This window comes from Neoarius graeffei, chromosome 1 (assembly GCF_027579695.1).
Source record: "Neoarius graeffei isolate fNeoGra1 chromosome 1, fNeoGra1.pri, whole genome shotgun sequence".
In the NCBI taxonomy this organism is placed as follows: domain Eukaryota; kingdom Metazoa; phylum Chordata; class Actinopteri; order Siluriformes; family Ariidae; genus Neoarius; species Neoarius graeffei.
In genome coordinates this window covers 98,062,857-98,134,945 of record NC_083569.1, presented here as the reverse complement: position 1 = coordinate 98,134,945, position 72,089 = coordinate 98,062,857, and positions in this window count along the sequence as shown.

The window sequence follows — 72,089 nt, the reverse complement described above, 5'->3', positions numbered from 1 at the left end:
GTTTAACACAGTAGCGTGGTGAGGTGCATATATTATTACTCAGACATAGTTTGAATGAGATGAGATAATGATCTGAGATAACTTCAGACTGTGGAAGTATGACTATATTGTCTACATTTAACCTGAATGTTAGTATTAGATCAAGGGTGTGACCACCATTATGGGTCGGTCCTATGACATTCTGATTAATCCCTACTGAATCTAAAATGGACACAAACGCTGTTTTCAAAGGGACTTCTGGGTTATTGAAGTGAATATTAAAATCTCCGACAACTAAAGCTTTGTCTAAGGAAATAACCAGATCTGAGATAAAATCGGCAAATTCAGAAAGAAACTCAGAATATGGCCCCAGGGGCCTGTAAATAATAAGCAATGGAATTAACTGGGTAGACTTATTTTTCGAGGCTACATACATTATATGAGTATGAAGAACTTCAAATGTATTAAATTTATAACCAGGTTTGTGTGTTACACCTAGATAATTATTATAAATAACCGCGATGCCGGCGGCACGGTGGTGTAGTGGTTAGCGCTGTCGCCTCACAGCAAGAAGGTCCGGGTTCGAGCCCCGTGGTCGGCGAGGGCCTTTCTGTGCGGAGTTTGCATGTTCTCCCCGTGTCCGCGTGGGTTTCCTCCGGGTGCTCCGGTTTCCCCCACAGTCCAAAGACATGCAGGTTAGGTTAACTGGTGACTCTAAATTGACCGTAGGTGTGAATGTGAGTGTGAATGGTTGTCTGTGTCTATGTGTCAGCCCTGTGATGACCTGGCGACTTGTCCAGGGTGTACCCCGCCTTTCGCCCATAGTCAGCTGGGATAGGCTCCAGCTTGCCTGCTACCCTGTAGAAGGATAAAGCGGCTAGAGATAATGAGATGAGATGAGAAGCGCGATGCCTCCTCCTCTGCCAGTTAGACGAGGCTGGTGTATATAACTGTATCCAGGAGGACTCGCTTCATTTAATGCTATATATTCATTTGGCTTCATCCATGTTTCAGTTAAACAAAGTACATTAAACTCCTGATCAGTAATGAGTTCATTAACCATTAGTGCTTTAGATGTAAGAGATCTAATATTTAATAGCCCCACCTTTAGGTCAAAGGTGCTAGCAGCAGCTGTACAGTCAGTATGATCTAATTTTATTTTGATTAGGTTACTGGAGCAAACTCTCTGAATATTTCTACCTTTTTGTTGAGCTCGGGGAACAGACACAGTCTCGATGTAGTGGACCCTGAGTGATGACTATGTGCAGCTAACAGACAGTCGGTTTAGCCTGTTCGTCTGCTCCCTGGCCTTGGCTCTGGATTGTCAGAAATTAACTAGGCCTGTTCTGAGACTATGACCTATGCTGCAGGAAATGAGAGCAGCACCTTCCCGAGTGGGATGGATACCGTCCCACCCTAACAGGCCAGCAGTGCCCTCAAAATTAGCCCAATTATCTATAAAGCCCACACTGTTTTCAGAGCACCACCTGGACAGCCAGCAGTTCAGCGACCATAACCTGCTGTAAGCTATATCGCCACGCCGCATTGGGATAGGGCCAGAGCATACTACAGCATCGGACATCGCCTTCGCTAATTTAAACACCTCTACAAAAGTTACTCTTAGTAAAGCCTAGGTCACAACCGGACGTACGATTTTTTGGCCGTGCGATTTTTGGTGTTTCCCAAATCGCTGCGTTTTTTTGGTTCATGGAGAAAGACGCGCATTGGCCGTAAGTTTGTCTTGCAACCTGAAAAAAAACGTAAGCGCCCGTAGAGTTTGTTTGACATGACAAAGAACCTCTGCGGCCGGTCTGTGGCCAGTCTATGGCTTGAAAATCAGCATGTCACACGCACGCCCTCCGTGCGTTTCTTGCATTTTTTGCACATAGACCGACCGTAGGAGCATGTACGGCCGGTTGTGACCGAGGCATAACCTCAGACTGATGAAGGCGTATATCATTAGCTCCTGCATGGATAACTATCTTTGAGAACCTGTGCTTGCCTAGGACCCTAAGATTACCTGCTATGTCCAGTGCCCTGGCTCCCGGTATACACCTGACTAAAGCTGCTGGTGCCCCTAAAGGCTGAGCTAATTTCACGTGCCATATGATAGAGTCCCCTATAACCAGAGCTCTTTCAGGTTTCTCAGTGGGTGCATCACTAAGGAGAGCAAACCTGTTTGACACGTGACATGGAGAGGAGTGGTGCTCCCGTGGGCGAGCCTCAGCGGTAGCTTTGGCTTTACGCTTATGCCGCAGAGTCGTCACCCATTTGCCCCACTGTAAGGGCTCTAATGCCGGAGTTGGGGGATTACTATCTCCACCTAGGGCATCCAGACTTTCCCCAACAGAAACTATACTGTTCTCACACTCACTGACCTTCTCTAAAGCCTGGACACGTGCTTCTAACACTATAATCTTCTCTGTCAGAGAGCTAACTAATCTGCACTTATCACAAATAAAGCTATTGCTAGCGACGGAGGAAGAATGACTAAACATCCTGCACTCAGCACACTGAACAGGCTGAAGGTGTGCCATGATGAAAAGATTTACGTACCTTAATCGAAGATCTGTTGATATTAAAGCAGATCTGAAGTGGATGGCCTCCGCTTATGGTCTTTACACAGGAGGAGAGAAAAAGAAAGCTTCCGGTCTCAGTGTTCTTTTGAAAAAAGAGAGAGAGAGAGAAAAAAACGGAAAAAGGAAAGCGAAAGTGAAAAGTACAAAAAGGAAAGCGACAGTACAATAAAAATGAAGAGGATACTGGAAAATTATTTGTAGAAAAAAGTTAAAAAAGATTAGTAATTAACGCCAGCACTCACAGGAAAAAAGGACTCAGCACAAACAACTCAGGAACCAGGAAGTGCGTTCATGTGATCTATGTCCTTCCAGTTCATCTGATCTATGGCCTTCCGAGTTGCATCTGTAATATAAAGGGGTCATTTGAATCATGTGACAAATGATGATGCTTGATATCACCCTCCTAGAACCATTCTTTTGACCAGTACCAGTCACCCTGGAAACCTGTTCTTGACACAGCAATCCAACTTATTCAAATATCATTTTCACTAAAATGTAAAATGTACAAGAAAGCTACTCTTTCAGGATTGCTATCATCCATCCATTATCTGTAGCCACTTATCCTGTTCTACAGGGTCGCAGGCAAGCTGGAGCCTATCCCAGCTGACTACGGGCGAAAGGCAGGGTACACCCTGGACAAGTCACCAGGTCATCACAGGGCTGACACATAGACACAGACAACCATTCACATTCACACCTTCGGTCAATTTAGAGTCACCAGTTAACCGAACCTGCATGTCTTTGGACTGTGGGGGAAACCGGAGCACCCGGAGGAAACCCACGCAGAACATGCAAACTCCACACAGAAAGGCCCTCACCAGCTGCTGGGCTCGAACCCAGGACCTTCTTGCTGTGAGGCGACAGCGCTAACCACTACACCAATGTGCTGCCGGATTGCTATCATAGCTTTTTTTAAACAACCCGGGCCAAACTTCAAATCTGTGTCACTATCACCTGGTTCCTCTGAGTGGTACATCTAGGTGGGTCTGGCCCATGGGCTAATACTCATGAATTCTCAAATCTGATTGGTCAGAAGTTGAGTAATTTTCCACCACCTCAGCAGCTCTGTCTTGGACAGTACAGTAGTTCTGCCTGCAACATTTATATTAATGCACTCATTCTGATACGTTTTCATAACAGCTAATTCACAGAGACTTGGATGGTGGACGTGTTACATAAATGGATTTGAAAACGTCTGCTTTTTGTTGATATTGTGACGTTTTAAAGTGTGAAGTTTAAACGTTTATTTAGTCTCCAGTCTCAGCACTTTGTAACAGTCAGGAGGTTTTCCACCACTGGAAAGTCTTCAGGATGGAGGAGTTTATACTTTCCAGGTTCTCAGAAACAAAACAAGCATTGTTGTTGTTGTTGCTGTTGTTGTTGTATTAAATTTACGAGAGACAAAAAGGGAGAAGAAACTATTGTTATAACAGGAACTAACTTGTAACTGTATAAAATAGCTTAAAAAATACAACATATTGCTGTTTAGTTAATTTAAAAAAAATGTTAGTGAGGGCAAATTGCTTGAGGATAAGAGGAATAAAACATTATGATATATGCTGTTGGTAGGAAAATGATTGACTTTAGGGTTGTAACAGTAAGTTTGTTAGATGCCAGACCACATCGCATCACCCTGTCCTTCATTATTTTTGTATAACAACCCCCCCCCAAGTGTTTTCTTTCTTACTTGATACTTTGTGAACATGGTTTATCAATTCTGAAATTTGTTCAAGTTAATAATTAATGCAGTAAATAATGTTTATTAAATGACCCTCATTCTAAATTACAACCGCAATTCCAAAAACGTTGGGACGCTGTGTAAACTGTAAATAAAAACAGAATGCGATAATTTGCAAATCATGGAAACCCGATATTTCATTGAAAATAGTCCAAAGACAACATATCAAATGTTGAAACTGAGAAATTTTATTGCTTTTTGAATTTGATGTCAGCAACACATTTCAGAAAAGTTGGGACAGGGGCATGTTTACCACTGTTTTGCATGACCTCTACTTTTAGCAACATCTGTAAACATTTGGGAACTGAGGAGACCAATTGCTGTAGTTTTGAAAGAGAAATGTTGTCCCATTCTTGCCTGATATGCAATTTGAGTTGCTCAACAGTTAGGGGTCTCCTTTGTCATAGTTTGTGCTTCATAATGTTTTAAATGGGAGGCAGGTCTGGACTGCAGGCAGGCCAGTTTAGCACCCGGACTCTTTTACTACAGAGCCATGTAGTTTTAATATGTGCAGAAAGCAGTTTGGCATTGTTTTGCTGAAAGAAGGAAGGCCTTCTCTGAAAAAGATTTTGTCTGGATGGCAGCATATTGCTCTGAAATGTGTATATATCATTCAGCATTAATGATGCCTTCCCAGATGTACCATACAAGCTACCCATGTCATGTGCACTAATGCACCCTCATACCGTCACAGATGCTGGCTTTTGAACTGTGCACTGATAACAAGCCGGATGGTCCCTTTCCTCTTTAGCCTGGAGGATGTGGTGTCCATGATTTCTAAAAAGAATTTCTACTTTTGATTCGTCAGACCTTGGGACAATTTTCCCACTTCGCCTCAGTCCATCATAAAAGAGCTCGGACCCAGAGAAGGTGGCGGTGTTTCTGGATATTGTTTATACCTGGTTTTAACTTGCATTTGTGGATGCAGTAATGAACTGTTTTCACAGGCGATGGTTTTCTGAAGTGTTCCTGAGCCCATACAGTGATTTCCACTACAGACGTGTCTGCTTTTAATGCAGTGTCTCCTGAGGGCCTGAAGATCACAGACATCCAATATCAGTTTTCAGCCTTGTCTCTTGCATACAGAGATTTCCCCAGATCCTCTGAATCTTTTGATGATATTATGGACCATAGATGATGTGATCCACAAATTCTTTGCAGTTTTACATTGAGGAACATTATTCTTAAATGGTTGCACTGTTTGCCCATGCGGTCTTTCACAGAGCGCTGAACCCCGCCCCATCTTTACTTCTGAGAGACTCCGCCTCTCTGGGATGCTCTTTTTATACCCAATTATGTTACTGACATGATGCCAATTAACCAAATTAGGGTTTTTTTTAGCATTAGACAACTTTTTCAGTCTTTTGTTGGCCGTGTTGCTGACATCAAGTTCAAAACGAGCATATATTTTATGTGTTGTCTTTGTACTAGTTTTACTGAAATATCGGGTTTCCATGACGTGCAAGTCTTCACATTCTGTTTTATTTGTTTTACATTTCAACTTTTTCGTAACTGGGGTTGTAGGAACAATATTTCTAATTATAAATAAACCTTCAATCAAATTCTATTCAATTTTATGATATAACTGCATGATTTTGTGACAGGAATGCATCGTGTTGCACATTCTGACAGGACTCAGGCAACACTGCATAATAGTTGTACTCCCTGAAACCTCTGTATACCCAGGTTACAATCACCAGCTCCCACAATTCTTTGCAAGCAGCTGATTGCTTTTATTGGGCTCATTGGTAAACTGGCTCTCAGCATGCTCTCGGAGCGCCAGTGCACAATGCAGCACAATGCAGTGTGCTCTCAGAGCGCTCACAGCACAATGCCCATTATGGAGCGCTGGCCCAAAGGCAAGGAAGGCCTGAGTGCTGCATACCAGGTAGTTACTTCAAATCCTGACTCCAATGCTTGGTTTTATATGTTTAACATAATCACATGAATTAAAACATCTGACCTGGTTAATCAAAACAAGCCTTTAGTGAATTTCATGTGTTTGTACACAGTACAATTAGTGTGTGTTCCTTCACACTGTTCATACAGTCTCCAGTCTCTGAGGAGAGTCCTGTGATTTCCCATGAGAGAGTGGCATTCATTTACAAACGTGCCCACTGTCGGAGCAGAAAAAAGCTTCAGTGATGAGAGAGAGAGAGAGAGAGAGAGAGAGAGAGAATTCCTTTCTAAAAAACATTTCACTCATAGAGCTATACACTTTTATAGTTTAAATATTTAATCAATAAATCAATAAATTCATAAACCTTTTTCCTTGAAGTCTAAAATCTCAGTGTTTGAAACATTTAACGGTTTAACAATATCCGCAAAATAAAACACGTTAAAACCAATAGCCTTCAATCATGAATGGAAAAGCGACAAATCTATTAAAAATTATTACATTTCATCAAAATAAACCTATTTTGTGTGTATGTTTGTGTAGTATTTGTCAAATATGTAGAATATGCAGTATAATATTATTTTAAAAAGTATAAATAGAATTCATCATAAAAATGGAGTTAGTGTTTACAGAAATGTTTATATACAGAAAAAAATGCACTTTGCATACAATACATACGCTATGAGTGTTGTTTCTTGGAAATACGCCACTCGTATTTTTCAAACGAGATCCATCCGGGACATGGAGAACCAAAACTGTGATATAAATCTCTATATGTCACTCATGAGGAAATCGATTAATTGTTTTGATAAATTTGGGGACTTTTTGTTTGTGAATGTGTCGATACAATACAAAGAAAATCAGACATCGGCTTGAAGACGTGAAGTTTATCTTCTCTTGTTGAAAAATTGCAATTTTCATACAAAATACATCATGGATCTGAGTGACATATTTAAATAATATTGTCTAGTGTTGAGTGGTATATCAGATATATTCCATTCAGCTAGCAAGATACTGAATGAGTCGAAGACGCGTAGCTGAATGGAATATATCTGATATACCACAAAAAAAAAATCCAGCCAATATTATTATTATTATTATACATACACATTCCTTTTGGGTGTTTGACGTGTCTTTCTCTTTCAAAATTCTCTCAAAAGCTTCCATTTTTAACGAAGCAAACCTGGCTGCCATGTTTGTTTACAAATTGTCAGTGTTGCTCACTAGCATGGAAGTTTTACATCTCTGACGTGTGACGTCATGTTGTCTTGACACCCATGCAATATTATAAACCATATCCAACGCTCATTCTCCATCGGGTAGAGTGATGTAATACATGTAGGATAAGCGATATGCTAACAATATTGCATGCTATCAAACTAAATGAATGAAACCCAATAGAAGGGAATAGAACACATTTTTATTCCATCGAAAAAGTGTCCTGTATATATAATAATTCCTGATATTTTCCTCCGATGATTAACTTGTGTGTTGTTGTTTTTTTATGTGGATGTGTCCATATAATATAAAGAACATTACATGGTGGTGTGAAGATATGAAGTTTATCTTCTCATGTTGAAACTACAACCCCAATTCCAAAAAAATTGGGACAAAGTACAAATTGTAAATAAAAATGGAATGCAATAATTTACAAATCTCAAAAACTGATATTGTATTCACAATAGAACATAGACAACATATCAAATGTCAAAAGTGAGACATTTTGAAATTTCATGCCAAATATTGGCTCATTTGAAATTTCATGACAGCAACACATCTCAAAAAAGTTGGGACAGGGGCAATAAGAGGCTGGAAAAGTTAAAGGTACAAAAAAGGAACAGGTGGAGGACCAAATTGCAACTCATTAGGTCAATTGGCAATAGGTCATTAACATGACTGGGTATAAAAAGAGCATCTTGGAGTGGCAGTGGCTCTCAGAAGTAAAGATGGGAAGAGGATCGCCAATCCCCCTAATTCTGCGCTGACAAATAGTGGAGCAATATCAGAAAGGAGTTCGACAGTGTAAAATTGCAAAGAGTTTGAACATATCATCATCTACAGTGCATAATATCATCAAAAGATTCAGAGAATCTGGAAGAATCTCTGTGCGTAAGGGTCAAGGCCAGAAAACCATACTGGGTGCCCGTGATCTTCGGGCCCTTAGACGGCACTGCATCACATACCGGCATGCTTCTGTATTGGAAATCACAAAATGGGCTCAGGAATATATCCAGAGAACATTATCTGTGAACACATTTCACTGTACCATCCGCCATTGCCAGCTAAACTCTATAGTTCAAAGAAGAAGCCGTATCTAAACATGATCCAGAAGCGCAGACGTCTTCTCTGGGCCAAGGCTCATTTAAAATGGACTGTGGCAAAGTGGAAAACTGTTCTGTGGTCAAACGAATCAAAATTTGAAGTTCTTTATGGAAATCAGGGACGCCGTGTCATTCGGACTAAAGAGGAGAAGGACGACCCAAGTTGTTATCAGCGCTCAGTTCAGAAGCCTGCATCTCTGATGGTATGGGGTTGCATTAGTGCATGTGGCATGGGCAGCTTACACATCTGGAAAGACACCATCAATGCTGAAAGGTATATCCAGGTTCTAGAGCAACATATGCTCCCATCCAGACGACGTCTCTTTCAGGGAAGACCTTGCATTTTCCAACATGACAATGCCAAACCACATACTGCATCAATTACAGCATAATGGCTGCGTAGAAGAAGGGTCTGGGTACTGAACTGGCCAGCCTGCAGTCCAGATCTTTCACCCATAGAAAACATTTGGTGCATCATAAAACGGAAGATATGACAAAAAAGACTTAAGACAGTTGAGTAACTAGAATCCTACATTAGACAAGAATGGGTTAACATTCCTCTCCCTAAACTTGAGCAACTGGTCTCCTCAGTCCCCAGACGTATACAGACTGTTGTAAAGAGAAAAGGGGATGTCTCACAGTGGTAAACATGGCCTTGTCCCAACTTTTTTGAGATGTGTTGTTGTCATGAAATTTAAAATCACCTAATTTTTCTCTTTAAATGATACATTTTCTCAGTTTAAACATTTGATTTGTCATCTATGTTCTATTCTGAATAAAATATGGAATTTTGAAACTTCCACATCATTGCATTCCGTTTTTATTTACAATTTGTACTTTGTCCCAACTTTTTTGGAATCGGGGTTGTATTTCACTTGTTCGCTTCACTCCCTCGGGAATATATTCACCACTTGAAGATAAACTTCATATCTTCATGCAACTGTGTAATATCATATATATATATATATATATATATATATATATATATATATATATATATATATATATATATATGATATTACACAGTTGCGTGACACGGTTTCTGTAATATATTACACAAACGTTCAAGCACCACTGTGTGTGTGTGTGTATAGTGCATCTCAAAAAATTAGAATACCATGAAAAGTTCCTTTTTTCATAATTTAATTCAAAAAGGTAAACTTTCATATATTCTATATTCATTATATGTAAAGTGAAATATTTAAAGCCTTTTTTGTTTTAATTTTGATGATTATGGCTTATAGCTCATGAAAATCAGAAATCCAGTATCTCAAATTATTAGAATATTCCCTAAGATCAATCAAAAAAAGGCTTTACAATACAGAAATGGTCAACTTCTGAAAAGTATATTCATTTATACACTCAATACTTGGTTGGGGCTCCTTTACCATGAATTACTGTATCAATGCGGTGTTGCATGGAGGTGATCAGTCTGTGGCACTGCTGAGGTGTTATTGAAGCCCAGGTTGCTTTGATAGTGGCCTTCAGCGTATCTGTATTTTTTGGTCGGGCGTTTCTCATCTTCCTCTTGACAATACCCCATAGATTCTCTATGGGGTTCAGGTCAGACAAGTTGGCTGGCCAATCAAACACAGTAATATCATGGTCAGCAAACTATTTGGTAGTAGTTTTGGCACTGTGGGTAGGTGCTAAGTCCTGCTGGAAAAGGAAATCAGCATCTCCAAAAAGCTCGTCAGCAGATGGAAGCATGAAGTGCTCTAAAATCTCCTGGTAGATGGCTGTGTTGACTTTGGACTTGATAAAATACAGTGGACCAACACCAGCAGATGACATGGCACCCCAAATCATCACAGACTATGGAAACTTCACACTGGGCTTCAAACACCTTGGATTCTGTGCCTCTCCACTCTTCCTCCAGACTCTAGAACCGTGATTTCCAAATTAAATGCAAAATGTACTTTCATCTGAAAAGAGGACTTTGGACCACTGAGCAACAGTCCATTTTTTTCTCTCCTTAGCCCAGATAAGACACTTCTGACATTGTCTCTGGCTCAGGAGTAGCTTGATATTAGGAATGCGAAAGTTGTATCCCCTTTCTTGAAGATTTCTGTTCGTGATGGGTCTTGATACACTGACACCAGCCTCAGTCCACTCCTTGTGAAGCTCTCCCAAGTTCTTGAATCAACTTTTCTTGACAATCCTCTCAAGACTGCAGCCATCCCTGTTGCTTGTGCACCTTTTCCAGCCACCCTTTTCAGCAATGACCTTTTGTGGCTTACCCTCCTTGTGGAGGGCATCAGTGATCATCTTCTGGACAACAGTCAGGTCAGCAGTCTTCCCCATGATTGTGGTTGTGTGTACTGAACTAGACCGAGAGATACACTGTGTTCATACTGTTTTACTCAAACTTGAAATGAAATATTCTAATATTTTGAGATGGGTTTTTTATGTTTTTGTACTGTATGCCATACTGATTAAAATTAAAATAGAAAAATGCTTGAAACATTTTAATTTGTGTAATGAGTCTATAATATATTTTCACTTTCTTAAATAACTGATGGAAAATATTGAACTTTTTCACAATATTCAAATTTTTTGAGATGCACTAGTATATGTATATATATATATATATATATATATATATATATATATATATATATATATATATATATATATAACTATTATTATTATTATTATTATTATTATTATGAGACCTTTTTTCTACTGCAGCACATTGTTTTGTGTTTCCTCCAAATAAATCCTGAATATTAATAACAGGCGATTATGAATAACCCAAACTACACCAGCCTTGGTTACTTTCTCTATCAGTGCAGACAATAATTCTCTTAATTACCAAGATCAAACCAGCATCAGTTATTTCTTCATGGTGCATGTCGGGTTCATCTGATTGTACGAAGCTCCAGGGCTTTGAGCAGGAATGTGTTTATAATCAAGCACGATTAAAATATCTCACACACATAATTTAACCGAACCAGCATTAAAATCAAGCTCAGACCTCTGAGACTGTGTGTATACGATGTACTGAATATCTAATCAAGGACGTGACGCAAAAAAAAGAAAAGAAAAAGGTATCTAGTCGTTATTGGTATGGTAATGTTGGACAGAAATAGTCTGTGTCGCTGAGGGGATTGTGTTGATTTGATTGCTCATTTGCTCATTTGTGCTGACACTAACATGCCGCGAGCACTGATGACATTCAAGATCAGACAGGAAAGATGTTCTCCGCTGTATTCTCACTTACTAAAGCGGAGGAAGTCATCATTAGTTCATATTGGAGTATTACTGATGATGAGTCCTGCCTGGGGGATTGCCTGGATACGTTTGTGTACGTTGTATACAAAAGACATGATATACAGTACCATGTTGAACATTCTGTGAAAGGAAAATAATCAGCAATAGGTTGGTGTGATCCTATCTTAGTCTTATGTTTGGCATTCAGTACTTCCACCTTCCTGCCACTGGCTTCCAAATGGCTTTCACCATTGGCACTCATCCTGGCATCTATTGATAGCCCTGGAAGTCCATCATGCCTGGTCATGTCGATTCCTTCTGTTGCTCTTTCCGTAACATATTTGTTTTGTGGGACAGGGTTGTTAGCCCTGTGCCTAACCCCCAACCTGGAGGACCAGTGGATTGCTTTTCGACCTGTCCAACATAGGGGCCCCTACCAGGAGATAAATCTCTCACTGGCATAGCTCTAGGGGTCACTGAGACACACAAGCTCCTTGACCACGGCAAGGTTTCTGAAGGTAGAAGGAAAAGAGGAAGACCCAAAACCACCTGGCATCAGACTGTGGAGGAGGAGATGCGAACCATGAATTTGACCTGGAGAAGTGTCCAAAAGATGGCCCAAAATTGCCAGGAGTAGAGATCCTTTGTTGCTGCCCTAAATGCCAGGAGGTAGAACGGGCAGTAAGTAAGTTTTGTGTGATGCAGCTTGAGTTAATCTGACCACCAGGAAAATGATTATTTTGCTATAATAGCATGCCCTGAAGTGCTTTATTCCTCTTATAAAACAACATTATTGTTGTGGAATGATGCCGAGACAAGTCAGTCCCTGTATCACTTTCAGCTATAAACAGTCGCTCCCTTAAAGTTAATGAGATGAAAAGAAAAGACATGCAGCTTGTCATTTTACCAACAAACCAGAAAGTGTAAACTTGTTTGTCCTGAAGACTTTCCCGTGAACAAAGCACCGTGACTGTTTTAAAGTGCTGATGCTCGAGACTCCTTCGATAAACATTTCCTAGTAAACCACTACACCTCAACAAATCACTCTTAAACATGTTGGTCAATCTGTTTGTTATTAACCTGAGAGAGTCCTTGTGTATGAGATGTTATTATAGCAACAATAACATACTGGAATGAGTGCAATAATATTAAAATGTTGTGCATGTTATATAAAGTTCATTTGCACCTTCTGACCAATCAGATTCGAAAATTTGACCATAATGTGGTATAACGCAAATTAATAAACACTTCTGACCAATCATATTCGAGAATTTGACCATAATGCAGTATACGGAAAATTAATAAACACTTCTGGCCAATCAGATTTGAGAATTTGACCATAATCTGGTATCAGGAAATTTAAAAAGCACTTCTGGCCAATCAGATTCACAAATTTGACCATAGTGTGGTATAAGGCAAATTAATAAACACTTCTGACCAATCAGATTCGAGAATTTGGTCACACTGTGGTTTCTGAAAAATTGATAAACACTTCTGAGCAATCAGATTCCAGAATTTGGCAATAATGAGGTATCAAGAAAAATTAATAAACACTTCTGACCAATCAAATTCACAAATTTGACCATAGTGTGGTATAATGCAAATTAATAAACACTTCTGACCAATCAGATTTGAGAATTTGACCATAATCTGGTATCAGGAAATTTAATAAACACTTCTGGCCAATCAGATTCACAAATTTGACCATAATGTGGTATATGGAAAATTAATAAACACTTCTGGCCAATCAGATTCGAGAATGTGGGTTAAAGAAAATTAATAAACACGACCAATCAGATTCAAGAATTTGACAGTAATGTGGTATCAGGAAATTTAATAAACACTTCTGACCAATCAGATTCGAGAATTTGTCAATAATGTGGTATCAGGAAATTTAATAAACACTTCTGTCCAATCAGATTTGAGAATTTGACCATGATGTGGCATATGGAAAATTAATAAACACTTCTGACCAATCAGAGCTGATGAACATTTCTAGTTTACACACAAAACCAAAATGTTCAATCACCCAAAGAATGGGAATTTATGTCAAATAAAAAGAAGTATATTTGGTAACACTAGTGTTTTTTTTTCTTCCTTAAACAAACCTGATGTCACAACAATATGGAGTATTATTGTAAACAGTGCAGAGTAAATGGTAAACAGGATTCCCATTGCGTTATTTTCTTACCGTAGTTCATTATTTGATATAGAGCTTTTGTGTTGTGAAAAAGTATTGAACAGGTTAGATTCGTCACATCATTCCTCAGATTTCAGCCCGAATTTAAGAACATTTAAGTACAAGACTTTATGTAACAGATCATTTTTATGAGCAAAGTTGAAAAGACAGTTAATCTTCATACATTAGACATCATTTCTGTTAGTTAATCATGCAGAAATAATTAATGTCTATCTCAGTAATATGTTTATCCAAACACGACCTTGCTCTGGGCATGAACCAAAGCACTTTTAGATCAGAACTCGGGAAAATCTGCTTAGAACGTTCCGGGTAGAATGGATTGCCGCATTCATGTCTGAGTCTCAGGAAGAACGCTTTTTACACTGAAGCATTGACAGATTTTGAATGAAGACTTTCTCAGATATCGTGGCTACAGAGGGCCTGGTTTTGTGAGTAATCCAGTAAATGTTTTTTCCCCGTCTGTCATCTTTTGCAGGTTTTTTTTTTTCAGCAGGGTGTATTTAAACCCCAAATGTGTCCAACAGTTTCATCTCATTATCTGTAGCCGCTTTATCCTGTTCTACAGGGTCGCAGGCAAGCTGGAGCCTATCCCAGCTGACTACGGGTGAAAGGCGGGGTACACCCTGGACAAGTCGCCAGGTCATCACAGGGCTGACACATAGACACAGACAACCATTCACACTCACATTCACACCTACGGTCAATTTATGGCCCTTTTCCACTACCCTTTTTCAGCTCACTTCAGCTCGCTTCAGCTCACTTCAGCCCGACACGGCTCACGTTTCGACTACCTCAGAGCAGCATGACTCAGCTCGCTTCAGCCCTGCTTAGCACCCAAAACTCGCACGGTTTTGGAGTGGGGCTGAAGCGAGCCAAACCGAGCCGAGTGAGGCTAGGGGCGTGAGCAGACACTCCCCTGTGCACTGATTGGTGAGGAGGAGTGTCCTCACATGCCCACACACGCCCCGCAAGCACGCTGGGATCTGTAAACACCGTAAACCCGGAAGAAGAAGAATTACGAATTATGAGAATTATGAAGCCTTATGCGCCTCGCCTCATCTATACGCTCTTGCCAGTATCTGTTGGCATTGTCGGTGACAACAAGCCACAGCACCAAGACCAGCAACACTAACGACTCCATGTCCTCCATGCTTATTGTTTACTATCAGGGTCGTGAGACTACCGCTTAAAAGATCACTGATGTCACTGTTTGCGCCGCCTAACGACATCACGTGACGGCCACCCACTTTCGCTAACTCCACCCAATGTGTCCACCCACTTCCAGCCAGCACGGTTCAGCGCGGTTGTAGTCGAAATGCAACTCCAACAGCCCCACTCAGCTCGACTCAGCACGGCACGGCTCAGCTCAACTCAGCCGCGTTGGTAGTGGAAAAGCGGCATTAGAGTCACCAGTTAACCTAACCTGCATGTCTTTGGACTGTGGGGGAAACCGGAGCACCCAGAGGAAACCCACGCGGACACGGGGAGAACTTGCAAACTCCACACAGAAAGAAAGGCCCTCGCCGGCCACGGGGCTCGAACCCGGACCTTCTCGCTGTGAGGCGACAGCGCTAATCACTACACCACCGTGCAACCCTGTCCAACAGCTTAATCAATTTAATCAGATAATTGTTCCACTTAAGCATTTGAGGTCTTTATTTTTACTCCTTCGTATTTTATATGTAGTACTGCAGAAAATCCTGTATTTACTTTCAGGTTACAATAGTTCAGCAACGTTGTTTTATTCTATTCGGTTTCATATGATAGCAACTATTAAAGCCGGCAACTGTTGCTAGGCGACTTGTTCTGAATAATTTGATGCAAATTTCCATTTTCATCCGAGTTCAAATAGCAGCTGTTATCTGTTTATCTGCTGATGTATTTAGTATCGTTCTCATTGATAATTACAAGCTGTAGATGTGCATAGAAGGATTTGTATGTACATTTTATAATTAATGGCTGATTTGCATGATATGTGGGAGATGTGGATGTTTATTTATTTATTTATCTATTTATTTAATAGCAGGCCTGACATCTTGTGGGATGAATTTGGGCCTCGAGGTCAAACCCAGCACTATTGGCTCCGACCTGCAGAGAGCTGAGCACCGTAGAGTCTCGGTCTTCAGCGTTTTTTTTTTTTTTTCCAAGGTGCTGTGGAAAAGCGAGTGAACGCACTGAGCTAGTGAGAAGAACAAGGAATATTAAATGCCCCACAGTCGCTGCTTTGACCTCTTTACAGTACACTGCAGATGCCTGAGGGGCAGCTCGAGCTCTCTGCTCCGGGTGAGCTGCCTTTTTTATGTAGGTCACCGTGGATTGTGTTTGATCTTAAGCATCTGTGTGTGTACCAGCATGTGTGTGTGTGTGTGTGTGTCAGTAGGAGTTTTGAGATTTGAAGTGTATCTATATGCACAGGGATGACTCTCAGGGTGTGTGTGTGTGTGTGTGTGTGTGTGTGTGTGTGTGTGTGTGTGAGAGAGAGAGGTGTTTGAATAGATCTGTATGTACAGGACTCACTGTAAATGTGTGCAAATTGTCGTGTGTGTGTGTGTGTGTGTCAGGAGGAGTTTTGAGATTTGAAGTGTATCTGTATGCACAGACATGACTCTCCGTGTGTGTGTGTGTGTGTGTGTGTGTGTGTGTGTGTGTGTGTGTGTGTGTGTGTGTGTGTGTGTGTGTGAGAGAGAGAGAGCAAGAGAGAGCGAGAACGAGCGGGAATATATGACTGTGTCTGAGTCCATCCTGGCCTCCAGCCCTTTTGTCTATCTGCTATTCTCATTAGGGAACAAACACTGAAGTGCACCAGATGGATCATTTTCTTTATGCTCTTATTGGAAAAGCATTCCCTCAGGACTATAAAGCAAATCAAACTATTTCTATTAATCCCTTATTTCAAGAACGAAAAAGTGAGTGAGATGACATATGCTGGAATCTATCGCTCACAATGAAATATTCGATGAAATCACGCCAGCGCACACATGATGGATTTTGATTTGGTACATAAACCCGAACGAGGGAAAGACAGACGAGTTTAGTGCAGACGTTTTGGGAAACCCCTCGTGTGAACAACCGCTCTCTCCTTACGTTCAGAAAAATCCCCCAAGGGGAAGCAGTTGAAAAACGTCCACTAGCCGGAGGACATTCTGAATGGATTCTCCATGTCCGATTATTCCGTGCAAATCCGTAGCCGTTGACGGTTTCGAGGGCTTTGTGTGTCACACCAGGTGATAGCGAGGCCGGCGCAGATGAGTTCTCCAGAAGCGAGAGAGGAAAAGAAACAAAAGAAAGTCAGCACAGTTAAGCAGTCAGCTTAACTACACCACTCATTTGCAATCAAAATTAATCAGTGTCACAGAGGCAGGTTCGGGCGCTGAGGGCTTAATCAGTGGTTGTCAGTACACAAAGGTTCAGTGTGTGATCTTTATAAGAGAACTGCAGGAGCGTCGAAAAGTCGGCGTCGGCTGCCAACAACTGTTATTTCAGCATTTATCAAAAATGTGAAGAGAATTCAAAGAGAAGATGCAGTAAAACTTGATAAATATTTTTGTTTTAAACTCAAACAGCATTTCTACACACCATTTACATTGTTTTTTTTTTGTTTTTTTTTAAGATCACTACTATATTTCATTTAAATGGTCACACATGAACACTGTAAGACAAGGTTAAATCCAGAACCCTAATGCATCTTTAAATGTTTCTCTGTAGGAACCATGAGAAGTTCATTCTAGACCTTTACAACTGAGTGTTTTTCTATTTTAAGGCGATTGAAATAAAACCCTTTAGGAAGCTAAAATCCTTCAACTATATTAAAAAAAAAACCCTGAGCCTAACATATTGGCTCAATCATCCATTGACTCATCCTGTATATTTAGAGTATCGAAAAGGAGTAAAAGTAGGAGGTCAGATTATAAACAACCTAAGATACAGTAACTCTCAAGTCCCAAGTCGTGTTCAAGTTTCTGATGGTTTATGCTGAAGAATTCTGAGGTAGTCCTCCTCCTTCATTATTCCATCCACTTTGTGCAATGAACCAGTTCCACTGGCAGCAAAACAGCCCCAGAGCATGATGATCCTACCACCACCACCAGCTGGTACAGTGTCCCTCTGTACATGGTGGTCATTGTGGCCAAACAACTCAATCTTTGTCTCATCTGACCATACGGCTTTCCTCCAGAAGGCTTTTTCTTTGTCCGTGTGCTCAGCTTCAAACTTTAGTTAAGCTTGAAGGTATCAGTTTTGGAGCAGGGGGTTATTTCTTGGACAGCAGCCTCTTAGTCCATGGTGATCTGAACTGTAGACAGTGATCCATCAGCTTCCAGTTCATGGCAGGGCTGTGCCATGGTGGTTCCCAGGTTGTTCCTGAGCATCCAAACCAATTTCCTTTCAGCTGAGGGTGACAGTTTGGGTTTTATTGAAGCAAAGTGGCTTGGCAAAGTGATTACACCTCACAATAACTTGGATACAAATTGTTTGAACTGATCTTGGAATTTGCAGTTGTTTAGAAATGGCTCCAAGAGACATTCTGGAGTTGTGTACATCTGTGATCCTCTTTCTCAGATCTGCACTGAGCTCCTTGGACTTTCCCATTTTACAGTGTGTTGGTCAATCCAATGAGTGCTGTAAACAAACCCCTTTTATGAAGACACAGAGAAGCTACCAGCTGTAGTCAGTCATGATCACTAACAGGAAGTTAAGAGACCTCAGCCTTGGCAAGATAAGAGACATTTTGGAAGTTTCAACACCTCTGAATTAATAATCTAAGTGAGTGTATGCAAATTTTTGACCCTGTATGTATAATTTTGAGCCTGTGTTGATTTCAGAAAACCCAAAGAAAATTAAAACTTATGCACTAAATTCTAGTGTTTTTTTTTTATTAAAGATGTATGCTGTACAATCATTCTGCTACAGAAAAAGAACAGTTCAAAGAAATTACTGAAAGCCCAAATATTGCCATGACATTCATATCCAAGATGTCAAAGAGTACAGACTGGAAGGTAATAAGATGAGTTACATTTAGAAGCTTGGCATCATTTCTCAAATCAATTTTAAAAACACTCATTCTGACTGCTTCAAAAGGTAGGTATCTAACACATTATATAACATATTTAGTTATAAAAGAGCCCTCACTGGGCGAGGAGGCTGCAGTATTGGAGGTAATGGATTGACTCTGTGATAATTTGGGAAGATTCTTCAATAATTTTGCGTTTCTTTCCGTGCTCTGTAAGCCTAGCATTTTGAGCTACCGCTTTAGTACCATCTTTGATTTTGTTGTGGCCTATATTTTGTGTTGGAGCCCAGTCTGGATCCATAAAATTGTAGTGATCAGCTGGTTTCCCGAATGGAAAGAAAAAGCAAAATTAAAGCAGTGTCATCAAAAATTATACACAGCTCTTTTTAAAATGAAATAATCATAGAAACCTTTGATTGTCAAATCATGCACTTGATCACGGCAGGTTTCTGCACGACCAGGCTATTAAACAATCCAATATCTCATCTCATCTCATTATCTCTAGCCGCTTTATCCTTCTACAGGGTCGCAAGCAAGCTGGAGCCTATCCCAGCTGACTACGGGCGAAAGGCGGGGTACACCCTGGACAAGTCGCCAGGTCATCACAGGGCTGACACATAGACACAGACAACCATTCACACTCACATTCACACCTACGGTCAATTTAGAGTCACCAGTCAACCTAACCTGCATGTCTTTGGACTGTGGGGGAAACCGGAGCACCCGGAGGAAACCCACGCGGACACGGGGAGAACATGCAAACTCCACACAGAAAGGCCCTCGCCGGCCCCGGGGCTCGAACCCAGGACCTTCTTGCTGTGAGGCGACAGCGCTAACCACTACACCACCGTGCCGCCCACAATCCAATATTTCTTATATATTGCAATCTTTCATTAATAACCAGTTTGTAACATTTACCATTGATAAAATGTTTACTGCAGACTCGTGTGGTTTTTGCTTTCTTGTCGCTTAGATCAGCCTGGTTTATGTTGGACAGCCATTTACGTCTACGCTCCGTGGACAACTCTTGTTTTTTCTCCTTGATTATTTATAACTGCTGAAATTCTAAAGAACTTATAAGACCCCTTGTCTCAAATAGAGTTTTGCCTACATCCAATTACACTACAAAGAGTCGGTGTAGTGAAGAAACAAAAGGAATTCTTAAGTATTGAGGTATTTCACCTGACGTCACAGGGTCACGTGACGCCCCGGTGTCCGCCATTTTGGACGGCAAGCTAGCTAATGTCAACAACAGTAGCTAGTATGTTACTGTAGCAATGTTTACGTTCAGTCATTTGGATGACTGTTAAAACCTTTCAGTCTCAAGTTTTTCCTTTACTGGATTTACTAGTTTACTGAGTCAGCGAGCCCTGGAGCGCTAGCTAGCCGGCCAGCGAGCCCCGGAGCGCTAGCTAGCCGGCCAGCGAGCCCCTGAGCGCTAGCTAGCCGGCCAGCGAGCCCCGGAGCGCTAGCTAGCCGGCCAGCGAGCCCCGGAGCGCTAGCTAGCCGGCCAGCGAGCCCCGGAGCGCTAGCTAGCCGGCCAGCAAGCCCCGGAGCGCTAGCTAGCCGGCCAGCGAGCCCCGGAGCGCTAGCTAGCCGGCCAGCGAGCCCCGGAGCGCTAGCTAGCTAGCGCCAGCCAGCCCTGGAGCGCGCTCAGTAAACTAGTAAATACAGTAAAGGAAAAACTTATAACGGGCCATGTCTCAACAGACTAAGAAGTTATTTCAATGACATTTAATAACATTTTGTTTATCCTGAGGACCGAAAGTAAATGAAAATGTGAACAAATCTTAGCTGTCAGTGAACAATCCTGGTGGAAGCAGGTAAATGTCATTCTCTAAGCCTGCTAACCTCAATTTTTGCAAATGCCTCTCCCTCTGCTCGCCCTGTAAATGCCCTACGTCGCTGGATAGTGAAGGTGTTTTCTGCATCTCGCTCCTTTTTCTTTTATGTTTTTCGTTTGTCGCCTTCCTCGCATTCAAACTGATTCGAGCCGTGCCGTCCAAAATGGCAGCATCACATGACTTGGTCACGTGAGTGAAATACCTCAATAACAACCTCTCAAGCATATCTTCTATAGTAAATGTGCGCCGTGTGAGTTTGTGTATATCCTCCAACATGGCCGACTTCTGGTTCAAAGACTCATGCATTATTAGCTATGACATCATGTGCAAATGAAGAATTGAATCAAACGCAACTGGACTTGCTTTAAGTCTTTGAAGATGTTTCACATTTCATCCAAGAGGCTTCTTCAGTTCACTTCATCAGCTTGCCTGACTAAACTGGGCTAGACTGATCTACTGGTGTGAGCACCCAGGTATTTAACCTCTGTGGAGTGTTCTCAAGACCATTGATGTCATCGTTTCTTTAGTGCTCCAGAGTGTGATAAAGTCTTTGGAGTCAACTTTGTTTGTGCTCCATTCTGTTGTAACGACCATCATCTGGGGTCATTCGATTTGCTGGAGTCACATGAGGCCATTTGTAAACGACCATTGTGCTTGGAGGCTGAGGTGTGAAACCTCCTGGGTAGGGATGAAAGGACAGCATTGTGAGTGGGAGATAGGTGGTGGTGCAGACCTTGGGGTGGATGTCAATGGAAACAACCTAGCCTTTTTGGACTGTGGCATGCACATCAAACAAGACAGAAGCCTTAGCATCGAGGTCTACTGGAAACCCACACACACAGACCAGTACCTACGGTTTGACTCTCACCACCCACTGGAACACAAATTGGGGGTCATTAGGATCACAGGGCTCAGAATATTCCTACAATGGTAGAGGGAAAAAATAAGGACCAAAAACACATCAAGGAAGTACTTCAGAAGTGCGGGTATCCCAACTGGGCTTTCGTCAAGACCAGAAAAAGAAACACAACAGACAGGGAAGAAAACAACAACAAACTCGAGAACATTGTCATTCCCTACATTTCTGGACTATCTGAGAAACTCAGGAGGATCTTCTACAAACACAACATTCTTGTACATTTCAGACCCAGTAACATTCTGTGGCAGAAATTGATCCACCCTAAGGACAGAATACCTAGCCACAAACAGGACAACATAGTGTACACAATTCAATGCAGTGAGGAATTCATGACCCTCTACATTGGGGAAATGAAACAACTGCTTCACAGGCACATGGCTCAACACAGGAGAGCCAGTTCCTCAGGCTAGGACTCTGCAGTCTATCTTCATCTCAATAACAAAGGACACTTGTTTCAGGACTGCAATGTATGCATTTTAGCCAGAGAAGACCAGTGGTTTGAAAGAGGAGTAAAAGAAGCCATCTTCATCAATGTGGAATGACCATCACTGAACAGAGGAGGTGGTCTGAGACACCACTTATCAGCCACCTACAATGCAGTCCTTGGCACACTTCCCAGAAAACTGAATACACATCCATACCAAGGTGGTGTTTACATTAGACCGTATCAGCAGATCATCAGGTGTCATGGTGCAGGTGGATAAGGTGCCATACCATAAATCCGGGGACCCTGGGTTTGATTCTGACCTGAGGTCATTTCCCAATTCCTCCCCGTTTCTCTCTCTTGCTCATTTCCTGTCTCTACACTGTCTTATCCAATAAAGGTGAAAAAAGCCCCCCCCCCAAAAAAAAAATTGTGATAACCTCAATTGTACTACTGTGAATGCTACTGTTCAGCAAAAAGAGAAATCTATGTTGGCAGAATGAGGAATTGAAAATTGACTTAATTAAGAATTCTTAATAAAGATAACAGTGTTATCATAGTTTGGATTATCATGGGCACATCGTTGGCAAAACATAAAATTCTTAATGCAGACGGTTGCCTTGAAATTTCAAGTATTCTCAACTATTCTTTTTTTACAGTGTACACAAAACAAGCTCAAACCAACAATCATTGCAAAGTCTTGCCAACTCTCGAGTGCTGAGATTTTCATTTATTTTGACGACTTCTGCCTTGTTTTTGAATACAATTTGGATTTTGTCCAATGGGTTCCTGTTTCATGTGATGTATTTTGACAATTGACATCTCTGCAACTTTGATTGGATGATGTATTGGATTTTCATCAAACAAATCTCCTGCACATGGGTCCTGAGTCTGGGGCATTAAAGGCAGGTTTGTTTACAGCCCAAGTGTTGTAGCTCTACAGCCAATATAGAAATGTTTAATATGCTAACATTCTGGCTCTGATTACATTCAAGTTAAAAAGCAAATGGAAACAAGGATGGATGTTAAAGTGGAAGCAGTTGACTGGGTAATAGAGTGTATACGGAATTCAATTGCATTTCCTACTCGTCAATGAATTTCCAGCTTATTTCAAAATGGCATCACTTTTCTTGTATATTTTTTTTTTGTTAGTTAACCACAAAGAAATGGTGGAAAGCATAAGATCAAGGCTTTTTGTTTTTGTTGTTGTTGTTTCCTGGTTCTAGTTTTTGTTTTATTTCTATCACTTTTACTGCAATTTGTTGTTTGTTTTGTCTGGTTGCTTAGTAGAATCTGTATAATTCCTGTAAGACATGCCATTTTGTTTGGGACTGAAAATTTCCAAAAAGGAAAATTAACAATTACTATACGAAACTAGAAGGGAACTCGGTAAAATGTATACCTCTGCCAAGCCACATGTTATTAATGTCAAAATTAAATCACTTGAAACCAGGATAATATTAAAACTGTGCACCAAATTTCATCCAAATCCGTTCAATGCTTTTTGAGTTACTTTGGGAAAAGACAAAAAAAAATCCTGGTTTCATATACAGTACATTTCCAGTACATCAAAATCTAATCAATTGTTCCTTGGCCCATGGACCACCTTTCCTCCAAATTTCATCCAAATCCATTCATTACTTTTTGAGTGATAATCGGAACAGCAAATAAACAAATGGAGGCAGAAACATAACCTCCTCCAACAAAGTTGGTGGAAGTAACAAGCTAAAGGGAAATAAATGTACTGTGTTAATAATAATAATAATAATAATAATAAACTTTATTAGGCACAGAGTTTCAAAAGCTGACACTTATTTACATGAAAGTTGTTCATAACACAGTGTTGTATTCAAGTCACTAAACCTCGAGTCCAGTCTCAAGTCCCCAATGTTCAAATCCGAGTCAAGTCCAAGACATTCAAGAAAATTTCGAGTCGAGTCCGAGTGGATTATTGATCTGAGTTGAGTCCGTGAACAAGACTCCAACCGCACCATTTGACGGTGGCTGTTGCTGCCTTTATGTGAAAGCGTCTCTGCTACTGTGTTGGACTAGCGTTACTGCTCGACTGTCCCATTTTAGTTAACAGGCTACAGATAAAAAGCTTGTTCATCGCTCAGCAAGCCCCGCCCACGATCAACAGAGCAATGAACATCGTGTGTCACTTCCTTCTCTGGGTGGAGTCTTACCAAATGATGATTGAAGTTCGAGGTTGTCCCCGTCGTCTCGTCGATAGTTCTTCTACGTATGGAACGCACAGCAGTGCATTTTTTCCCACTGCACGAGAAGTCTGTATAAGCAAAGTGGGCAATCCTAGTGGCGTTCTCTCCAGGCATTTTAGTGCCATTAATGTTAGTTTGTTCCTCAACATGACGTATGAACAGGTGAATGTGCAATATTAACAATTATAGCAATTTGTATTGACAATTGAAACTTTAGGAAATAGTGTGAAAATTATAATAATTTAGAGATTTGAGTACGTCGAAAAATTTAGAGTTAATCTAGAACATTTTTAGCTCTATACATAACCAATAGTTTGAGCAAAATGATTTAACACACTTAGAGTTTTTAACTATAGAATCCAGACTGTTGAATAATTTAGCAGAAATATTTGAAAATTTGAATATTTGATACGTGTTATCGAGACATATCATGTAGAACACCTACTGTAGTGTGACTTTATTTTGCCCATTGGGCTCCGATTAACAAAGTTCTCCTTTTAGTGCTTGAGTTTTGATATTATTTGAAACATTTTGAGGTGTTTTGGTAGTTATAGTGTGATTTGATCATGAAGTGAAGAACCAATTTTTTTGTGTGTGTGCGTGCGTTCTGTTTTCTTTGACTTATGTAAAGCGACCTTGAGTTTGAGAAAGGCGCTATATAAATGTAACTTATTATTATTAATGATGTTCTAAGCTGTGTGTTTTTTGCCCTGCAAAAAATTCAAAACTGAATTTGAGGAGAAAATTACTGAATACTAGTGAAATGATCTTGCTACATGGACAGATATTTTTACTTGATAAGACATCTTAGAATAAGTTGGTTGCAATCTAGAACTAGGTTGAACAATCTCAGAATTAGTGTCTTGTATTCTTCTAATAAGAAATGCTAGAACGTTTCAAATATTTTAAAGATACACTACCGTTGAAAAGTTTGGGGTCACTTTGAAATTTGCTTATTTTTGAAAGAAAAGCACTGTTCTTTTCAATGAAGATCACTTTAAACTAATCAGAAATCCACTCTATACATTGCTAATGTGGTAAATGACTATTCTAGCTGCAAATGTCTGGTTTTTGGTGCAATATCTCCATAGGTGTATAGAGGCCCATTTCCAGCAACTCTCACTCCAGTGTTCTAATGGTACAATGTGTTTGCTCATTGCCTCAGAAGGCTAATGGATGATTAGAAAACCCTTGTACAATCATGTTAGCACAGCTGAAAACAGTTGAGCTCTTTAGAGAAGCTATAAAACTGACCTTCCTTTGAGCAGATTGAGTTTCTGGAGCATCACATTTGTGGGGTCGATTAAATGCTCAAAATGGCCAGAAAAATGTCTTGACTATATTTTCTATTCATTTTACAACTTATGGTGGGAAATAAAAGTGTGACTTTTCATGGAAAACACAAAATTGTCTGGGTGACCCCAAACTTTTGAACGGTAGTGTATTTTCACTTGAGATGATTTTTGAAACAGTCAACTTTTTGAAAAAGGGACTCATATGACTCAGAATTGTTAGCAACTATAAAAAAAAACCCTGTATTTACATTCTTCATTCTCGTGAATACACACCTTTCATTTTAGCTGCACTTCAATGATTCAGTAATGCTTTAAGCAGAATAATTGAATGGTAAGTTGTGAGTTTTAAGGGTGAAATACATGAATACGTGTTTTTGACCTCTGACACACTTTTCTCGCTTCAACTTCATGTTTCGATTTTATTGCCGCAACTGGCGCTGAGTTTTCTTCCTCCATGGCCTTCGTTTGATAAAGTCAAGGTCAGGTGTGAATAAATAAGCTGTACAGAGGCTGTGTGCATCTGTGTAGTATGAGAACACAAATCTCCGTTAATAAAGAAATGACCTCCTCTGCTGTGCATTGTACTTTTCCTTGGTAGAGTTTTTTTTTTAATCAAAGGGTACTAATGAATGGCGGCACGGTGGTGTCGTGGTTAGCGCTGTCGCCTCACAGCAAGAAGGTCCGGGTTCGAGCCCCGTGGCCGGCAAGGGCCTTTCTGTGTGGAGTTTGCATGTTCTCCCCGTGTCCGCGTGGGTTTCCTCCGGGTGCTCCGGTTTCCCCCACAGTCCAAAGAGATGCAGGTTAGGTTAACTGGTGACTCTAAATTGACCATAGGTGTGAATGTGAGTGTGAATGGTTGTCTGTGTCTATGTGTCAGCCCTGTGATGACCTGGCGACTTGTCCAGGGTGTACCCCGCCTTTCGCCCGTAGTCAGCTGGGATAGGCTCCAGCTTGCCTGCGACCCTCTAGGACAAGATAAGCGGCTACAGACAATGAATGGATGGATGGGTACCAATGATACACACGGCTCCATTAGTACACTGCTCTGTACGATCACTCTGAATGGTTTCTGGCAGCAAAACCAAATCTTTGTGAGTTATATGAGTGAAAAACAAAGTAGTGTTTCCTATATTAACCACATAAACCTTTAGGAGTCTTCATCAGGTCTGAATTTATTACAGTCCTCCTCCTCGAAACTAGACATATTTCTACATTCCTACATTTCCTCATTTCCTCGTTCCTATTCAAACGTAAATGAATGAACGTGGTTTCATTAGAGTTTGTTAGATTGACGTAATAAAAATAGAAGCTCTATCCCTGCATTAAGGTTTGTAGTTCGAATCAGCTGTGGCCATGTTCATGTTCTGTGTTCATACGGGGGGGGACTTTCTTTGTTCATGTTTCAAAAAGCTTGTTTTTAATTTAATTCAATCTAATTTCATTTAATCTGATTTTATTTTATTCTGCAAGGCACTTTGAGATTATGTTTCTACAAAGGATATGTTAAAATGTATTTATAAGATTAAAAAAAATCATTTCCACTTTTACTAACTGAGGCATTTATCTTTATTCATTTTAATTGCTTGTTTAATAGCACTGAATTAAATCAAATGTACACAATCTGGTGCAATTAGACAAAAACACAGCAGGAGAAAAATATCCTGTGTGTGTGTGTGTGGGGGGGGGGGGGGGGTGTTAAACAATTAACACAGAGCTACACGTTAGATTTAAATCCTCTCATGCTAATGATTGCTTTCCAATCAGTTTTTGCAAAACTCTTTTTTTTTGTGCTTTCGTATATTTTAATTCAGGAATGGAATTGATATAAACTGTCTTCCTGTCTGCTTCATCTCAATGAGATTCAAATACCATGTGGCGTAATCAAAGTACATCATTTGGCATCGTTATAAAAAGGTCAGTCAGGGTTTTTTTTTTTTTTTTTGTTGCTTATAAAATGGCTGAGGAATAATATGGTGCCATAAGGCAGCAATGTGCAGTAGAGAGTTGAATGATGTAATAAATGAAATAAAGCAGATTTTCTCCAAGCAGGTTTGGACCTGACTGTAACGACTCTGCTTCTAGTCCGAGATCAAGAGCTCTAAAACAAACGAGGTGAACAATCCCCTTTTCTGCTCTCTTTCAGACGTTTATTCTTAAACTCTAGAATCTTGCGTCGATCCCTGATTGTTGCTTTAATAATTCAGCAATGACTAGCCTCTTGTCAAAGAAACGTCTCAGGCTTTCACAGTTTGTACTCCCAGTGATTAAGCACTGCGGCTTTCCATCCCACCGACTCCTTTTGTGCATAATTACAGGGCAAAGACAGCTACACTTAATGCATGATGTTCACCAAGCCTTCTATTAATGAAGGTGTAGACTTCTAATGTACCGTATCCACTATGTTTGCACTCTGATGGAGGAGTGGGAGCAGTGAAGAGAGCCATCCGAGTCGACAAGTAATTCACAGAGAAGAAAAATGCCCCGGGCCTCTTATGGGTCATTTATCTATCAGACATGACTCATTATGTTTTCTAATGTTTTATAAAAATGGACAGGAAGTCACAGTTTCTTCCACATGCTATTTATATTTGAGTCGTGTTTTACATTAAAGTCCAGTCTATTGTCTACTGAGAAAAGAATCGAAAATCCTGTTGACTTGAAACTCACTTATAATGGATGTTGTTTATATCTCTGCCAACTTTGTTGGAGGAGGTTCTGTTTTTGCCTCCATTTGGTTGGCTGGTTGATTCTTCCCAACATAACTCAAAAAGTAGTGAACAGATTTGGATGAAATTTGGAGAAAAGGTGAGCCATGGGCCAAGGAACGATTAGATTTTGATGCAAATCTGGATACGTATATGGATCCAGCATTTAGATATGTATGCGGAGCCAGGATTTATTTATCTCTTCCCAATGTAACTCAAAAAGTAGTGAAGGGATTTTAATGAAATTTTGAGCAAAGGTGGGCCACGGGCCAAGGAAAAATTGATTAGATTTTGATGCAAATCTGAATATGTGGCTTGGCAGAGGTATGCACTCTACCAAGGGCCCTTCTAATTTAAATATGTGATTAGTTTTTAATTTGCATCATGACGTAAAGTAAACACTAGTTACTTAGCCTCCTCATAAAGTGGTATCAGATCTACAGCTTACATTACTGCAATCTTTGGCTGAAAAAACTGCATATTTTTAATATAATTATTAGCTCATCCGGCTGACAGGTGATGAGCTTATACCATCATGTGTTGTCCGTCATCCGTCCGGCGGCGTCCACATTTCACGAAAATTGCTTCTTCTCTCTCAGTTCTTCACAGATTTTTATTCTTTTTGGCAGGAAGGTAGGTCTGCTTGGGGTGCATATAGCTTCTACCCAAATTTGCATAATTGCAATTAATAATGAAGATATGGAGTAATTAATCAATCCCTAATGAGCAGTTTCCACACAAATCGCTTCTTCTCCCTCAATTCTTCACTGACTTTGATTCTTTCTGGCATGAAGGTAGGGGTAACTAGGGTGCATATAACTTCTACCTAGATTTGCTTAATTACAATTATTCATGAAGTCATTGACTAATTAAGCCTTAATGAGTGAGCAGTTCAACAAAAATTGCTTCTTCTTGATCAATTCCTCGCCGTTTTGGATTCTTTCTGGCAAGTAGGTCAGTATTCCTAGGGTGGATATAGCTTTCATATATACGATAGCTTATATATAGTGTATATAACTTGCAACATTTATTGTGCAAGGTGGCCCACTTTAGATCGTTCCTTCTGGACTAGACGGAACCGGAGTGAGCGACGCCATCATTGACAATCTCGTTATTATATAATATAATCTTTTGCATTAATGCTTACTGACTTCCTCAACAAATAGACGTCCATTATAATTACAAATAAAGATTAGGTAGAAAAACGATGCAGGATTCTGCTAAAAACTCCGTGATTAACCATAATTAATGTCATTAATAATGCCACTGAACTGGTGTTTATATAAAGATGTCTCATCTCATCTCATTATCTCTAGCCGCTTTATCCTGTTCTACAGGGTCGCAGGCAAGCTGGAGCCTATCCCAGCTGACTACGGGCAAAAGGCGGGGTACACCCTGGACAAGTCGCCAGGTCATCACAGGGCTGACACATAGACACAGACAACCATTCACACTCACATTCACACCTACGGTCAATTTAGAGTCACCAGTTAACCTAACCTGCATGTCTTTGGACTGTGGGGGAAACCGGAGCACCTGGAGGAAACCCACGCGGACACGGGGAGAACATACAAACTCCACACAGAAAGGCCCTCGGCCATGGGGCTCGAACCCGGACCTTCTTGCTGTGAGGCGACAGCGCTAACCACTACACCACCGTGCCGCCCTATATAAAGATGTAAAATGTTAATTAATGGGAGTAAAACTGAATAACTTAATGAGAAATTGAGTTATATACATTATATGGCAAAAAAGTATGGGGACACCTGACGATCATACCTATATGTTCTTGTTGAACAGCCCATTCCAAAGTTCATCCCCATTTGCTGTTATAATAACCTCTATTCTTTTGGGAAAGCTTTCCACAAGATTTTGGAGTGAAGTCAGCATTCCAGTTCATCTCAAAGGTGCTCAGTGGGGTTGAGGTCAAGGATCTGAGAGGAGCAACTCGAGTTCTTTCACTCCAACCTGGGAAAATTTAATGGAGTTTACTTTTTGCACAGGGGCATTGTCATGCTGGAACAGATTTGGGCCCTTTGGTTCCAGTGAAGAGAAATCTTAATGTGACAGCATAGAAAGACATGCTATACAATCGTGTGCTTTCAACTTTGTGGCAAAGGCTTGGGAAAGAACCACATATGCATGTGACAGTCAGGTGCCCACATACATTTGACCATATTTTGTATCTGAGTAGAAGGAGGAGCCATGACTCATTATCTTTGTTCCCTGTCCACTATTGAAGAAGGTTAGGTGCTCAGGATCAGTTCCAGCAGAGGCAAGTTATATTTTGGAAAGTTCAGTCATCTCAGCATAGTACTTCCAAGGGCCTCGGGCACATGGGTTCTTGTTTATATGAAAGAGGATTTGTTTTTGAAGGGCAGAATTTGAAAGTCTGGTAATGCATGCTCTGAATGTTTAAGTATTGGATCTGGTTGAAAGTTCAAATTTGTCTGGAAAGAGAGAGTTGAAATATGTCCATATTGGTTAATTTGAAACTCCAGTCCACATCTTCGTCATCGTAAATCGCAGATTGGCTTCTTTGGGAGTTCCTATAGCGGTGATTCCCTCGGCATCTTAGTGGAACGTTTACTTGTTGGAATTCATTTTGAACAAGTTTTCTGCAGAGGTTCATCCAAGTAGGCTCAAGCTTAGACATCTGGGAGGCATTAATATCACAGGCTTGGATACTGTAGGTAAGATGGTTGCAAACATATGCATGTTGCCATTTCTGTTTTATCTCTTATGCTTTTCCAATGGTCCAGTCACCAGCATGCAGAACTTGAGCCAAGACAGACTCTAAAGTGTTGCAAAACCAACAACAGTGCTAGGGTCCCATTATCAATTCCACTACAATGCATCTGATGTTTATGGATGAAATAACAAATAGGATGGTCAAAATCCATCCTAGCCTGCTTGCAGAAACACCATTCCACCATTGCATCTAACTCCAAATTAAACAGATAATCAAATCAGGAGCAGCATAAACAGATGAAGTGGAAAGGAAAGCCCTGACTAAATCAAAAAACAACTGGCACTTTTGTAGACCACCTAAATCACAATATACGCAATGTAAATCCATAAGAGGTGTCAGAACATTTAAAAAATATTTGCAAAATGCTCTATAGAGCAATTTCTGGATGATCCCCCAAACCCTCTTATTCCTAAAACCCATGTCAGCTCATGTTAGGCTGTAAGTACAGGAAAGTTCACAAAAGCAGAGACATTCACACCTACAAGATTCATCTGCCCATGACTTACCTCCTTACCTAAGTAGATAACCACAGTTTTATAAAACTCATACCATGGGGAAGCCATGCCCTAATGGTTAGATAAGCAGCTTTATGGCCAAAAGTCACTGGTTTGATTCGCTGGACCAGCAGGGATGGTTTAAGTGCCCTTGAGCAAGGCACCTAACCCCCAACTGCTCCCCAGGCTGCTCTGGGTATGTTGTACATTGCTCTGTGTAAGAGTGTCTGCAAAATGCCATTCATTTAATAATACTTGGCTTGGGTCAGAATTAGAGAAGCAGCCTCGAAAAGACATGTCAAGTAATAGATTATTTAATGGACAAAACTACCATAACTATTTTCCAACAAAGCATCACAATTTTTCTTTTTTCTTCTCCATAGCCAGCAAGGGCTGTCAGGGGACCACTGATGACATTTTAACAGTCCATCATGGGTGTGTCTCAGGGATTTAAACTTGGCGGAGCCCATCACTCTCCAGGTTTGATCAATGGACAATTTAGAGTAGCCAGTTAGCCGAACTGCATGTGTTTGGACTGTGGAGGAAACCGGAGCACCTGGAGGAAACCCACACAGACATGGGGAGAACATGCAAACCCCACACAGAAAGGCCATGAGGTTCAAACCTGGAACCTTCTTGCTGTGAGGCGACAGTGCTAACCACTGCACTACTGTGCCACCCTCACGATTTTTTTTTTAACTCCAGCTAACACACAGTTTGTCAAACTTTAAAACATGGTGGGGGCATTCTACAAACCAAATGAGAAACTTTATACTTGTTTAGCATGTCAAGCAAGCAAAAGTTCATACATCTTGTTTACCCCATGACTACATGGCCTGAAAATACTCAATCACATGCTGGATCTATTCCCAAAGGGCAGCTAAAGTTAATAATCTGAATTCAAGGCAATGTTAGTGGCCTGAGAAGGTGTCCATTTATGTACACCATCACAAAGATAAGCTACACTTTTAGGAGGAATCAGCTTTTGTAGTTTTAACAAAATCTCTTCTTCCCAATTGCAGAGGGATTTCTTGACTTCACTCTGTGTTGGTGTTTCAGATAAAACAGATATCAAAAATTAATAAAAACAATTTTGTAAGTTTGGAAACACAGCCATGAAACTATCGAAGAGACCCATCAGGTCACCCCCTTTAAAAGCCAGAGCATGCATCATTACACATTCAGGAACTGTAGCTGAACATTCCTAAGCATTGCGTCCAATTTCTGGCATGTCACTCACTTCCCACCAGCCAAATCATTCTCCAAGATGAGGGACACCTCTATGACTAGTAACTGTAAGCGTACAGCTGCTTCGACAAAGCTAAAGCCCAAATCATATTTTAAACATACAGCATGTAAAGGAATTTGTATACAATTCTAGTCAATTCCCTGAACTAATACAAAAGATCTACGACCTTGAAAAATGAAGAACTGCCCAGAAGTTGTGTTGTATAAAATAGTGATGGACTTATATCCTTCAGTTAAGGACACCAGCCTTTGGATGGAAAATCATCAAAACTGTCATCACACACAGATCTAGGATGACCCATATTAACTTTGCATACTGTACACAAATCTAGCACTTGGTATTGTATTTTGCTTCTTTTTCCAGGCTACACAATCAGCGATTTCATGACAAGGTTTGCGATAATAGAAGCAAACATGAATCTCACCAGAACAAGCATTTTGTGTCCATAATTGAGTTGTTTCCACAGATTTTGCAGGGGCACTAATATGCAGTCTCATTGGCGCACTATTGGGACTGGTGACCGCTTAGAGTGCACCATTAATGAAAAGGCAGTTTCATGCATTAAAATGACTTCATTGGCCAGCATGGCTGCTTCTGTAAGAGAGCAGACTTTCTGTTAATTTAAATGTATAACAAGTTTATCAGGCAAGTAGTCCTTAAAAGCTTGTAATAAAATCAATTCACAGAGTTTCTCAAAATAATTCACTTCGGGTACAACACAACATTTATCAAACAAAGAGCCCTTTTCGCAAGCAAATGCAATGCATGTCTGGCTGGCAATTTTCACATGGAACCTAAATGTTGCCTTTAAGCTTTAGTTAGTAATTCATAGGCATGGCGTAGTGTGGTTTTCATTGAAGCAATAAAGACCACACATCTTTTTGGTCAAAATAGCAGCATTCAAAAGCCTTAAAATAGGAATCCACTTCTGCTTTCTTAAACCATAGAATTAAAACAAGCTAAAGAGGAGGACTGTGAGCAGAAGTGTGGAGGCACTGGAGGAGACTTAGTACTAGCAGAAAAGGTGCGCAACCCTCAACCTCTGAAAGAACTTCAGTTTGTAACCAAAGTTCTCATCTCATCTCATTATCTCTAGCCGCTTTATCCTGTTCTACAGGGTCGCAGGCAAGCTGGAGCCTATCCCAGCTGACTACGGGCGAAAGGCGGGGTACACCCTGGACAAGTCGCCAGGTCATCACAGGGCTGACACATAGACACAGACAACCATTCACACTCACATTCACACCTACGGTCAATTTAGAGTCACCAGTTAACCTAACCTGCATGTCTTTGGACTGTGGGGGAAACTGGAGCACCCGGAGGAAACCCACACGGACACGGGGAGAACATGCAAACTCCACACAGAAAGGCCCTCGCTGGCCACAGGGATCGAACCCGGACTCTCTTGCTGTGAGGCAACAGCGCTAACCACTACACCACTGTGCCGCCCTGTAACCAAAGTTACTTGCAGATATTTTTCTGCTTCCAGTTCCAAGGCTCTTACCTGGAGCAACTGGGTTTGATGCTCTTGATTTTGGACTTTTAAGTCTAGCACTTTAAGAGTCAACACTATTAGGATAGACAGCATCAAAGAGTGACAGAGTGGTGCAGCTGCAGTTTCTCAGCTCCATAGTCCCGAGCTTGATTCTGAGGTTGGGATACACAGTGTGTTGAATTTTGCATGTTCTCATCATGTTTACTTGGGGTTCCTTTGGGTTGTCTGGTTTTCTCTCACCCACCCCCCCACCCCCCCATAAGCATGCTGGTAGTTTACATTACATTATATGGCATTTAGTAGACACTCTTATCCAGGGTGACGTACAACAAGTGCAAAAGTCAGGTACACAAAGTAGGAAAAGAAAGTTCTCGTTCCAACTGAACAAGTAACAGAATAATACTTAGTATAATATTCTGTTGAAGTACCAACACTCAGCAAACAGCCAAGGAAATAAACCAACCATACAAATGAACTGACAAAGTACAACTAAATAGAGAAAAATAAAACTCCAATGGGGGTGGCACGGTGGTGTAGTGGTTAGCGCTGTCGCCTCACAGCAAGAAGGTCCGGGTTCGAGCCCTGTGGCCGGCGAGGGGCTTTCTGTGCGGAGTTTGCATGTTCTCCCTGTGTCCGCGTGGATTTCCTCCGGGTGCTCCGGTTTCCCCCACAGTCCAAAGACATGCAGGTTAGGTTAACTGGTGACTCTAAATTGACCGTAGGTGTGAATGTGAGTGTGAATGGTTGTCTGTGTCTATGTGTCAGCCCTGTGATGACCTGGCGACTTGTCCAGAGTGTACCCCGCCTTTCGCCCGTAGTCAGCTGGGATAGGCTCCAGCTTGCCTGCAACCCTGTAGGACAGGATAAAGCAGCTAGAGATAATGAGATGAGATGAAAACTCCAACGGCTAACCCCAGGCTAAACAGTACACAGCCTGGATTGGTCTAGACCGATGCACAGTTACACAGTGGGCAGGGAAGAAGGGGAGAGGTGCAGCCTGAAGATGTGGGTCTTCAGTCTGTGCTTAAAGGTCGTCAGGGAGTTGGCAGTTCTGACCTCAATGGGAAGGTCATTCCACCAACGGGGAACCAGGACAGACTTCAGTGGGCCGGGCAGGAGTGGAAAAGAGGAGGGGCCAGGTGACCAGTAGAAATAGATGGGCTTTCTTTTCTAAATTGCCCCTAGATGTAAATGAGTGTGTGTAAATGTAAATATGTATGTGTGCATGGTGCCCTGGGTGTAGTGCTGATTTCAGCCTCTGCTGTCCCCTGTAAATTGACACCTGTCTCTTCTGCTACAATCCCCCTCCATCATCTTCCTCAACCAGATACACCATTTGTGAATACATTCATTCATTTTCTATACTGCTTATCCATTGTGTGTAAGTGCAATCAGCCAATGTCAGCCAGTCCCAGCTAACATCAGGTGAGAGTTGGGGTGCACCCTGGAAGGGCTGGCAATCCATCGCAAGGCTAGCACAGAGAAAGAGAGACAGCCATTCACACTCATAGGCAATTTAGGCCGAATCCCATTTCACCCCTTGGACCAACCCCTTAGCCCTTCCCCTCCATTTTGCGCGTTCACGTGAAGGGGTAGGGGTATCCCAATCCCAGTTAACGCGGAGGGGTAGGGGAAGGGGGAGGGCTTCTGTACCCCTCCAAATGGAGATTTTCCTGGAGCTGACTCCGAACGAAGGGGTTTGAGTGATTTCCCACAATGCCATGCGGATTTCAGCGAGATTTCATGCGGATTTCAGAAAGATGACGGTTCCCGCGGCGAAAGATTGTCATAAATGTATTTTCTCCATTATTTACGTGTTTTAAGTTGTTATCCAGAGGAAACACGCCGCTTGATTCGCTTTCGAGCTGAGAATGAGCAGTGATTTCTGAAATCCAAGCTGCTGCTAAAAAGCTTTGGGAGTGAGTATTGTTTTCGGTTGCTTACTGCGTACGTTTTGTTCTGTTATTCTCGCTTTTATTGTTTACATGAGTGTTCTGACACCTCATTCTGTCGGATGTGGTGCACGAAGCGCCAAAGATATCCCATTCAGTGGTGTTAGTTAACAAATCACACACTGCCAGCAGAGATTTCTGTTCTGGCTCTGACTGTAGCGGCTGGTCGCAGCCAATGATGCATTTGGTCGCGTTTTGCTAACGTAAACGCTGACGGAGGTACGCGATGACGTATGCGATCGTTGAAGGGCTATCCCAATACGTAAGGGTTGAATTTCAAGCCCTATCCCTTGTAGCTCAGTTTCAAGGGGAAGGGCCAAGGGGAAGGCGGAGGGGAAGGCGGAGGGGTAGGGGTAGAAATTAGAATTGGGATTGGGCCTTAGAGTAGTCAGTTGATCTAATCTGCATGTCTTTGGACTGTGGGGGAAACCAGAGCACCCAGAGGAAACCCACACAGGCATGAGGACAACATGCAAACTGCACACAGAAAGGCCCCCATTGGCTGCAAGGTTTGAACCCAGAACCTTCTTGCTGTGAGGTGACAGTGCTAGCCACTACACCACCATGCTGCCAACATTTGTGAATACAGAGCAACCTAAAATATGAAATTGACAAAAATAATATAAGCCAGTTTATTTTTTGGAAGCACTTTCTTCAGGGACAGTCACAGTAAAAACAAAACAAAACTATTAAATAAAAGATGAACCACAACTTATTGGTTGAATAGAATAAAAGAAAATACAAGCAAGCTATCCCTTCCAGGCTAATAGTAGTTGTAGATATACTATACATACATTCATAATATGCAGGTCTATGAACACATAATAATTAAGACACACTTCATCTCATACCTGACATGGAAATGCACACAACCACAAACAATTATATTGCACTTAAGAGGAAGGCATTCCATAAAGCACTTCAGCATTTCCCTTGGCATATTTTCCATTGGTCGAATCTCCATTGCGTTTTTCAACCGTGAGATACAAATATCAAATTAATACCAGTATATGGTGATAAGCATTGGTTTTGATTGATATTTAAGTTATCATTAATCATATTAACACCATCTATTGTAAGTGAATTTTGGGTAAACTGATTTTCTCAGGGGCGGCACGGTGGTGTAGTGGTTAGTGCTGTCGCCTCACAGCAAGAAGGTCCGGGTTCGAGCCCCATGGCCGGCGAGGGCCTTTCTGTGCGGAGTTTGCATGTTCTCCCCGTGTCCGCGTGGGTTTCCTCTGGGTGCTCCGGTTTCCCCCACAGTCCAAAGACATGCAGGTTAGGTTAACTGGTGACTCTAAATTGAGCGTAGGTGTGAATGTGAGTGTGAATGGTTGTCTGTGTCTATGTGTCAGCCCTGTGATGACCTGGCGACTTGTCCAGGGTGTACCCCGCCTTTCGCCCGTAGTCAGCTGGGATAGGCTCCAGCTTGCCTGCGACCCTGTAGAACAGGATAAAGTGGCTAGAGATAATGAGATGAGAATAATGATTTTCTCAGTACAGGGAAATAGACCTCCTCTGACTCAAGATCACATGATCTGAAATGGTTAACCATGAATCCAAAATGGCGGTCGCAAATAGTTCTACTAGTGCAGCTAGTGATACAAGTTGGACAAAAAAACTTGATAAAATGACAAAAGTGTCCATGATTTCTCTCACAAATTATCTTCCAAAGTGTGGTAAACAAGAAGTTGGCAAAAAAAAAGGTTATTACCAAACTATGTTATGTTATGTTATGTTACTACCAAACAATATGAATTTGTTTGTAAATGTAATAATTTCATACCTCCTGAAATCTTTTATCGCTCAGAAAAGAACGAAATGATCGACTACTAACAGTTGAATTGTTACTGCAGCCGTAAGCTGTATAATAATGTACCATTTTGAGCTCTATCTCAGACTTTGTGGTACATGAATACAGATAATCCATACAAACACATGAGGCATGTAGGCGTTTGTTTGCCCGTTTCAAACCACATGACCACAGCACTCCAATGGAGCCGAGGAGGTCTATAGGTCAAAATTCTTGTTCACTGTAATCACAGTACAGATGTTGTAAATAGAGATTAGGTAAAAGAAAAACACTGAGTTTCTTACATCAGGTTCAACAATCAGCTGGTCAACGGAATCCTGCGTGTCGGAAACGGAACAGTAAATTACTAAACATAATTGTACAGAGCTGTGAGTGCAGAGCTAACGGCCATTACAGCCTGGCTGGCTTGACATCACAGCAATGCTGGCCAAGTCGGTATCAATCAGCTCCCCTGCATTAATGTCTCAGATCTTGTACCTTGTCAAAGCCGGATGGGAAAAAGAGCACAGCTAATTGCGAGGGCAAATCGGCTGCACATAATTTGTAATCAAATACATGTCTCTTTGCAAATAATTGGAGCCTGACAATGGCTTTTTCTCTCTCTTATTCTTCAGCCTAATTCAGCACCAAGGGATAGGGAGGGAAGTTCACAGCTATCGGCCAGCGGGGTGTCTCGGATTAATGGAGGGTTCCCACTAGCACTTATTCATAGCTAATTTACTTATGCCACTGTTTCCGATGCACAGCAAGAGGGTATGCTGAACAAAATAGACCATTAGGCGGGGGGAAAAATGAAAACCAGCAAGGACCATATGGAGATAATCAGAGGGCTATGAAAATCAATGCTCTGCCAGAACTTAGGTTTAAAAACAGACATTCTTGAGTCCGAGCTGGTGGGCTACAGGATCAAGGTGGCAGCACAGGAGGTCATGTTTATTAAAAGTAGAAACCCTCATTAAATGTTTGGACTATGTTTGTCTCAGCCTCGCAGATTGAACCAGTCCTGTTTATATATGTGTGAGCACTTGTTTATATTGCTCTTGACATATAGGCTGTAGTTAAAGAGACACGATTGCTGAGCATGATTGCATGGTCAAGATATGACTACCCATAATGCTATAGCAGCTTCGAATTCCAAGGGATTTTAAATTCTCACCAGGCAGCCTCACAGTGGTGTAAAGGTCAGGGGGTTTCTTTTTCCTTTTCTTTTTTTTTTTGTATCCAGGCAGCAGTGCAATTTTAATCTTTGAGAGCGAAGCATGTTTTCACTCCCCGGCCTCTTCACTTCTTCAGACGAAACTCAAGAGCTCGCATTATGTAGCCACTCGTGATTTTGTTCCTGACCTTGAGTGCCATCGTCTGCCTCCTCCTGCAAGATAAGGAGCTCGAGATGTCCGTCAGGCGTTACCTGGCAACAGGTGCCACACACAGCCGGCAGAGCTCTGCTGTTGCTTTTGTCTTCAGCGCTATCATTAGATTTCCTTCGTCTTCGAGTGCTTTTATTGATTTGCTCTTAGGCTGCACAATTAAGTCATGACGGGATTACATTTTCCCCTTTTCCACAATGTGTTGCTTTAAATGCCATGGGAGCAGATATCAGTAATTACAACGAGTTTGTAAGTGTGAGTGGGTTTAAAAAGCCAATGTTGAATTCTTGGATTTGATTGGTTGGAAGGTGTTCAGAAGGGTCTAAATCAAGTTATAGGTTTAGTAACAACTTGGACACTTACTGACTTCTATGGTAGACACTCCACTTAACATAAAGCTAGTAATAAATTCAATTTGAGAAAAATGTAGAATTGTTGATTAGGCTTTATATAAGGATATGGGGAAGCCATGGCCTAGAGGTTAGAGATGTAGCTTTGGGACCAAAAGGTTATTGGTTCAATTCCCTGGACCACCAGTCCAGGATGGAAGTGCACTTGAGCAAGGCACTGAATCCCCAACTGCTCCCTGGTGGGGTGTGTCAGGGTCCTGTTGTATGTCATTCTGGATAAGAGCATCTGCTAAATGCCTGTAATGTCTATGTTTATGACAGTTGTAGAAGGAGTCTCCAGTGTCAGTGCTTCATAACAATCTGGAAGTTAGAGATGTAGCTTTGGGACCAAAAGGTCACTGGTTCAATTCCCTGGACCACCAGTCCAGGATGGAAGTGCGCTTGAGCAAGGCACTGAATCCCCAACTGCTCCCTGGTGGGGTGTGTCAGGGTCCTGTTGTACTGTATGTCGCTCTGGATAAGAGCATCTGCTAAATGCCTGTAATGTAATGAGATGTTTATGACAGTTGTAGAAGGAGTCTCCAGTGTAAGTGCTTCATAACAATCTGGAAGTTTTCCGCCATGTCCTCGGGTGTCAGTAATAGCACGGAAAATCTCAGTTCAGAGCAGCCTCCAAACATGACCCCGATGGACTACAATTCCCAAGTGCCACAGCGCCCCTCCTCCCCTGAGTACTGATGACACACCTGTTCCTAGTTTCCCATTAATCAGCCTCTCTACTTAAGCACGACTCAGACAGACAGACTTTGTGAAGTATTGCTCAGCGTTTACCACCTGATCATACCGAGCCATTGTTTCCAGTTATAGTATTCCCATGACACTGACCTTGTTTCTGCTTGTTTCCGACCTTGACCTTAGCTTACTCTTTGATATTCCGTTCGCACATCGACCGACCCTTGCCTGACACTGACTTCATCTTCTGGATCACAGTTTGGATTTGGCTGCCAGTTTGCGACACACCTGCTCTCCCCTGTGCCTGCACTCTGACATCAGGACAGATGAGATTGAGATTTCAGGTTTCTTCCGAACATAACAAGCTGTGTTTTGTTGTTGTTTGTTTGCTTAATTAGCTTTAAGAAAAAAAAAATATTTTCCACTTAGAGCATGGAGCCAAGTCTATTATTCCTTACTCCTTACCTGTAGCTCCAGTGAAATGAAAAGAAAGCACAAATTATTTAATCTTCTCATGGTTAATACTCATGACTATACAGTTCCAGAATTTGCTTTATTATCTCCGCCAACTTTGTCGGATGAGGTTATGTTTTCACCTCCATTTGCTTGTTTGTTTGTTCGCAATGCAACTCAAAAAGTCATGAACAGATTTGAATGAAATTTGGAGGAAATGTAAGCCATGGGCCAAGAAACAATTGATTAGATTTTGATGGAAATCCGGATAAGTATGTGGATCCAGGATTTTTTTTTGTCTGTTCTTCCAATGTAGCTCAAAAAGCCATGAACAGATTTGGATGAAATTTGGTGTACAGCTTTAGTATTATCCTAAGTTCAAGTGATTTGATTTTGATGTTGATAATATGTGGCTTGGCGGAGATATGCACTCTACCATGCACCCTTTTAGTTATAAGGATGAATACAGCTTCAAAAAAAAAAAGAATCCCCAAATGTGTAAATGAATACCTCCATCTTGAATACTAAAGCAACCAACATGAACATTTCGGTGTGTTGATCTCTGAGATGAAATCCAGCCTGCTGCCACAAGAGGACAAATAGAAAGACAGAGAGCATCTGGACTTAATTGGAATTTACGTTAAAGAAACCTGATACTTATTGCAAGTCTGAACTTATCCATCCACCCAGTACGCCTGTATGCAAAACCTGGAATTAGTGTCACATCGAATATGTATTTTCAGTTAGGAGGATAGGCAGAGGGATTTTCTCACATCCAGAGAAAATCCACCTCGGCTAAGATGAAGAAGCTGGATAACGATGAGGTACAGCGAGTTGGATCTAAACACACGTCAGTGTTTTAGAGTTGGTATCCGCCGCTGGCAAGCATCAAATCAATGCCCGTACTAAACTTCTGAAACTTCAGCTTGTGTTTACCTTCGTTCCTGCTTCGTGACCTTGGGGCATCTTGCAGCAATGGCATGAGAGATGTTCTTTGTATTTATTTGTCTTCAAAGGCCTTCCTGTGTGTCTGTCATTGTGGAGAGAACACATCTTCAGCAGAGGGAAGAATGGCTGGACTATTCAGTCTATCTGCAGGAAAAGAAAGCTCTGATTTTGGAAAGGGAAAGAAATGACGACAGGCTCTATACACTTCACTTCATACACTGAATACCATCCACTGTTCAATGGATGGTATTCCTCTTCTGTTCAGTTGAAGAAAATGTTCCTTGGCATTTGAGAGCATATTCTAGTTTCAAGGTGATATGCTACATGTAATTTTAAGCTTCATCTCATCTCATTATCTCTAGCCGCTTTATCCTGTTCTACAGGGTCGCAGGCAAGCTGGAGCCTATCCCAGCTGACTACAGGCGAGAGGCGGGGTACACCCTGGACAAGTCGCCAGGTCATCACAGGGCTGACACATAGACACAGACAACCATTCACACTCACATTCACACCTACGGTCAATTTAGAGTCACCAGTTAACCTAACCTGCATGTCTTTGGACTGTGGGGGAAACCGGAGCACCCGGAGGAAACCCATGCGGACACGGGGAGAACATGCAAACTCCGCACAGAAAGGCCCTCGCCGGCCACGGGGCTCGAACCCAGACCTTCTTGCTGTGAGGCGACAGTGCTAACCACTACACCACCGTGCCACCCCAATTTTAAGCTTTTTTGAATATTTTAAAATTATTTTCTTTTCATATGTACAGTAGTGTTTCTGGTGAGTGGAGAAGAAAGTACTGTCCAGGCACATTTTCATTCCCCATAATACAAAAAACAGTTAATATACCTTCAAAGGCACAACAAAGGACTTTAAGTTCCCATCATAGACCTTAATGATGCTCCTTTATGATTATGTTCCTCTAATTAAAGGCATCTTCAGGGTCTACTCGATATAAATGTTGAGGTTGGGAAAAATTCTTGAGTAGTACACAAAGTTTCCCAAGAAACAAGATGTTTTTGGGGAAAAGTTTTCCATCAGCTGTATAAGCAAAATCTTCTCATTCAGCCATCATGAAACTGACGCCCGTGCTAAACCTCTGCTCGAGTTTGCTTTTATGAATCGTTTCCGTGCCCCTGTGACATCCAGCAGCAGTTCAAATTCCGGGCTTTTACTATGGCAGTGTCATTGTGTGGCTTAGCATCCACCAAAGAAGAAAAGAACAAGAAAATAAGCAGAAACAAAGACAAAGGTGATGAAGGACTTTAATCTGAAACGTTGTGTTCCCTTGGAAACTTTGAATCACAGCACTGGACACTTTCAGTTAATCTCTGGATGGTTATTTATGTGCTGTTGGATTAGCAGATGTGCTAAATTATGTCAATACACATACATAAGATGGGGGGGGGGGGTGTTCGGCAAACTTTCTTCCTTTTTAAGCTAGCTGAAGAAACTTAGTAAAGTTTTACATTAACATTTCTCTAACTAGTGCTATTTATTGCATCATGAATTTAAGCATTAATATACCAGAAATAATATTAACAAATGAACAATTGCTTGGAATAAGTATAATAATAAGCCAGGTAATAAATAACTGAATTATCCAGTGTTCATTCTACTGAGTAACATCCACTAGCAATGAATTCGTAAGTTATCAACATTTACGAACATGCTGTAAATACATTTTTGCTCGTTGATGCAGATTTATTTTTTTAGTTTTGATGATTCATTTGGAAACAAATCTGATACATGATTCCATGATTTTCTTAACATTGACATGGTGTATTTGTGAACTTTGTTATCTCATCTCATTATCTGTAGCCGCTTTATCCTTCTACAGGGTCGCAGGCAAGCTGGAGCCTATCCCAGCTGACTACGGGCGAAAGGCGGGGTACACCCTGGACAAGTCGCCAGGTCATCACAGGGCTGACACATAGACACAGACAACCATTCACACTCACATTCACACCTACGGTCAATTTAGAGTCACCAGTTAACCTAACCTGCATGTCTTTGGACTGTGGAGGAAACCGGAGCACCCGGAGGAAACCCACGCAGACACGGGGAGAACATGCAAACTCCGCACAGAAAGGCCCTCGCCAGCCACGAAGCTCAAACCTGGACCTTCTTGCAGCAACAGTGCTAACCACTACACCACCGTGCCGCCCACATTGTTTTGTGTTGCTGTTCATTTAATGTGCTAACTTTACTGTGCTGTCAATCAAAATTAAGCTCTGATTCGAGCCCAGTCTGTGTTGTTTTTTTATTCAGCTACAAGCGTGGGAAAGACTGAAGACGGCCCTGAACTTTGTTATGTTCATGTTAATAAATAGCAGTAAATTTGAAGTTAAGGGACTCTTAATGTAAACCAACACACAAAACTGGACTAAATTGTCTCCTTATGATTTTTAAAATTTCCATTTCCTTCTCTTTTTTCCTACCAAATACAACCCCAATCCCAAAACAGAATGTGAAGATTTGCAAATCATGGAAACCCTATATTTCATTGAAAATAGTACAAAGACAACATCTCATCTCATTATCTCTAGCCGCTTTATCCTGTTCTACAGGGTCGCAGGCAAGCTGGAGCCTATCCCAGCTGACTATGGGCGAAAGGCGGGGTACACCCTGGACAAGTCACCAGGTCATCACAGGGCTGACACATAGACACAGACAACCATTCACACTCACATTCGCACCTACAGTCAATTTAGAGTCACCAGTTAACCTAACCTGCATGTCTTTGGACTGTGGGGGAAACCGGAGCACCCGGAGGAAACCCACGCAGACACGGGGAGAACATGCAAACTCCGCACAGAAAGGCCCTCGCCAGCCCTGGGGCTCGAACCCAGGACCTTCTTGCTGTGAGGCGACAGCGCTAACCACTACACCACCGTGCCGCCCACAAAGACAACATATCAAATGTTGAAACTGAGAAATTTTATTGTTTTTTTAAAAATATATGTCCATTTTGAATTTGATGTCAGCAACACGTTTCAGAAAAGTTGGGACAGGGGCAACAAAAGATTGAAATGTTGTGTAATGCTAAAAAAAAGCGCTAATTTGATTAATTGACAATAGGTCAGTAAGATGATTGGGTATAAAAAGAGCATCCCAGAGAGGCGGAGTCTCTCAGAAGTAAAGATGGGGAGGGGTTCACCGCTCTGTGAAAGACTGCGTGGGCAAACAGTGCAACCATTTAAGAATAACGTTCCTCAGTGTAAAATTGCAAAGAATTTGAGGATCACATCATCTATGGTTCATAATATCATTAAAAGATTCAGAGACTCTGGAGAAATCTCTGTGTGCAAGAGACAAGGCTGAAAACTGATATTGGATGCCTGTGATCTTCAGGCCCTCAGGAGACGCTGCATTAAAAGCAGACACGTGTCTGTAGTGGAAATCACTGTATGGGCTCAGGAACACTTCAGAAAACCATCATCTGTGAAAACAGTTCATTACTGCATCCACAAATGCAAGTTAAAACCAGATATAAACAATATCCAGAAACACCGCCACCTTCTCTGGGCCCGAGCTCTTTTACAATGGACTGAGCTGAAGTAGGAAATTGTCCTGAGGTCTGACGAATCAAAAGTAGAAATTACTTTTAGAAATCATGGACACCACGTCCTCCAGGCCAAAGAGGAAAGGGACCATCTGGCTTGTTATCAGTGCACAGTTCAAAAGCCAGCATCTGTGATGGTATGAGGGGGCATTAGTGCACATGACATGGGAAGCTTGTACATCTGGGAAGGCATCATTAATGCTGAATGATATATACACGTTTCAGAGCAATATGCTGCCATCCAGACAAAATCTTTTTCAGAGAAGCCCTTTCTTCTTTCAGCAAGACAATGCCAAACCACTTTCTGCACATATTAAAACTGCATGGCTCCATAGTAAAAGAGTCCGGGTGCTAAACTGGCCCATCCGCAGTCCAGACCTGTCTCCCATTTAAAACATTTGCTGCATTATGAAGCACAAACTATGACAAAGGAGACCCCGAACTGTTCAGCAACGAAAATTGTATATCCGGCAAGAATGGGACAACATTTCTCTTTCAAAACTACAGCACTTGGTCTCCTCAGTTCCCAAACACTTACAGTGTGTTGTTAAAAGTAGAGGTGATGCAACACAGTGGTAAACATGCCCCTGTCCCAACTTTTTTGAAACGTGTAGTTGATATCAAATTCAAAATGAGCATATATATTTTCAAAAAACACTAAAATTTGTCACTTTCAATATTTGATATGTTGTCTTTATACTATTTTTAATGAAATATAAGGTTTCCATGATTTGCAAATTATTGCATTCTGTTTTATTTACAGTTTACACAGCGTCCCAACTTTTTTGGAATTCAGGTTATAAACTACTAATCCAGGAAACACTTACACGCTTTAATTCATGACTGATCTGATGTGGTTCAGTTCAGTGCCGATGCAGTTTCATTCAGGACTATCCCAATATGCTTCGGTTCAGATAAATTGAAGTTTGCCGCTATGGGAAAGTCATCAGGACAAAGAAGTTTGTGTTTTCTGGTTTCTCAGTAACATGACAAGCTGTGTTTTTTTGTTTATTGTTTGTTTGTTTGTTTGTTTGTTTGTTTGTTTGTTTGTTTGTTTTACTAACTCCAAGAGAGAAAATGAGATGCTGGTAATGGAATGACATTTACAGTGGCATGCAAAAGTTTGGGCACCCTTGCTGAAAATGTCTGTTACTGTGAATAGTTTAGTGAGTAGAAGATGAACTGATCACCAAAAGACATAAAGGTAAATATGAGACATTTCTTTAATATTTTCTGCAAGATTACATTTTTATTTCCATCATTTACAGGTGTAAAATACCAAAAAATGAAAAGGACCTGAAGCAAAGGTTTGGGCACCTGACATGGTCAGTACTTAGTAACACCCCCTTTGGCAAGTATCACAGCTTGTAAACATTTTTTGTAGCCAGCTAATAATCTTTCAGTTCTTACCTGGGGGATTTTCACACATTCGTCCTTGTAAAAGGCTTCCAGTTCTACAAGTTTCTTGGGCTGTCTTGCATGCACTGCTCTTTTGAGAGCTATCCACAGATTTTCAATGATGTTTAGGTCAGGGGACTGTGAGGGCCAGGGCAAAACCTTCAGCTTGTGCCTCTTGAGGTATTCCATTGTAGATTTTGAGGTGTGTTTTGGATCATCGTCTTATTGTACCGCAGGACCCATCCTCTTTTTAACTTCAGCTTTTTTACAGATGGTGTGATGTTTGCTTCCAGAGTTTGCTGGTATTTATTCGAATCCATGCTTCCCTCGACCAATGAAACGTGCCCTGTGCCACTGGCTGCAACACAACCCCAAAGCATGATCGATCCACACCCATGCTTCAGAGATGGAGAGGTGTTCTTTTCCTGGAATTTGGCACCCTTTTTTCTCCAAACATACCTTTGCACATTGTGTCCAAAAAGTTCTATTTTGATTTCATCAGTCCACAGGACTTGTTTCCAAAATGCATCAGACTTGCTTAGATGTTCATTTGCAAACTTCAGATGCTGAATTTTGTGGCTAGGACGCAGGAAAGGTTTTCTTCTGATGACTCTCCCATGAAGGTCATATTTGTTCAGGTGTCACTGCATAGTAGAACAGTGCACCACCACTCCAGGGTCTGCTAAATCTTTCTGAAGGTCTTTTGCAGTCAAACAGGGGTTTTCATTTGCCTTTCTAGCAATCCAACGAGCAGTTCTTTCAGAAAGTTTTCTTCATCTTCCAGACCTCACCTTGATCTCCACTGTTTCTGTTAACTGCCATTTCTTAATAACATTATGATCTGAGGAAACAGCTACCTGAAAACACTTTGCTATGTTCTTGTAGCCTTCTCCTGCTTTGTGAGCATCAATTATTTTATTATTCAGAATGCGAGGGAGTTGCTTAGAGGAGCCCATGGCTGTTGATTTTAGAAACAAGTTTGAGGAGTCAGAGAATTTATACAGCTTTGAAATCTGCATCATCTGACCTTTCCTAATGAAGAATTTGAACAAGCCACAGCTCAGTAAGCTAATTAAGGTCTGGAACCTTGGTAAAAGTTACCTGAGAACTCAAATGTATTGGGGTGCCCAAACTTTCGCATGGTGTTCCTTTTCTTTTTTCACTCTCCAATTGTACAAAACAAAAATAATACACAAATCTTGCAGAAAATGCTAAAAAGAAATGTCTTGTCTTTACCTTTATGCCTTTTGGTGATTAGTTCATCTTCTGCTCACTTAACTATTGACAGTAACAGACATTTTCAGCAAGGGTGCCCAAACTTTTGCATGCCACTTTATAGCTGCTGTAAGGTAAGTGATGGCAGGAACCAACTTGTTTCACGGATGTTCCAAATGAATAATGCATACTTGCCAACTCTACTGAGTCACGTGGTAGTCTACCAATTTTGACAAGTGAATACCACCTACTGATTTTAGTTCTAAAAACTACCGCAGTAAACACTGTCGGATTCACTCTTCTGACCTCGCTTCAGCTACTTTCAGCACAGGGGACATATAGCATCAAATAGTCATATTAAGTGAAGCCGAGAGCCAATGGAATGGTGTGATAATGATATTGAATCTAAACTGTATCACTCTATTGTGCCATTCCATTGGCTCCCGTTATGGTTCTAGCCAATCAGCAATGAAGTCACATACTACAACTTATCGTGTCAGTATTTGTAAAAACCAAATACGCTCTGGTGATCACGAACAATGAAATCTCCAAAGAAAAATAGATTTGGATGACAACAAGTTCAAGGTGACTTGGCCATCAGATCATCCAGCATCAAAGCATCAAGGCGAAGTGAGAAACATGTATTTTATGAAGTATGTCGGTCTGATTTCTCGTTTAATTTTCTTCAAATATGGCACACAGAATGCAGGAGAATGCACCATTTTATTGAGGAATTTTAACCTGACGTCACAGGGTCACGTGACGCCCCGGTGTCCGCCATTTTGAACGTCAAGCTACATACTAACGCTGCAGACAGAGAGGGAGAACCGGCTTGAAAAAAAACGTGTTACAGACACCTAGAATAGATTAATTTGTCAGTAAGCACTCTATAAATAACCATGGTGTTTGCTTGTTATGCTGTGGGCTGCCACAACAGACAGGGACAGCGTGCAGGATGCTCCTTTTACCGGTTTCTAGTGATGGGAATTTCGGTTCTTTTTCAGGAGCCGGCTCTTTTGGCTCTTCTTACTATAAGGAGCCGGCTCTTTTGGCTCCCAAACGGCTCCTGAGATTTTATTTTTGATTTAATTGCTGCAATTAACTACTTAATTAATTACATTATTATTTATATTTTATCAATAGGATGTTTTCCATTTTATTTTTTAGTTTTTGTAGCCATTGTAAAGCTTTGTAAAGTATAGCAGTGTAACAATGTTCTAGCTATAGAAATAAAACTTACTTACCAATTAATAAATTATTTTCTCACAAACATAATGCAAAACTGTGTTATATTACCAATATAAAATACACAGCTGATTTTCCCCTCCTCAGGTGCCTCACAGACTCCTCTCCCCTGCGCTCCACAGCTTTAAGCATTACACCAATTTTCATATTTTCGCAGCTGTGAATGACATCAACCCCCCCCCAACCAAAAAAAGTAGGCGTACACCATGCTACTTTTTTTCCTTTGAATGGTAATAGACAACACAAAGACGCAATCGGACAGCAACTTTTTTTGTGAAAGTCTCTCTCTCTCTGAGGCACCTAAGGACAAAAAACTAATTCGGCTCCCCAACTCGGCTCCCACCGAAGAGCCGGCTCCCGTCGTTCACTTCAAAGAGCCGGCTCTTTGAACCGGATCGTTCGCGACCGACACATCACTACTGGTTTCCTACTGACCCAGACAAGAGGGCCAAATGGATTGCAGCTGTGAAGAGACAGGATTGGGAGCCAACAGAGTACTCCAGACTTTGCAGTGATCATTTCATTTCAGGTTAGTTTATCAGTTAATGCAATTTTGATAAAATATATAGCAAAAAGTAAATGGGTCAGTGTTTGTTAACCCATCTGAGCAGTGAAACAAGGCAGTGTTAATTAGTCTAGGGTTGCATGTAGCAGACATCAGACATAAAACGTAATAACAGAGGCTAGAAAGAAACGGGACACAGAAATAAATAAACAGGGCTCCATACCAAGGCTGGGTACAGTGTTTGTGATAAAAGACAGATCCAATTTAACACGAATCACAGCTTACTTTCTTGTTAAAATGTGCAAAGGTCTCCACCATCTCATACCGCCTTGCACTGAAGGACTTAAGCGTGCCGTCCAAAATGGCTGCGTCACGTGACTTGGTCACGTGGGTGAAATACCTCAATACTGCTTTTTGCCCCCGGGTCCCCCTGGAAAGGCACAACTGAAACACACAATCTGATCTATTGCTTTTCATTCTCAAGGTGTTGGCAAATATGATACTGGTATGCTAAACTGTTAAAAAAAAAGTATAATGTCATTCTTTAATTCCAGCACCATGCCTATAAGCAATGAGAACACCTGTGAAACAGTTTAGAGGTTTGTCTATTACCTTTGAGCGCTGAAAGAAATTCAAGCGCTCTTTCTATCTAACACACATACACACACATTATGTGCTAGAACTGCGGAATATACATTGGTTTTCAACTACAGTATCAGCTATTTGAACCGGATCTTGGCTTGTGAATCGATGTGTCACTGTTGGACTGATTTTCTGAGCTGAATTGATGCATGTGTTTTCTGCATTTGCAAATGTTGTCGTAATTTGGAAGTGTTGTGGCCTGTCTCAGCTACTGTAGATGTGCTTTGTTATCCTGAAAAATACTTGAAATACCAAATTGAACATTTAAAAGATATTACATTGCCCTCAATCCAACCAATGGGAAACCAGGGGTGGGAGCAAAGCATGTGGCAATCAGTGATCATCCAATAAGGAACTGAAGACAGGCCCAAGACAAAAATACAATGAAGGGTGTAAAATAATATTTTAGTGATATTTTCCAAAGACAAGTTTCCTTCATTTATCATTTCTTTGTCACTCTGTATTCCTCTTTGCTCTTGGCATACATATTTAACGGTCATTCCATGAAATCAAGTCGTCTATGAGCTGATAGCAGATAAGGCACGTAGCACCGAGTCAGCTATAAGCCATGTACGACGAGATTGACAGGAATAACTATTTTATTATATCCACATTTTTTTTGGTGGTTGGCAAACCAACTTCTGCCACCAACTGGGCTGGAGTGTGGAACAGGAGATATTAAGGAAAAACAAAACAAAACCAAAAACTACAGTTGTGGTCAGAAGTTTACATACAAATGTTGACCACAGTTGTACCATGAACAAGCTTCTGGCAGAATTCTGGTTGGATATTTCATGGCTCTTCATGGTAGAATTGGTAGAGTTCAATTAATTTTTTTTCTTGGCATGAACTTGACTTATGAGCACAGTCCATATATTTTCAACAGGGTTGAAGTCAGGACTTGTTTTAAGCTTAATGTTAGCCTGCTTTATCCTCCACAACCAGCTCTGATGCGTGTTTGGGTTCATTGTCCTGTTGGAACTACCAAGCCCCAAGTCGTGTTCAAGTTTCTGATGGTTTATGCTGAAGAATTCTGAGGTAGTCCTCCTCCTTCATTATTCCATCCACTTTGTGCAATGAACCAGTTCCACTGGCAGCAAAACAGTCCCAGAGCATGATGATCCTACCACCAGCTGGTACAGTGTTCCTCTGTACATGGTGGTCATTGTGGTCAAACAACTCAATCGTTGTCTCATCTGACCATACAGCTTTCCTCCAGAAGGCTTTTTCTTTGTCTATGTGTTCAGCTTCAAACTTTAGTTAAGCTTGAAGGTGTCAATTTTAGAGCAGGGGGTTATTTCTTGGACAGCAACCTCTTAGTCCATGGTGATCTGAACTGTAGACAGTGATCCATCAGCTTCCAGTTCATGGGAGGGCTGTGCTATGGTGGTTCCCAGGTTGTTCCTGACCATCCAAACCAACTTCCTTTCAGTTGAGGGTGACAGTTTGGGTTTTCTTGAAGCAAAGTAGCTTGGCAAAGTGACTACACCTCACAATAACTTGGAAACAATTTTTTAAATGATCTTGGAATTTGCAGTTGTTTAGAAATGGCTCCAAGAGACATTCCGGAGTTGTGTACATCTGAGATCCTCTTTCTCAGATCTGCACTGAGCTCCTTGGACTTTCCCATTTTACTGTGTGCTGGTCAATCCAATGAGTGCTGTAAACAAACCCTTTTTATGAAGGCACAGAGAAGCTACCAGCTGTCGTCAATCATGATCACTAACAGGAAGTTAAGAGACCTTGGCCTTGGCAAGATAAGAGACATTTTGGAAGTTTCAACACCTCTGAACTAATCATGTAAGTGAGTGTATGCAAATTTTTGACCCTGTATGTATAATTTTGAGCCTGTGTTGATTTCAGAAAACCCAAAGAAAATTAAAACTTGTGCACTAAATTCCAGTGTTTTTTTCTATTAAAGCTGTATGCTGTACAATCATTCTGCCACAGAAAAAGAACAGTTCGGAGAAATGACTGAAAGCCCAAATATTGCCATGACATTCATGTCACTGTATGTAAACTTCTGACCACAACTGTATATTATTTTTACAATTTGTTTCTTTTAAATACTTGATAACAATTTTGGGGGTTTTGTTTTCGAGTAGAGTTTTTATTTCGTCCTCGGTTGGTTCAGCAACACGCTCCACCATTTTGTTTTTCTCTACTCACGGTATATGAGCTGATATCCTAGTAGTAGAGTAGCCAATCAGAGCGCACGATTGCTCATATCCAGTGAATGTGGATAGAATATGTTGGAATATACAATACCTCAAGTCCCTGAAATGAACTCAATACTGTCTGAAGAGAAAAACAACTCAAATTAAACCTAGTTAACCCCTCAAACACCTTGTATATTATTCTTTTATTTTTATTTTAAAGCATATTATTCTGTCACTACAGCAGAATAAATGTGTCGTTATGTATTTGCAGTATAAATCTGGACCTGGAGAGAGAGGTAACATTAACAGTTAACATAAATAGAGTGAAGAGAGGATGTAATCGAGGTGAAAAGGTGTTTTTTTATCCTTTTATAGTGTCCTTGATAACATTTTTTTGTCTTACCTTCCATATATAGAGGGTTTATGTCAAGGTCAGCTCTGCCATCTTGCATCAATTGAAACTGAAACAGCTTTTGTCATGGTCATCTTGAGAATAAATTATCGTTATCTGTTCAGCATAGGCATAAAATCATGTCATGGATAACAAAAAGGACAAAATCCCATTCAAAGTAAATGTTTTGGCAAATGTAGCCTACTATAGCGCAAAAGTCATATTCGGAGTCAGTTCATAACATACATTAACAGACACATGAGGATAGGTACAGTATATTTCTTTCATCCTGAATGTTTTTTTTTTTGCACATGTTCATGTCTTTATCTGAAACACACACTTCAGGAGTCAATCCAGATGTTTTGCTTGTAATAAACTCTATAAGGCTTATTTAATGATTTGAGCAGAACGCCTTTTTAAACACTGATAAATGTATACATTCGTTTGTACGTCCAGATTATGTCTAATGAAGATAAATCTTTCTACAGCACATTAACAAGACATTTATTGTAGAATGTGTTTATTGGGCATAACTGCAAATCTGAAGTCTTATTAGGGCTGTAAAGGGAATCGTTGCAGTGTGTGTGTGAGAGAGAGAGATAGATTTTTTTTAACAATTCTACTGTTATTTCCTCATTGCAGAGACGGACAGTAACGAAGTACATTTACTCGAGTACTGTACTTAAGTACTTGAGTATTGATTTTTTTTGGAAACTTATGACTTTAACTTCACTACATTTGAAAGACAAATATCGTACTTTTCACTCCATTTCTATCAAGGTCCTCGTTACTCGCTACTATGAAGCGGTTTTGATTGATTGATTGCTTTATTCCGAACAGTAAAGAAGAAAGATAAAAAAAATCAATAATTAAAACATCATCATAAACAAACAGAATAGCATAGCCACAAGGCAGTAACATAATAATGTTCGGAAAGGATTAGGAAGAAGTAAATAACTTATCAAATCATAACTCTCTATACCACCGCTAATCAAATGTCACTTTCCGCCATAATAAACTATATATACAAAAGAAAACAAAAGCAACAAAAAAAGAAAACATACCAAGACATACCAACATGGTATAATATCGACCAAATCAAATCATATACACTACCGTTCAAAAGTTTGGGGTCACCCAGACAATTTTGTGTTTTCCATGAAAAGTCACACTTTTATTTCCCACCATAAGTTGTAAAATGAATAGAAAATATAGTCAAGACATTTTTCTGGCCATTTTGAGCATTTAATCGACCCCACAAATGTGATGCTCCAGAAACTCAATCTGCTCAAAGGAAGGTCAGTTTTATAGCTTCTCTAAAGAACTAAACTGTTTTCAGCTGTGCTAACATGATTGTACAAGGGCTTTCTAATCATCCATTAGCCTTCTGAGGCAATGAGCAAACACATTGTACCATTAGAACACTGGAGTGAGAGTTGCTGGAAATGGGCCTCTATACACCTATGGAGATATTGCACCAAAAACCAGACATTTGCAGCTAGAATAGTCATTTACCACATTAGCAATGTATAGAGTGGATTTCTGATTAGTTTAAAGTGATCTTCATTGAAAAGAACAGTGCTTTTCTTTCAAAAATAAGGACATTTCAAAGTGACCCCAAACTTTTGAACGGTAGTGTATACAGATACTTATGTTATACATATATACACACATACAATACATATATATATAGTACATACATATACACATACCTATAACTATAATATAAAGCGTGATTGGTTATTTTCGCAGGTGGAACTTAGGCAGCCGATCAGTAATCACTAGGGTCACGTCACGTCCATAGACTGGAAGGAGGCGGTTCTTCTGGAGAATGCACGCACCCAGGGCCATACCTAGAATCCATGTTTCAGTTTTCTGAAAGGATTAAAGATACGTTTCATTTTAAATGTTTGCTTTGTTTGCTGAAAACGGAGCACATCACAGCCTACAAAAACTCACCATCCAACCTGTGGGACCATATTCAGGTATATAAATGTTTTATTCCAAGAGAAAGCTTGCAATGAAGTTGTCTGTGCTTTTAGAGCTAGCAATAACGTTGCAAACCTAGCTATGCAGTCTGGTTAGTCAAATGACTTTCTATGGATTTGCCCACCAAGTTGCCATAGCGTTGTCCACGGCTAACGTTAACACATAGCTAGTTAACTTGGACACTGTTAGTTAGCATGTAAAAACAAAATTACACTAACTTTAGCATAATCTTGCCAAATAAACAATGTAGAAATTTTGCTTTTCTAGTAGCGTTAGCTACCCAATATGATTTCAAGTTTGAAAAGAGCTTGCTAGCATGTCAGGTGGAGCTTCAGCTCTACACGTTCTACAAGCTAGTCAGTAAATCCAGTCGGTTGCTTCAGAGGCATTAGGTTTTGTAAGCGTTGTGGCAATAATACAACGATGCGTTGACTGAAAATTTACTTTTAATAATAATAATAATAATAATAATACGTTCAATTTAGGGCGGCACAGTGATGTAGTGGTTAGCGCTGTCGCCTCACAGCAAGAAAGTCTGGGTTCGAGCCCCGTGGCCGACGAGGGCCTTTCTGTGCGGAGTTTGCATGTTGTCTGTGTGGGTTTGCTCCGGTTTCCCCCAAAGACATTTAGGTTAACTGGTGACTCTAAATCAGGGGTGGGCAATTATTTTTTCCATGGGGCCACATGAGAAACAGAAAATTTTGTGGAGGGCCGGACCAAAAGGCTGAACTAAATTCTGCATAATATTAATTGTATTTCTTTATATAAAGCAGTAAATATCATTGTTTTTACAAGCTGCTAAGACTGGTAAGAGTATGGAAAAAACAAGGTTGCCTTACAAAAAATGTCATTTATTCAATCAAATTTCCCAAAACAATGGTTAACAAAATGTGAGCGTTTGTACCATTTTTTTCAGTCACATTCACCCCAAAACACAATAAAGACATCACAATATTGTCTTTCTGCTCCAAATATCAAGCAAGATACATCATATTATAATAATGATGCCCACATTTGTAGTCTAATCACCTCATTTGGTGTTTTTCAGTTTTTTATTTGTTCAGTGAGAGAAATCTAGTCTCTGTTGGGCTTTAACAAGTGCATCAGAGTCAGGTTGAATGTCTGAGGTGGAGATGCGAAGCACAGCTGACAGATGATCATCGGTGAGAGAGGATCTATACCTGGATTTGTTAAACTTCATCACTGAAAATGTTTGTTCACATATGTAGGTAGAGCCAAAGAGAACAAACATCTTCTGAGCATGTCTCCACATGTTTGTTGAAAGCCCTGCATTCGGCATCTACCTTTCTTCTGTTTGCGGATATTTTGGGGGCTAAAGTCTTCTTGTGACCTGCTCGCAACAGCGTCGATTCGGTGTAGGTATCAGATCTACAGATCGGCTCGGGCTCCGGCACCTGCTGCTGGTGACGTCACACTATGTGATTGGCTGGACCGTTTGAAGGATGACGTACAAGTTTGTGGTTGGTCTGGACAAATTACGGAAGTAGTTATCGCGGGATTAGGTTTCGTGGGATTTCATGTCATGTTCATGTCGCGCGCATTGTGTTTTTGTTGAACACAACTTCAAAATAAAAGCAATGCACATTCAGTCCATGCATGAGGTAAAATAAGAAAATACGTTTATTTTGTAATTTCTAATTAACCTTACGCGGGCCGGTCAGAATGAACCAAAGGGCCGGATGCGGCCCGTGGGCCGGAAAATGCCCAGGTCTGCTCTAAATTGACCGTAGGTGTGAACATGAGTGTGAATGGTTGTCTGTGTCTATGTGTCAGCCCTGTGATGACCTGGCGACTTGTCCAGGGTGTACCCCGCCTTTCGCCCGTAGTCAGCTGGGATAGGCTCCAGCTTGCCTGCGACCCTGTAGAACAGGATAAAGCGGCTACAGATAATGAGATGAGATGAGATGAGATGAGATGAGATGAGATGAGATGAGATGAGATGAGATGAGATGAGATGTTCAATTTATATAGTGCCTTTCTCAAAACCTGAGGTCACTTTACAATAATAGGCAGAAAAAAAAAGTCCACCAAATAGAGGTCAGGATATCATCCCGGTGGTGTAGCAGCCACAGTCCCACCAAAAGGCGCATGAAAACAAGTCCTACATCTCCAGCACAGCTGCCGTGACGCCGCCAGCATTATCGCTCGAACATCACGCCATGGATCCACAAAGCGAGCACAGAAGCACCACCACGCAGAGCGCTGGTGTGTCCCAAACCGCCTGCACAGCCGCCGCGACGCCACCGAGCAACATCGCTTGGAACATAACGCCAAGCATTAAAGCACAGAGCGCTGGACAACCTCATTCTCATCTCATTATCTCTAGCCGCTTTATCCTGTTCTACAGGGTCGCAGGGCGAAAGGCGGGGTACACCCTGGACAAGTCGCCAGGTCATCACAGGGCTAACACATAGACACAGACAACCATTCACACTCACATTCACACCTACGGTCAATTTAGAGTCACCGCTGGACAACCACGATGTTAAAATGAGCAACGAGCTCACTGCAGTCCATAGCTGGGAGCACAGGCATCACCCACAGCAAACTAAGGCCTGGAGGGAACCGACGCCCAAAACTGGGTCCGGAGCTATACCATAACTGGTGGACAAAAACACTCAAACAAATATCAAACAAAGAAAAAAGAAAAAAAATTTAAAATAAAAAAGCTCCGGTGAGAAGCGGCAGCCAGAATGCGCATGACGTACTCTCAACCAGAAATTAAAGAAAGAAAAAAAACTTAATACTTAAGTATTTTTAAAAGCAAGTACTTAAGTTAAAGTAAAAATTTGGCCGTATAACTTTCACTTGTATCAGAGTAACATTTAACCAGTGGGATCTGTACTTTGACTTAAGTAATGAAGTCGGGTACTTTGTCCACCTCTGCCTCATTGAAATCCCTTCAGTTTTGAATCTGCCTCGTGCAGCACAGAGAGTAAACAGAATAGATACAGACTTACAGACACAATGTGACGATCGTGACTATAACGTAACCAACACACACACCGCACAAATGTCAGTCTGTACTCAATGCAGCCTCAGATTCCTGTTCTTACATGACAGGAGTGGAGTGTGACCTGATCCTCTGCTGTTGTGGACCACAAATCTGAAGGTTTGATGTTTGCTGAGATGCTTTCCTGCTCATCACGGTTGTAAAGAGTAGTTATTTGTGTGACTGCAGCCTTCCTGGTCTATTTAGCCTGAATCGGCTTGGATGGTATTTGCTTTTTCTGTGTAGAAATTCGGTGATGAGTGAAACGTCCAGGAGATGAGATTATCAGGCTCTGAAATACTCAAAAAAGCCTGAAAACATCCCTTTTGAGTAAACGTACATGTACAGTACAGTATACACACAAAGTTTGCTATATATACAGTACTGTGCAAAAGTCTTAGGCACCCTATATTTTTTTCATACAAATTTTGTTGTAGATTTCTGTTTGATGACGTATACATTATTGAGTCAATAACACAAAACATTTTAGAGTTTCAAACATTTGGGTTTTTTCTTTTTTTTTCTCAGCACAAAATTAAATGTTACAGGGAAAAGAAAATGTTTGTATCTGAGCAGCATATTACCTAAGAGAGCACTTTTTTCAAATTAAAAAAGAAAACATAATGAAGGCCGCTGGGTTTTGGTGCAAAATGAAGACGCGAGTGCGACAGTCAAAGTGTCCAGAAGAACTGTGGCTGGTTCTGGAAGATGCTCAGTAAAACCTACAGCTCATTTCTGCATAAAACTGCACTCACTGGACCCGAGACTACTATTTTTTTAAGCAAAGGGTCGTCTCACACCAAATATTGACTTTGTTTCATTTATTATGGCTTACTTAATGTTGAAACATTTCATTTCATTATTTTATTAAGCCATTTTTGGTCTATAGCATTTCTCTACATGTGCCTAAGAAAATGTGCGATTAAACTTTGGCTGTAATGTTATTTAGAGTGAGAATCTCCATAATATTCTGTATTATGTGCAAGGTACAGTATTAAATATATTCTATGTCTATGCATAACATTATTTCTAGCACTGCTACAGAGTATGTTGTCTGTTAATCATGAAAACAAGTATAACACAATCTTAACAAATAAAAATGTGATTTTTTTTTATTGTGCTTTGAGACTAATCATGTGAAGTTTCTATTCTCCTTCAACTTTTCATGAATAATAGGTTTGGCTATATACAGTGGTGCTTGAAAGTTTGTGGACCCTTTAGAATTTTCTATATTTCTGCATAAATATGAACTAAAACATTGTCAGATTTTCACACAAGTCCTAAAAGTAGATAAAGAGAACCCAGTTAAACAAATGAGACAAAAATATTAGACTTGGTAATTTATTTATTGAGGAAAATGATCCAATATTACATATCTGTGAGTGACAAAAGTATGTGAACCTCTAGGATTAGCAGTTAATTTGAAGGTGAAATTAGAGTCAGGTGTTTCCAATCAATGGGATGACAATCAGGTGTGAGTGGACACCCTGTTTTATTTAAAGAACAGTGATCTATCAAAGTCTGATCCTGACAACATGTGTTCGTGGAAGTGTATCATGGCATGAACAAAGGAGATTTCTGAGGACCTCAGAAAAAGCGTTGTTGATGCTCATCAGGCTGGAAAAGGTTCCAAAACCATCTCTAAAGAGTTTGGACTCCACCAATCCACAGTCAGACAGATTGTGTACAAATGAAGGAAATTCGAGACCATTGTTACCCTCCCCAGGAGTGGTCAACCAACAAAGATCACTCCAAGATCAAGGTGTGTAATAGTCAACGAGGTCACAAAGGACCCCAGAGTAACTTCTAAGCAACTGAAGGCCTCTCTCACATTGGCTAATGTTAATGTTCATGAGTCCACCATCAGGAGAACAGTGAACAACAATGGTGTGCATGGCAGGGTTGTAAGGAGAAAACCACTGCTCTCCAAAAAGAGCATTGCTGCTAGTCTGCAGTTTGCTAAAGATCATGTGGACAAGCCAGAAGGCTATTGGAAAAAAGTTTTGTGGACAGATGAGACCAAAATAGAACTTTTTGGTTTAAATGAGACGCGTTATGTTTGGAGAAAGAAAAACACTGCATTCCAGCATAAGAACCTTATCCCATCTGTGAAACATGGTGGTGGTAGTATCATGGTTTGGGGATGTTTTACTGCATCCGGGCCAGGACGGCTTGCCATCATTGATGGAACAATGCATTCTGAATTATACCAGCGAATTCTAAAAGAAAATGTCAGGACATCTGTCCATGAACTGAATCTCAAGAGAAGGTGGGTCATGCAGCAAGACAACGACCCTAAGCACACAAGTCGTTCTACCAAAGAATGGTTAAAGAAGAATAAAGTTAATGTTTTGGAATGGCCAATCTAAGTTTTGACCTTAATCCAATGGAAATGTTGTGGAAGGACCTGAAGCGAGCAGTTCATGTGAGGAAACCCACCAACATCCCAGAGTTGAAGCTGTTCTGTACGGAGGAATGGGCTAAAATTCCTCCAAGCCAGTGTGCAGGACTGATCAACAGTTACCAGAAACGTTTAGTTGCAGTTATTGCTGCACAAGGGGGTCACACCAGATACTGAAAGCAAAGGTTCACATACTTTTGCCACTCACAGATATGTAATATTGGCTCATTTTCCTCAATAAATAAATGACCAAGTATAATTTTTTTTCTCTCATTTGTTTACCTGGGTTCTCTTTATCTACTTTTAGGACTTGTGTGAAACTCTGATGATGTTTTTGGTCATATTTATGCAGAAATATAGAACATTCTAAAGGGTTCACAAACTTTCAAGCACCACTGTAATGATATATATGGCCCATTCTAGAATATTTCAAGTGTTGACTCTGTTAGTCATCATCAACTCTGTTGTCGTTAAGCTGGGAATCCATGAACCGAACTGATCATAACAGAGATGAGATCTCCACATGCTATCCTCAAACTGGCTACCATGTGGCGTGTATAGAAATATAATTTTACAGATTTTAATCATATTATTGTTTTTAAAAAGTGAGTGAGAGATTCACTCCAGTATCACACTAACAGACAACAGATTTGACGAATAATTAATCTACTGTTGGTGTATCCTCAACATGAGCTGGCATGGTAGTGTCATGGTTAGCACTGTCGCCTCACAGCAAGAAGGTTCTGGGTTCGAGCCCATTGGCTGACGGGAGCCTTTCTGTGTGGAGTTTGCATGTTCTCCCTGTGTCTGTGTGGGTTTCCTCCTGGAGCGCCAGTTTCCCCCACAGTCCAAAGACATGCGATTAGGTGAACATGGGGCGGCCTTGGGCTAACGTGCCCTTGAGGAAGCGCTCCCTGGGTGCTGTAGTATCTTTGCCCACTGCTCTGGGTATGTATGTGTGTGTGCTCATTGCTCACTTGTGCATGTGTTCACTGCTTCAGATGGGTTAAATGCAGAGGACGAATTTCACTGTGCTTGAGTGTGCATGTGACAAAGCCTTCTTCTTCTTCTTCTACTAAATGAATGAGAAAAGAAACATAATTTGCCTCACTGCCTTTCTGAAGTTCCCTGCCAGAGGAAGTGACATCTCTCGGAGCAGGTGTCATGCGTATTATTAAAAGTCTTGGTGGATTTTATGTTGTTTTATAACAGAGTTGACAAGAACATTAGGACAGATTAAAAATATATATATTTTATCACAGAAATTTCATATAATATAGAAAATTGACTTTCTATGCAATTGATTTTATAACAGTTAGTAGAATAAGTCCCAAAAAAACGGACTGTTAGACTGAATCACATCATGTTTATTCGAGTTGAATGGATGAATCCAGAGTCGAAGATGGCCAATAATGTCAGGGGAGGAGTCATTTAGTTAAAGTTTTATGGATAAATTGGTTCTTTAATGGACATCAAGCATCGCTGTTGGTGAAAGTTTGTCATAATTTGCATTATTGTTCCAAACTGATTCAATAAAGATTTCTTTTGTGGAAAATAACAAAAGGCTTATCTCGGAGATGCGAAATGTACCCCGAATTCTTGAATGACCTGTATATACAGGGTGTTTCAAAAAATTTGATATTATTTGAGATGTAAATATCCCAGAAACTACATAGTCTCGATAAATGAAACCGAACAGGCTTAATGTTGAGCAATAGAAGATTTATTCCTCAAAATCTGAATGAGAAATTCAAACGTATGTGGATCCCATGAACAATTTCACAAATTTTCAACATGCACGCCGCCTGAGACACAGCACTGAACGAAGTGCAACTTGGAGGGTTTCATTCGCAAATGTTTCCTCAGGACACACCAAACTGTCATTGGAGGAATCTGGGTCTCCGGGCTTGCTCTTCTTATGGACTTCCTGGGGCTTCACAAGAGTTTTTCACGAACCTGCTTGACTGTCTCCTCTTCCGATGCTGGTGGTCGTCCAGATCCTTTTGCCTTGCGTAGACAGCCTTCCTCTTTGAACTTTTTGGGCCATGTCCAAATCTGCATTGCAGTTGGTGCATTTTTAGAGAATTCTCTTATAAATGCACGCTGCACGGTCTTGTTCAACTGTGTTCGAGCGTACTCTAACACACAGAACGCCTTTTCTTTCCCAGTGAATGGCATTTCTATACCTAAAAAGATAAAAACATTCAATATAAATTTTGACTTGTTTCCACACATGCTGTTAAAATTTGAGGTCAATTGAATGAGAATTGGGGCGGCACAGTGGTGTAGTGGTTAGCACTGTTGCCTCATAGCAAGAAGGTCCTGGGTTCAAGCCCAGTGGCCGACGAGGGACTTTCTGTGTGGAGTTTGCATGTTGTCTGCTTGGGTTTCCTCCAGGTGCTCTGGTTTCCCCCAAAGACATGCAGGTTAGGCTAATTGGTGGCTCTAAATTGACTGTAGGTGTGAATGGTTGTCTATGTGTTAGCCCTGCGATGACCTGGCAACTTGTTCAGGGTGTACCCTGCTTCTCACCTATAGTCAGCTGGGATAGGCTCCAGCTTGCCTGCGACCCTGTAGAACAAGATAAGTGGCTAAAGATAATGGATGGATGAACAAGAATTGGCAAAGTTATTAGATTGTGAAATTATATCAATTTTTTTAAACACCATTATATATATATATGGCACAGAGGTGTAGTGGTTAGCGCTGTCACCTCACAGCAAGAAGGTCCTGGGTTCGAGCCCTGTGGCCGGCGAGGGCCTTTCTGTGTGGAGTTTGCATGTTCTCCCCGTGTCTGTGTGGGTTTCCTCTGGGTGCTCCGGTTTCCCCCACAGTCCAAAGACATGCAGGTTAGGTTAACTGGTGACTCTAAATTGACCGTAGGTGTGAATGGTTGTCTGTGTCTATGTGTCAGCCCTGTGATGACCTGGCGACTTGTCCAGGGCGTACCCCGCCTTTCGCCCGTAGTCAGCTGGGATAGGCTCCAGCTTGCCTGCGACCCTGTAGAACAGGATAAAGCAGCTACAGATGATGAGATGATAGATATATATATATATATATATATATATATATATATATGTCCCACCACCCTTTCATTGGTTATTTTCTCATAAGAACACAGCCTGAAGTGTTTTATTCTTTACATAAGCTCTCCGAGGTGACTGCAGTGGCTCTCTCAATGATTATGAAGCCTTCTGTCTGGCAAACAGACTTCACAGGTGATCAGTGCAGATAGAGGAATCACTGTCAGTGATGAGAGAGAGTGCTAAACTGAGGCGTTTGTGGGCGTCAGCAGCGTCCTTGACTCTCCTTTCCTGTTCTTTACTCGTTCCAGATTCTCCCCAGTGGCTTTCAGAGCTCGTTCCAGAATTGCTGTGACTTGAAGACGAGCACCGGAATGTCTTTAACAGCTTTGCAAAAAGCAGCACTTCCTTTCTCGGGGAAGACATTCATAAAGAAACGGCAGAGAGGCACAGCTGATTAGCTTTCTTGTGCCTTTTTTGAGTTGTCGTCGTGCCTATGAAATGAAGCCTCAGCTGACTCAGTCTCTGTACCCCTAGGGATGAATTTTCAGCCAGACAGGAATAAAACTCTGCCGTATGTAGCATGGCTTTCGGTAAAGAATCGCCATCAACATGCTAATTTATTCCAGGAATGTGGATCCGGACTTGCTTAATGAATCCTAACTGTCGGCATGCTTAAAGGGAACAAAACAGCCAATAGTCTCTTCATAATTTTCCCATTTTAATTAACATTTCGACAGCAGTCACCCAAGGGTGCACTGATGGAAATGCTGTTCAGATGATCAGAGGTGCTCTATTAAGCTCACGTTCGGGTTCGAATCCCACTTTGCCTGTGCACTGTCTGTGTCCCCAGGGACACCATCAGCCTTTTTCTTAATGACAAGAGAAAAAATACGCACACAGGGTCCAACTCTAGCCATCCGTCACACCAGCATTCTGCACTGTGTTCAGTATTCAGAGACATTCACGCCTACGCTAACCTGAACCTGACCTTGCCACTCCAACCTGTCTGTTAGATAATCTGTTTCTTTGCATGTCAGGGTATTATGATTTATATTCCAGGTTAGTGTCTGTGGAAGTTTCCTTGAGAAAACATATCCTTCTCATAAAGATTTATGGATTGTGGTGGGATTTATTATTTATTTAACCGTCATTTTGCCTGAGAGGGCCCACTCGGACACTTTTACAAGGGACGTTGATTGATATAAACCTGACTATTACAATAGAAAAGAAAATACGTGTTCTAGAGAAAGCTAAATTTTTACCTCAGTCTCTTAAAGGCAGTAAATATATGCTGTAAGAACGTTTAGTTATATTTTATATATACAGTACCAGTGAAACGTTTGGACACACCTTCTAATTCAATGGTTTTTCTTTATTTTTAAATTATGAGTCACTTCATATCTTAAAGTAATGATGGATGTCGTTTCTCTTTACTTAGGGCTATTTTATTATTTGTATTTTTATTATTTACTATTTACTGTTTGATCTCATACGCATTAAGAAGGCAAGAAACTCGTCGACTAATTAACTTTTGACGAGGCACCTCATTTCATTTCATTATCTCTAGCTGCTTTATCCTGTTCTACAGGGTCGCAGGCAAGCTGGAGCCTATCCCAGCTGACTACGGGCGAAAGGCGGGGTACACCCTGGACAAGTCGCCAGGTCATCACAGGGCCGACACATAGACACAGACAACCATTCACACTCACATTCACACCTACGGTCAATTTAGAGTCACCAGTTAACCTAACCTGCATGTCTTTGGACTGTGGGGGAAACCGGAGCACCCGGAGGAAACCCATGCGGACACGGGGAGAACATGCAAACTCCACACAGAAAGGCCCTCGTCGGCCACGGGGCTCAAACCCGGACCTTCTTGCTGTGAGGCGACAGCACTAACCACTATGCCACCATGCTGCAATGAGGCACCTGTTAATTGAAAATGGTGTGCAAAGTGTCATAAGGTTTTTCTATCGTCAGCGAGAAAACACTGGGAGTGACGTCAACGGAGTGAAATATTGGGAATTGTTATCCATACAGGACACTTTTTCCAAGGAATAAAAACATGTGTTCTATTCCCTTCTAGTAGGTTTATTGATGACATGCAATATTGTTATCATATCACTTATCCTCCATGTATTACGCTGCTCTCCTCAATGGAGAACAAGCGTGCAATATTCTTATAATACTGCACAATTGTCAAGACAAAACGACATCATCCATCGGAGCTCATGCGAAGATCCAATGACACAACTTTTCTGTTGCGTATGCACACAATCGTTTCTTTGTCGGCTGGGAGAGAAGACGGGGTTAATTCAGTGCTAGGTTGAAGCACTAAATAAATAAACTGAAACTAAAGATGCGCTGAACACCCGAAAGGCTACCAAAACTTCATTATATATTCTTCAAGCATATTTACAAGAGAAGAGAAAAATATACCAACGGACATCGAATAACTGGAAAAAAGACACATTGGAGATGTAAAACTTCTGCACTGGTGAGTGGCTGTGACAATTTGTACACAAACATGGCCACGAGGTTTGCTTCATTTCAAGCGGAAGATTTAAAGCGGAAGATTAAAAGGGGAAGATATATTTTGACAGAAAAGGACGCGCTGAACACCTGAAAGGCTACCAAAACGTCACTGGATATTCTTTATGCATATTTACAAGAGAAAAACAGATCAACAGACATCGAAAAACTGGAAAAGAGAGCAATAGTAGAAATATAAAGTTCTACTTGGAGGTGAGGAAACGTGACAGAGACTTTTCCAAGAGGACTTCACTCGTGGACTTCACTCAGCAAAGCCCTTTTGTTTTGAACAACTGCAATGGAACAATTAACTACGACCAGAAGTAACTGAACTCACTGTCAACCTGGATATCGCTTGTATATGAGTTGGGTTGTTTTTCAGGCTTTTTGGACTTGTACCATTTTTATTGTTAGAACTTTGACTCTGTACAGTACATTGGATTGACAGAACACTGAATTACATTCAATCAGAATCAGCATTCAATATTGGTAAGTTACCCAACTGTTCTTAACTTTTTTTAAATCTATAATTGTTCCATCGAGTGTGTATGTATTATAATAATAATAATAATAATAATAATAATAATAATAATAATATTGGTTGGCTTTTTTTCATGGTATATCAGATATATCCCATTCAGCTACTCGTCTTCGACTCATTCAATATCATGCTAGCTGAATGGAATATATCTGATATACCACCCAACACCAGCCAATATTATTTAATTATTATCCATATAGGACACTTTTTCGATGGAATAAAAACGTGTTCTATTCCCTTCTAGCAGGTTTCATTCATTTGGTTTGATAGCATCCAATATTATTAGCATATCGCTTATCCTACATGTATTACATCACTCTACCCAATGGAGAATGAGCGTTGAATATGGTTTACGATCTTGCATGGTTGTCAAGACAACATGACGTCACACGTCAGACATAAAACTTCCGTGCTAGCGAGTGACTGTGACAAGTTGTAAACAAACATGGCCGCCAAGTTTGCTTTGTTAAATACGGAAGATTTTGAGAGAATTTTGAAAGAGAAAGATGTGTTGAATACCCAAAAGGAATGTTTATGTATAATAATAATAATAATAATAATAATAATAATAATAATAATAATAATAATAATAATAACAATATTGACTGGCTTTTTTTCATGGTATATCAGATATATTCCATTCAGCTACTCATCTTCAACTCGTTCAGTATCATGCTAGCTGAATGGAATATATCTGATATACCACTAAAAAAGCCAATATTATTTAAATATGTCACGTAGATCCGCGAGGTATTTCATATGAAAAATGCAAGTTTTTCAACACAAGAAGATAAACTTCATATCTTCAAGCCAATGTGTGACTTTCGGGCAGGGAGGGTTATATATAGACACATTCACAAACAAAAAGGACCCAAATTTATCAAAACAATTCATCGATTTCCTCACAAGTGACATTTTTCAGTCTCCATGTCTTGGATGTAGTTTGTTTGAAAAATATGAGTGGCATATTTCCCAGTAAAACACTCATGTCCGTATAATATACAGTATAATTACCTCCGCCAAGGAGGTTATGTTTTCGGTAGCGTTGGTTTGTTTGTTTGTCTGTTTGTCTGTTAGCAACATTATGGAAAAAGCAATGAGCGGATTCCTCTGAAATTTTTTCCAGAGGTGTGACTGGGCACAAGTAACAATCCATTACATTTTGGCGGTGATCCGGATCACCTTCTGGATCCCGGATATTTTTAAAGGATTCTTGGCGGAGGTCTGCGCTCTGCGAGTGCTTTTCTTGTTATATATGAAATATATACAGGATCAGGCGGATCAGATGGTAGTCAAAACCAAGACAATTCCAAAACCAGTCCAAGCATTGCACCTAGAAGAAGGAATTACTTTTTGTCTAATTTTTGACATTTAAAATGAAAATACAACACAAATATTATTTTTCTAAACTCTCAGTCAAGAGTACGTTTAGTGAGATTGATGCCCAAGAGCAAGAGCAGTCCAAGTGTAAATGCTAATAAGTCCAAGACAATACAAAAAACATCTTGAGACCAGCCTTGAGTTCATCAGAACTTGAGACTCAAGTCCTATAATCCTACACTAATTCAAAATACTTACACTAATATTCATTGGAAAAACATCCGAAAAAAAATGTTAATAGTTTAAAAGTTTCTAAGATTTTTTTCTTTTAATTTTCACCAGGGCCCTGTGATGACCTGGCGACTTGTCCAGGGTGTACCCCGCCTTTCGCCCATAGTCAGCTGGGATAGGCTCCAGCTTGCCTGCGACCCTGTAGAACAGGATAAAGCAGCTAGAGATGATGAGATGAGATTTTCACCAGGAGCTCAGTACTTCAACATCAGCTTGAAGCTAAGGTCAAAAATTGAATCATATCTCTCTCACTTCAAATTTTCAATTTACTCATTGCCACTTTCTTCACAATAATAACCTTTTAGCATCTGTTTGAATCGATAATGTGTATTGCTGGTTTGGCGTCGGTGTGTTTGCAAGTGGAGTCTGAATTTATGTGATTATTTACAACATGTGAGTAAACAACAGCTGTTAATTTCCTCCATCTTTCTCAACATTGGTGTAAATGAGTGAAGACCCACCCCAGACCTTCTCTAATTACCGATTGGCTGGTGCAGTGTGACATCAGAGTACTCGCTCAGAAATAATAGAAATTGGGGGGTTCCTTGTCTTTGTTGTGGTGTAGTGGTTAGCGCTGTCGCCTCACAGCAAGAAGGTCCTGGGTTCGAGCCCCGGGGCCGGCGAGGGCCTTTCTGTGTGGAGTTTGCATGTTCTCCCCGTGTCCGCGTGGGTTTCCTCCGGGTGCTCCGGTTTCCCCCACAGTCCAAAGACATGCAGGTTAGGTTAACTGGTGACTCTAAATTGACTGTAGGTGTGAATGTGAGTGTGAATGGTTGTCTGTGTCTATGTGTCAGCCCTGTGATGACCTGGCGACTTGTCCAGGGTGTACCCCGCCTTTCGTCCGTAGTCAGCTGGGATAGGCTCCAGCTTGCCTGCGACCCTGTAGAAGGATAAAGCGGCTAGAGATAATGAGATGAGATATATATATATACTGGGTGCGATTTGCTGGGGGGGATGGGGGGATCATCCCCCCCTCTGGTTTTTATCTCTGCTGAAAAAAAATCCTCGGGGACAACCCCGTCAATAAAACAAACAAACCAAAAAAAAAGTTGACATGACAGGCATGTTGTGACACAGTTTTCTATGGTCTACATTGCACTCACTTTCAAAATGACCCGAAGTGGCAGCTTTGATGTTCACGAACGTCCCCAGCAAATAGATACATTGTAGATAATAACAATATCTTTGCGTTCTATGCAGGGATGCAAACAGCGCCTTTTGGTGGATGCCGCCTTTTTCACGGCCGATTTTTTTTTGGGGGGGGGGGGGGGGCGTTGGAGTGTCTGATTATAATTTCAAAGTAAATTCTGTATTAAAATTACTAAATAAGCAAATCCGTTACAGTCCATGAAACAGGAAGTATAAGGATGAGAAAAAAAACAGTTTAAATCGGAAAGCTGCGCACAATGTGAACTGCGCCATCAGAGCAAACCGTTCATTTAATATTCATGTATTTTAGTGATTTTCGAGTCACTGTCCATTTAATCCGGAGGGAGAGAAACATCACAGCAACGCGACAAGCAATGCGAACTTTGTTGTGTTAGTGTTCGTGTATTTAGTCAGAGAGATAGGAAGATGAATTTACTATCTCTGGTTTAGTGTTCGTTTTCATTTAGTGTTATTCATTTGATATCATCGGATGTTAATGAGCTGTTAGCCTATTGTTACCTTAATTTTGTGACATTTCATGATTAAAAAAAAAAACATCCCCCCTTCTGTTTTTTTGACAAATCGCACCCTGTATATATATATATATATATATATATATATATATATATATATATATATATATATATATATATATAATCTTTAGCTTGTATCTTTTACCTTGAAATGTGAATATAATATAAGTCTAAAGTCCTTCCCACACCTAATGGTGCATTAGGCAGCGCTGATCTCTGTTTCTGTAGCCCTCGGCCTCTCACCTATTACATAGCTAGGGTTACAGTGGGGGGCTGGTCCTCTGGTAACTGTGAGAGTTTGTATATAATATAATATAACTTAGAATAATTTTAAGTATATAATTGATCTTAAGTGCCTGTGGGTGGCATGGTGGTGTAGTGGTCGTGCAAAGACCTTTGGAGGGGCAGGGGCTCAACATTCAAAAAAGGGCACTTGGAACAAATTTTTCACACAAGTTAACTTTATTCAAAACTAAATTTCAATTGCAACTGAACATTCTTTGTGTCTTGATAGAATATGTTGTGGACGTCGTCATTCAGCCTTAAGTTTTCGAAGCTGCTAGAATATGTTATTAACGCCATCGTTCAAACTAAAGTTTCCGAATCTGCCACGTTAATGAAATGGATGGAGCAAACGGTTTAAATATAGCCTAGGCGGCTTCATTAAATGATAAACAACCCTACGCATTTACTGTTGTGTTCTAAGCTGCACAATATTGCATGTTCAGATAAGAAATGAAAGGAGACTTTCAGTGTGACCTTACCATGCCGTTCCTCGCACTGTCTCCCACTGTCAACCGCCTGCATGCGCTTTCTGCACGGAGGCTCACTGAATGCATGACGTCACGGGTTGATGCCCGCATTTACATAGAAAAACGTTATTTTATAAATCTATAATTTCATATATTATTGTCAAATTGTAGAGAGTATTGATGTTGGAGCTAACTTATCTTTTACAAATATTAAAAAAAAAAAAACAGTCCCTATGAAAAGGGCACTTTGGACAGCAAACAGAAAAGGGGCAGGGGCTAGAGCACCTGTAGCACCGGTTCATTGCACGTGGGTGGTGGTTAGCACGGTCACCTCACAGCAAGAAGGTTCCAGGTTCGAACCCAGCGGCTGGCAAGGGCTTTTCTGTGTGGAGTTTGCATTTTCTCTCCGTGTCTGCATGGGTTTCCTCTGGGTGCTCCGGTTTCCCCCACAATCCAAAGACATGCAGTTAGGTTGACGTGGGGCGGCCTTGGGCTGAGGTGCCCTTGAGCAAGGTACTGAACCCCTGACTGCTCCCTGGGTGCTCTGGTGTGGCTGCCCACTGCTCTGACTGTGTGTGCGTGTGTTCACTGCTTCAGATGGGTTAAATGCAGAGGATGAATTTCACTGTGCTTGAAGTGTGCATGTGACAAATAAAGGTTTCTTCTTCTTCTTCTAAAGCTTTACTTTAAAAAACTAGTATAAAGCCACATGCACAGCATTTACCCTTGATGGTACCATCATACTGTCAGAGTGCAGGCACTTACAGACGCAATTGCAGGGCAGAGCAGGTGCGTTGCAAACTGGTGAACAAAACCAAGTCGTGAGAAAAGAATCAAGGTCAGGTTTGTGCCAAAGGTCGGTTGATGTGCAATCAGAGTGTCAGAGGAAAACCAGAGTCTCAAAGTCGGTAAATACAAAGCGGGGGTCAGAATACACAAGAGTCAGGTCAAAGAAACAGAAAGGCTTGGTATGATCGGGTACGAGAACAGAACGATACTTCGCAATGGGCTGGAGTGTTTGGCGTGCTTATATAGGGAGAGTGATTAGAAACAGATGGTCTCCCAATCAGAATTCTAGAGAGGGAGGGCTCTGAAGCACTTGGGAGTTGTAGTCCATGGCGGCCATGTTCGAAAGCTGCCATGAACTTATGCTGTCGCTGACACATACCGACAAAGAAATATACACTTTGGTACTTTTATTGATAAAATAGCATATAAGTTAGTAAGTAGTGTTGTACTCAAAACCACCTAAACCGAGACTGAGACAAGACCAATACTTTGAGGGGTTGAGATCAAGTCAAGACCAAGGCAGAGTGAGACTGGGACCAGACCAGTGTGTGTGAATGGGGTGGCAGAGGGGCGACTGCTGTTCACAGGAAGAAAATTTTCAAATTAGCAATGAGTCACGTTATTGGTTGCATTTGAAGCAGAAAATTTTACATCCAATCACAGTAACAATGTGAACAAACAAATCAG